Here is a 62,242-nt window from a genome sequence, read left to right on the forward strand (position 1 = left end):
CCTCCATGCGAGTGACCGAGAGGTAGAGGGGCACGAGCACGCGGACGCTCGCCCAATGCTCGGCGGCCGAATCCGAATGGGCATCATCAACGATGGAGCTGTCATCGACCAAGGCCCAGCGCCACGACGCCCATGGCGTGTCAGTCTCGACACAGAGGCGGTGAAGGAGTTTGACGAGGAGGCATGAGTTCTGGACCGCGAGCGCGCGCACGCCGAGCCCACCCTCGTCTTTGGAGCGACGAACCTTGTCACAGGCCACGAGACACTTGGCGCCACTGATATGCCCCCCAACGCCCCAGAGGAAGGCTCGACGGAGGGCGTCTAGCCTTGATCACGGCGGGCTAGAGCAGCATCACCGTCATGGCATGTGTGGGGAGCGAGTCGAGCACAACATTGACGAGGACGAGGCGGCCTGCCAGGGAGAGGAGGAGGGTTCTCCAACCCGACATGAGCTTCTCACATGACAGAGGCAACCCCGAGTAGGTTTGGAGGAAACCCTCGACCGTGCATCCGAGCGATGCAACAGCCCTAGCCACGCCAGGCTCGTCGACGCCCATGGGAACCATGGTGCTTTTGGAGAAGTTGAACACCAGCCCGGTTGCCCTGGTGAAGTCGTCGAAGATCCTCTTCAGTCTCGCAGCCGCGCCATCGTTCGCCCGCATAATGATCAGCGTATCGTCTATGTATTGCAAGACGTGCGGGCGAGCCAATCGACGAGGGGTGGCGAAGCGCGTCATCTTGTTTCATCAACATCTAATGGATGTCATCCACGAGGAGGAAGAGGCGGGGACAGGGTCACTCGCCGCAACCCACCTTTGCAGCCAATCCAGCTACCTGGGACGCTGAACATCATCGACATGGAGGAGTGAAAGATGACATCGATCCAGTTGCACCAGACCGGTGGGGAGCTGCGAGCAAGAAGAACCTTGCGTAGGCTTAGCCAGTCGATGGAGTCGAAAGCTTGAGCACCAAGGTCGGGGCACGTCGCTTGAAGTAGCACTGCACCATCTCCGCCGCGTAGACGAAACTACCTATTGACATCGCTTAACATTGTCTGGGTGTAGCTAGCATTCACCAACTTCTTGACTAAGCTAGTTCTTCGGCACTTTTCTCCTTCCAAGTTGTAACTGCAGCACATGCTGCTGAAACTTTCTTCTCTAGGTTCTACTAGTCTCATGCTGAGGCTGAGTCGCTCAAAACGGAACAGGCACCGGCGCAGCCTAGTAGCACGGAATAGTTCAGCGAATCCGCTGTCACTTGGCCATCTGAGCCCTCGCACACGTTGCATTCATCGCCAGTTCACCCGTTCCGAAAGGGCCAAAAAGCGTTACACGACAAGGCAAGCTTCCTGACACTGACCATTCCAATCCCAGATCAGACGTGGCTTGTCACGTCTCAGGACTGACCGCGACGACAATGTGTAGGATTCCACAGCTTCATCTACCCTATCCACAGCCCAGGCAGCTAGCAGTATAGCTCGAGAGTGTTGTCACCTCTGCCTTTTTTAAAGTTTTTTCTCGCAAGGAACTCATTGCTCTTGTCCAAAAAGCCAGTTGTGCCCATTGACCGCTCTGTTGTCTCAGGACCAAGTGTTCCTTTCTCTCGGAGAAATGGGCAGATTCTGCAGAGCGAGCGGCGACAACAGTTCCACAAGCTCGGACGCTCCTACGCACGCAGGATCGGGTCGGCCCCGGCTTGAGCTGCAGTCAAATGAAATCCACAGTGAGTTTAGTTTAGCACGTAATCCACCTGAAGGGATCCGATGCAGTAATTAAACAGGACGTACCCTTCTCCTGTCTCCAGATCGACGACTGTGAATTGTGATCCACACACATTCCTGAGCCGGTACTAGTTGATTTTTCTTCAAGCTTCCAGCTCAAGTTGCCAACAAGGCAGAATGTTAGGCGCAATACTCAATGCTCTTAATACTCTGCCCCAGAAGAGAGAGAGCCCAGAAATCCTGCGCCACATGCGTCGCTATGATCGATCGGCAGCATGTTACCCACATGCGCCTGCTCGCCGTCGCCGAGACCTGGGAGGCCCCAAGAGGCCGATCGAGGCCAGTGCACAAATGCACATCTGGCCATCTGGGAGCGAGCAAGCTACTAGCAGCAAGTAGCCACAGGAGAAAAAACTACTGTACTTCGTTGTGGCGTCAGTTGGCAGTAGAAAAATGCATAGTTCTGGGAGCAACTTGATATCTCCGTTGGCATCGGATCGGACGGAGCATAGCGCGATAGCCTACGGAGAATTCAAGATTTGGTCCTGGACGCCTGGACCTGCCTGCGAGATGGCGCATTTATTCATTCCAAGCGGAGGAGATCGAAGGTTCCTTCCTGGTTTTTAAACACGCACCCATCTATCCGGGGCTGAGCATGGCAACCCCCAAACTCACGTTCATGTCCAGCTCACTTTCTATCTAGGCCTCCCTCCCGACCCTCCTTTCCTTTCCAGCTCGATCAATCGATCGATCGGTTCGCTAGCTAACTAACCTGCGGTCTCCTCGCCAAACCCCTTGCATGAATCGTCGTCCATGGCACTCCCCGCCGCCTATGTATAGCAGCAGCCTTCCTTAGTCCATCACACCACAGAAAATCTTGATCGGATTCGCTTCGGAGAGACATCATCTAGGATGCAGGACCTGTTCTCGGTCCCGTCCTGCTTCTCGTCCGGCGAGAAGCAGCACCTCCCGGACGCCACCGCGTCGTCGGCCACCAGGTCGGGCCAGAGCGCCGTCACGCTGGTGTACCGCGCGGAGATCGCCGGGCAGAGCCGCCTGGTCACCGTCACGTGGTGCAGGAACCTGCTCACCCACGGCATGCAGGTCTCCATCGAAGGCTCCGCGGGCGGCGGCAAGGACAAGACCGGCGTCGGCGGCGGTGGCAGGGACCACAGCAACGGGCAGGGCGGCGGCGGTGGCGACGGCAAGAGCTGCAGCGCGTGCAAGGTGGAGATGCAGCCGTGGCACTTCTGGCGCAAGTACGGTGCCAAGCAGTTCCAGGTGGACGGTAGGGCGGTGGACGTGGTGTGGGACCTCCGCACCGCGCGGTTCTCCGACGAGCCCGAGCCGGCGTCGGACTACTACGTGGCCGTGGTCTCCGACGAGGAGGTGGTGCTCCTCCTCGGCAACCAGAAGAAGGAGGCGTTCCGGCGGACGGGGTCCCGGCCGTCGCTGTCGCTCCAGGACGCCGCGCAGCTGGTGTGCAAGAAGGAGCACGTCTTCAGCAAGAAGCGCTTCCTCACCAGGGCCAGGTTCCACGAAAGGGGCAAGCTGCACGACATCAGCATCGAGTGCAGCAGCGGCAACCTCGCCGCCGGCATGGACGTCGACATGGCCATCAAGATCGACGGATGCGTCACCGTACTCGTCAAGCACCTGCAGTGGAAGTTCAGGGGCAACGATTGCATCTCCATCAACAAGATTAAGGTGCAGGTCTACTGGGACGCACACGACTGGCTCTTCGGCACCGGCTTGAGGCAGGCGCTATTCATCTTCAAGCCCGAGGCGCCGCCGTTGTTGCCGGCTTCGCACTTCGACGCCGATGAGTTCTCCGATTTCTGCCTCTTCCTCTACGCGTGGAAGGTTGAATGAGCCTGCCTAGCTAGCTTATTAGAGATCCCACATTCTCTTGTTACTACTACCGCTACTACATTACACTATTTTTTACAGTGGACATGTTCACCATGCTATGAACCAATAGTTCATACCATGTAATGTATTGGAAAGATGTGATGAGTGTATGGGGAGAGTGATTGATTGAGGACATTTTCTGTTTCATTGCCCATTGGGGAGTGTTGGCACATGGAAGATTGGCATGGAGGGGCACAGGATAGTCCTGGGGATGAGCAACAGCCTGGTCCTGATGGAGAAACATGGAGGGTGATGACATGACAGCCAGGATTCAGAATCGCATTTGCCTTTCCCAATCATGCATTCATGCTGATTTATCCACGGAAATTCCAGCTAAGAACTGGTCCAACCTAACTCCTTCCTATCCAGTAGTAGTACATTGCTTCTGCATTCTTATCTTCTTCTACTCACTTTATTTTGACCGGCCAAACTAACATCCTCTGTTTCCTCTGTCCAAGAACAGGGTGTACCAGATACTAGTATAATACTTGTATTTAACTCAAGTACTCAATTGTACTATTGTTAATGGCAACTGGAGTAAGGGGTGCATTGTTTTTCACCCAGGTTTCCTGTAATGATCCTTTGCACTATGTAGCTTTGGCAATTCCCAAGTCCAAGTTGAGATTTCAGAGATGTCCCTTGAGCTGTTCTACAAGTCCCTATCAGATCCTAGAGAAAAGGCTACTGTGTCATACAGGCTAAAAGAAAAACAAATATGGGTTATACAGGGTCCAACAAAGTAGCTCCCTGGAGGACAAGTCAACCATGTAGACACCTACCATAAACTGAGAAGTTGACAAGTTTTTATCCATTTTTATGCTCATGTCTTTCCCATTGGTTACCAGCAATTGTTTAAACCAGGAATGCTAGAATCTAGACCAAAAGAATTTGTATGCATCTTCTTTACTAAGTACTTCTAATCAACAGCATCCTACGCTCTTCTCACGACTCTGGTCTTAAATAGAACAATAATACAGGCAGTGCTTCATTCCCACATAGTCAAATATGTAAGCATGGAAAAGTAAACTTATTGACCAAATAGTCTATCAATAGTTACAAAATGTTCCATACAGTGCTCTTTCCACACGAACGCAATGTGACGAGGAATGCTTCCAAACCTCGCATTTCCTCAATAAACAACACATGATACTTTTGGAATTCGCATATATCAGTTGAAAAAACAATTAGACTAATAAATAATACATTATTACTTTGGGCCAAAACCAAACCATTTTGCCAAGGAAAATTTGTTTTTCCCACGAGGAGGTTCATCTGAAGGCTTTCCACCAGTTCCGCGGGCTGGTCTCGGGTTAGCTGTGATGAAAACAAAAACAACCAGATCAGAGGCATACAACATTATATAAATATAATTGCATTGAAATATGAACGAGCTTTGCTTATTAGTTGCTGGCATCAGTAAAAATGTGGAAATAGCATTAAAAGTGTAAACTTGGCATAATGTTGGCAACACAATCCAAAGAAGTCAGATTGTTTGAAGCGAACTTCTGGCTGTAATGCTAGTTTCTTTTCCTTTAAAAATTAAGGTAAACCAGCAAAACTTGGCGCTGTCACTAATGTTAGATTTTACAGAGATATTTACACGCAATCTTCCTATCAAATCATAACTGAGGGGCTGGATAATTACTTGAATTGGACTTTTTGGCATCTTGGAATAATGGCCCTGGACTTGGTTGCTTTTGCTCCGGAGGACTGTCCCCATCACCTAGTTAATTTGAATAGCAGGATAAAGTGTCTCAAACCCTTTTAGGGGAAATATACATGATCAATTAATGCACTTGAAAATAATAATTATGTAGCACTGGCATAGCTACTGAGGAAGTTTCACATGAGTCATAGATAGAAGTTGTTATAGCTGAAATGAAGATGCTAATAATAAGCAAAATCGACTCTAATAGCATCAGCAGTTAAACATGGATAAGTACAGTGAATTAACCAAAGAAACTTCAAAAATTGAGGAACCATTTGAAGATATTATGAAACTTACCATCTGTGGATGACTTTCTGTAGGTGTTCTTCAAGAATTCGACAAAAGAATGATCATTGTGATCAAGCATCACTGGTCCAAAGCAAGGTAAAAAATTTCAATAGTGATTAGCAATATGATTTTGCAAAATTTCTTCGCATATTCTTGGTACATCAACGTCAAATAAAGATTAGTAAAATTACATTGTTGAAACAACTCGTGCCTCTTATGCTCAGAGGTACCGAACAAGAGCAGTTGCACTGCCTCTGAATCTTTGTCCGAGCACGTCTTGGATAGGTTGTTCGTATCTAACAGGATACCTGCAAGCTGAGGGCAAAGACACAAAACATAATCATGAGTGCCAGTAATTTACGCATAATGGTGGCAACAGCAGGTACAAAATACACCAACCAGGAGTTTCTTTATGTCCTGGCTCTGAAGTGGGCTATAAGTTTCTTCACAATAGTTATTGGCGAGGACCGTGCAAACCGAGCCTACCTAGGAGACAAAAACGAGCATGATTTATGAAGCAAATGCTGGAATTAATCAGGTAAGTTCCTGAGCAGACAAATGAAGAGTACTTGGTACAAGTACCACAATATTACCTCGCCATTTGATCTCAAAACATCTTGCCCCACCACCACCAAGCTAGCTCGCTGATCCATTATCAGTCCCTCCATATCAACCTAAATTCAGCTTCGCAGAGTCAGCATCATGTACATTTGCTTTACCCAGGATGTTGTTCGAACAAGGCATTGATAAGAATTAGCTGTCGCTGCGGCACATTGAAATCTTTGATACTCCCTCCGTTCCTTTTTAATTGACTCGAATTTAGTTCAAATTTGTACTAAATTCGAGTCAATTAAAAAAGAACGGAGGGAGTAGTATCTTATTATGCAGAAATAAGTGGGTCGTATTTATGATGTCCCTCAATTGTTGCTGGCTCCTTTGTATGACGTTACGGTAGTACAAGCTAGCACAAACTCGCAAACGCACAAAGCATATACTACCAGTCATCTGTCACTAGAATAGAATGGCGGCCACATGGTACCAATCGAAATTAAGAACACACACACATGACAGTATGACACAACAGCAATGAGATGCAGGATAGCCTTATCCTTGTCGCCTCTGCTCAAATTATAAACGCCCAATAACTCCGGGATCTAGACAGTTGTCCAATTGGTCGGAAATGAATCGTATACCCAACCGAAGCTAGCATTGCTTACCTCGTCAGCGAAGAGCAGAGCCGAGGCGTCGACGCCGACGTGGTAGAGGAGCCAGGCCGCCTGCCTGCACCTCGCCATCCTGCTCCGTTGCATGTTCACCACCGGCACCGCCGCATGGCCGTCCGCCTTGCTCGACTGCACCCACGCGTAGCATATCGCCGCCACAATCGAGCTCACGCCTGCTCGGAATCACGAGTGGGCGGGCAGAATTGGTTAGATTCAGTTACAACAGAGGAAAAGGATTTACCGATGTAACAAACGGGGAGAGTACGTGGTGTTATTACTTTTCGAGGCGTCGGAGAGCACGACCTTGGTGGGCCTCGAGCCGCGGATGTCCCCGGAGGCTAGGTTGTCTAGGGCGACGCGCTGGCGGCGGAGGAAGGCGTTGAGGCGGGCGACGCCGTCGTCGAAGCCGTCGGCGGCGGGAGCGTGGGAGGTGGAGGCGTGGCGGCGGTGGTGGAGGGGGCGGGCGGGAGAGCTGGAGGCGGAGGAGGTGGTGCGGCGGTGGGAGGAGTCCGCGGCGGAGAGGTCCTGGAAGCGGGACTTGCGGCGGGAGGAGTGCGGGTTCGGGGGCAGGGATGGGGAAGGCGAGGGGGGCTCCGAGGCGGCGGAGGCTTCGGAGCGCGATGGCGAGGAGATGATGGACGCGCGCTGCAGGATCTCGTCGCCGATGCCGCCCGGCTGCCGGTGCCTGCACGCACGCCGGAGAAGATTGCTCGGTTAGCGCCGTGGGCGACTGGGCGGCGAAACTTTACAACTGGTTAGAAATTGGGCCGGTAATTCAGCGTTATTGGGCCACAACCAATGAATGTGCTTTCAGGCTGCTAATGGTGTGGAGTTTGGCCAGTTCAAAGTGAGCTATACCAAAAAAAAAACGTACAAAATTTCAAATTCCTTTGATACCTCCAAAAATTCAATTTCTTTTGTACTTCCTCGGTGTCATGAAACTTATTTTAAATTCGTTTTAATTTAAGCGTATACATACACATTTTAAAACTTTAGAAGATAAGTTTCATGGGACGGAGAGAGTGCAAAGAATGAGAAAATAGTACTCCATCCAATCCAAAGTAATTGACTCCTAGCCTGAATGCTAGCAGTAGGCGGCTCTCTTCTCCTTTTGGCCTAGGGCTTGATACTATGTTTTTCGTTATCTTCTTGGTAATGAAAATCGATCCATGAGGATCACTTGGAAAAAAAAATTGACTACACTTTATCTAGATTAGAATCCATGTAATCTAAATATTTAGCTACATACATACGAATCTAAACAACATTTAGTCAATTAATATGGATGGATCGGAAGGAGTAGCGAAAACTAGACCTTTCAAACTGGACTTTGATAGATACGTTAAATGAAAATAAAATATATTTTTTATGAAAATTTAAAGTCTAAAGAAAAAATGAGCCTTGAGAGGCGATGATGTTTTGCACCGAAACCACGGATTGCATATTCTCACTCTCACTCATCGTGCCAGGCCAGCTTATTCCGTGCGCCCGCAATGAAATGACCTGATTTACGTACCTTCTCGCGGACCGTGACATGGGGTCCCGGCGGTCGAGAGTGGGCGAAGGCTCCGTGCCGTTGCCGCCGGCGAACCTGGGCACCTGCCTGGACGGCGAGCCCATCCTCCCCGGCGACCCGGACTCGACCATCCTCCTCGCTTCCTCCAGCCAATCCTGCGTCTGCTTGCTCGCGCTGCTGCTGCTCCTGCCACCGCGGCCCACGTCACTTTCCCGCTTCTTCTCCGACGGGGCTGCGGCAGGCTTCTTCTTGCTGCTACTGCTGCTGCTCTCGCCGGTCAGGTCGTACACGCCGCCGGCGACGGCACCGGCACTGGCGCTGGCAGCGCTGTGCTTCGCGCCGACGGTCCCGAAGAACCAGTCGTTCATGAAGTCCGTCAGGTCCGGCGCCCCGTCCACCTCCATGGCTGGCAGCTAGCTGCGCGACGAACACACCCGCCTACGTGCGTGTTCTTGCTCTTCTCTTTCTGGTGCAGCTTACCAGGTTAATCGGTGGTGTAATTTAACTCGTATGGTTTAATTTGTTGCGAAGATCGCGTCAAGTGATCTGCCGCGTGCCACGGCCGGCGGCCGGCGTTCCCCTTGTACGGTAGCGGCGAGTGACCAAACCGAGGGCATTTTGTTTGCCGTACACGGCTTGCAGATGGAGCTCGCTGAAGAGACAACGGGCGGCGGGTTTGGACAGTTGGCTGTTTTCGCGGTCGTGCCAGCAGAGCTCCAGAGAAGCCCTGAAAAGAATCTGCAGCCAATCGGCAACGTTCACACGAGATGGACTTATCATGCCACAAATTGTCATATCTGAAATTCGCATCCAGATGCGCACTGAATTCTATTGTGGATGTGAATAGTAAGCAATTAAGATGAACCGAATTAGATACCAACTCGCGCGAGATTTTTGAACAAAAATTCAGTTCATGGGTCGAAATAAGGATCTGAAATTTTGTGTCGCATGGTAGATGTGCATGTACTGTATAAATTTTGTTTCAAAAGTTCGGAATTTTGAGCAACCTTTTGATATCTAAATGAACTGATTTCGTGTATTATATGAAGCGCTGATAGTAATACATGTTGTCTTGGGCTATCCGTGTGTTTATGTTCCCAACCTGACTGTGCACAAGAGCACTTGTCTAAGCTGGCCAATACCTGTCAGTAATTCTGCAGCAACACGTCCCTGAGTTCCAAACTTGCTATCTCTGTAAATTCACAACACACTGCCTCCTTATGTGCAGAGCACGAAGGATTCTGTTTTCACTTTTCACAAGACTATCATACCATCTATTCACTTAAGCTTTTTGCCTTCCGAAACTGATTTTCAAGTTTAATAATTTACTCCAATGTACATAATTAGCCAAATACACACATATCATTGACAGAACTCAAAAACTCACCACAGAGTAGAGTTAAGAGTTAGGAGTACGACGAATGCCTAGCAGTCACATACATAGTGAGTAGTCATGGTGTTGTTGAAACCATAGCCAAGATAGGACAAACTCTGCTAGTTCAAATTAAACTCCCAAAACATCTTATATATAGGAATGGAGGGCATTTCGAAAGAAAAAATATATAGGAATGGAGGGAGTAGCAAACAAATTTCTGTAAAAAAAGTATTAAGGAAACTGCAAATGAAATTTAATAATATAAATAGCAAATGTACAACATAGTTTTTGCATTTTCGAATGTGAATTATCTGCTTCATTAACTATGAAAAAAAAGAACAGATTTTCAGAGCTTTACATAAATCAGTGTCATGGACACAACGATAATATGTCGAGTTACTAAAAGAGTACTGTACAGATTCAGACAAAAGGATTTGTACAGTTGGGTAGCTTGTTTATGAGCCAGAACTCTTAGTGGACGGATTGAATACTGCCTGGTCAGCACAATCCAAGCTACGTCCAGACTCATGATTAACGCCCATCAGATCGAGATAATATATGTAGTGGGATATAATGACGTTCATCTCATCAGTGAACCCTCGACCACATATATGATAACCATCACCATACATGATGTTCATTGTAGCACCAAAGCCAGGATACCTCTTGGAAACAGTGTCACGCTTGGTTGGTTTCCAGTTGCCAACAAAGACATCATGGGCAGATGGCTGCCTCCTCTTCACTGGAGTCATCCACCTCCAGATTGCTGCTTCAAATGCTATGGTGGCATTCTGTTCAAGTAACTCTGGGTGGCTTAACAGGTCCTGATTGATACCCTTACCAATGATCCCATAGTTGTAATTCCTGAGGATTATCAACATGGAAAAGAAAAATCATCACTTGCTAATTCAGAATTAATAGCAACGGAGAGAGGGGTGTATCAGCCTGACCAGTAAACAGGAATAGCGCCTCGGCCATAGTATCTGACTCCTTCGACACATCGATATAACTCGTTGCTGTCGTCACAATAATAGCTCTGGTCTGGGCTCATTTCGCGGTTGTAGCAAAGCCCCCAGGCCAGTGGATTTGGATAAAATTTTCCACCTGAATGAGTAACAGGTTAGTACTTACTGGATGATCTCGGAAAAATACATAGTATTAAAACTGGATTCAAAATCAGACCAAATCCTTCACATATTCACATGAAGAACTGCAGGATTAAGTTCAAAACTGGTTAAGAAACTATTCTGATGAAACGTGACCCCAATGAGAATTAATTACCATTATCCACATCCAGTTGGTAATTAATTAATTATGGACATATTGGAGTTTCAAGCTATGGAGCTAGCTCCTGTCTTCTTGATTCCAGGCTACTAAAATAGGAAAAAAATAAATCTTGTTACAACTGGAAAGGAACCTGAGATTTGTAGACAACACAACACTCGAGATGGAAAATGATATACTCCCCTGAGAAATGATCCCCTGAGATAGAAAAGACCCAGAAGTTTGGACTTCTTAGTTTCTCTCGGTTCACGATTGGTAATAGCATGCCTGACATTGATTTTAATTTTGTAATTTTAGAGTGAAGTTTTTACTATAACATCAATTGAATATACATCATTTCCATTTTTCTAATCAAGTACTCCGTAGTATTAACTTGTGCAGCAAAAATATCTGACTTGTTTGAAATGTTAGTAAAAGTCACTGATCGACAACTGCTGATGTCATTTGCCAGGGATGAATGGACGATGCACAGCTACTCATTAGAGCATCCCCAGCCGTTGGGGCTCCCCAGGCCGAAATCCGGCGCTATTTAGCGCCGAATGGATGTATTTTTTGGCCTGGGGAGGCCCATTTTCCCAGTGGCGAGCCCATGGTCGCCTTCACCCACCGCGTGCATAGCGACCCCGGGAAGGGCAACCGTCGGAGTGCCCTTGTCGCTTTGAACCGCCGTAATGGTCCGCGAAGTCGCCTCGTCGGGAACGGTCGAAGTCGCCTCGAAATTACAACCGCCGTAATGGAGCATGAACTCCGAGGAAGAGCAACCGCCGCTCTCTTCGTCCAGAGAACTACATATACGGTTTCGAACGGCCGACGCCATTCATCTATTCTCTCCTCACCATCTTCTGTCAACCATGAGCGATCGGGTCGTGGCCATCGGACACCGACAGCGAGGGGAAGCCGCCAGGATGGCGACATTGGTGGGATCGCGTTGCATCGTCCAGCAGCGACGATTCCCCCCCGCCGTCCAGCGAAGACGAATGGGATGACGACGAGGAGGAGGACGAGGACGAGGCCGAGGAGCAGGCCGTGGAGCAGGCCGTGGAGCCGGCCGAGGAGCAGCCCGAGGAGCCGGCCGAGGAGCCGGCCGAGGAGCAGGCCGAGGAAGAAGCCGAGGAGCAGGCGGAGGAGGAGGAGGACGCAGAGGCGAAGGCACCTTCCTCCGACGAGGAGGTGACGAGCCGGAAGCGTCGCCGCCACGACGATGAGGCGGGGCCATCTAGGAAGAAGTAGTAGTTTAAGTTTGTTTTTAAGTTTTTATATGTAATTTTTATGTTTATTCGAACTATATATAATTATGTTTATTCGAACTATATATAATTTGACTATGTTGAGAGTTCAAATCTTTCGTTCGACGATGGTCTTGCCGTAGATCGGGAAGACAAGGGTAGTGCCGTAGATCGGGGAAGACGAGGGTATTGCCGTAGAAACCCATGCCATTGTCGCCGACAGGTCGGGGCCACCAAACGTTTCCCGCGATTTTCTCTCATCCGGAGTCCCCGAGCGCTCCCCGGGGGGCCGGGGATGGCGTGGGATCGCCGGATGAAATTAGGCCCAATTCCGGACGAAAACGAGGAACCGGGGGCGCGACTGGGCCGAATTACGCCGTCCGGATGGAAAAAAGGATCGCCGGGGGCCTCGTCGGGGGACGAGTGGAGATGCTCTTAAATGTCTTGCACAGCTAAATTTTGTTGAGCAATTAAAATTTGTGATGGTTTATTTAGGCTTGTCAACTTTCTATGTATCTATCAGCATCTTCAGCATCTGTATACAGTTGCCTGTACTACTGCGCAAACAGGGCATATTATGGTGTGTTCTGCTCGAGTATCTTTCCTGAATCCGGAAATTAGGTGTTGTGGTAGTAGATTCTGCACCGGCTTAGAGCTCACGAACCCTATAACCAACACTGTTAAGGTGCACATTATTCATACAGATCCCAATTTTAAGGGGCGGGGAGAAGCGTACATGAGATCCTGGCGCCGACGTGTCCGAGGAACGCGGCAACCTCCTTGATGCCCGTCACCTTGCCGCTGGTGGTGCCGAACCCGCGGGGCTCAAAGAGGGCGGCGGCGGCGATGAAGGCCTGGTAGGTCCAGAAGCCGGCGGCGTGGGCGATGGAGTCGTTGCGCCTGGGGAAGAATTCCTCGAAGTGGTGGGCCTTGAAGTAGTCGGTGATGGTCCCGTTGCAGCAGAACCTGCTGCCGCTGCACTCCCACCCGGTGTCGCACGCCTTCTCTCTCCTCGCCTCCGCCGCTGCGAGCATTGCAACCAGTACAAATGCCGCCGCCTTCGACCATTTTATCGCTCTCTCCGACGGATGCGCGCGGGTGATTCTCTTCATCTATGAGTTTGTGTGGCGCAGAGCTAGGAAGAACAGGCGATGGATCGATTGAGCGGCGCACCGGAGGCGAGGCGAGGCGCCGGCGGAGAAGGGCAGCGAGCCAGCGAGATAGAGATGGGGAAGGAGGTGAGCTTCTGGTCAACTGTAGGTGGCAGTCAACGCAGTGGGGGTGCTGGTGGAGTGGTGGGTTGCCGTTGCGGCGTTGCCGTTCCCGGACAATTAATCGCACGAGCATGTCAAAATTCGCAACAAAAGAAAAACATCTGTACGAAAATAGTCATCGTTTCTAAAATCTAAAATTGTGTTTTGAAAAGATCATGCACAATTTTATCGAAAATCTTTAGAAAGAGATTTTGATGTACAGTACATCATTGCAAAGTCATAATATGAGTTTGAAATCCTAGATGAATGGTATTCTTAGGATTTTTGTTCTATGCTTGTCATTTGATTTGCTAGACCAAATTCAGAGGATTTTCTTCCAACATATTCATTCGTACTATAGGTTAGAGAAAATTGTCCATCCACACAAATTTTTCTGCAAGAAATTATTTGTTTTCATGTGAAGTAACCACAAAAACAATTGTACAAATTTAACCACATATGGTTGGGCTGGACAATATGCTTTGTAAATTAGAAACAAATAACTATATATCAATTAAATGAACAATAAAAACAAATAACCATTTTGTTAACGGTGCCATGTAGCACTTTATTTAAAAAGCAAAACTTCATTTATAAATTAAAAACATGACATTTTTTTAACAAAAAACATGATTGTTATACGAGTAGATAAACTTGGCTAGTATGTATGTACTAAATCTTGTAGACATATCTTCTCAGATGTGATCAAGACAAAAAAAAATCATGACCATAAAGGACATTGTTAACCTTTTCAGAGTCGTGATTTTGTCGTTTATGTGTAGACCAAAATGTGATGTGGAATTTAGTGAGACTTTACAGATGTGTACAACTCATATATGTGTATAGATGAAAAATAATTTTAAAAACTTATAAATGTTACTTTCAAAATTTTGAAATAACCCATGAATGTTGGAAATATGTGCGATGCACATCTAATTTTATTTTCAAATTTTTAAAGATAACTTGCATTTTTGTATGATAGACCTCCCCCCTCCCTCACCACACATACGACACGCGAGAACGCACACACAAAACAAAGTTAATTGTGTCTACCAACAATACCTCTAGAACATCCAAATACATAATTAATATACGCAAACAAAAAAATTAATACACATTGAGAGAAATGTTTTTTCCAATACAATTGGTTAATACAATACCATGCTAATGCAATGTCGTGAAATACGTTTGGATCTTGTCATGATTTGGTATGCAAAAATTGAACTACATCTTTCAATCCAGGTTACTGTTATAGATTGATGCATATGTGCTATCCCACTTCGCTCTAGCAAGTTAGAGAACCCCATTCTATTTGAAGATTGTCCCCGTTAATTCTTATTTTGTTCAGTGTCGAAATGCAAATCCACGATCTTCAATCCAAAATTTAAAGGAAATGGTGCCGGGGTAGGACCCCCGGTAGGTCAAGAGTATGGCAGTTATGCCTAAGTAAAGTAACTAGAAACCGGTTTACAAGGTAATCCGGTCAAGCATGCTGCTCATCAATGATAAAGGTGACCGGATTAAAGGTTGCCTAGTTTGTACGATCCGATATGCCAGGAAGGATATGCCGAAACAAGAGATACCGGCGTAAAGTAAGCAGGTAGTAACAAGGTTCAACCAAAATCTCAGAACAGGCCAAAGGTGAAACTCCGGTTTACTCCGGATTAAACCACTATGGACCCGACATAAGTCCAATGGCTACATGCCGAACTAGGGTCAAAGATTCCTTCATGGCGCTACAAGACATTGGAGAGATATGCAAGATCAACTTTATGACGAAGCCTCGCTAACATCCAACTGGAAGCAGAGCGCAGAGGTGACGAAGGTGCTATAGTGCACAGATCAGCAGAGGTCAGCGCGCAGAGCTGGCGGTCGGTGCTAAGATCCAAGACCTTCTGACCAAAGCCAAGATTCCCCCTTTTCCTAGTTTCTTCATTGTAAGGCTCCTCTCCCCTATATAAGGAGAGGGGCAGCTCCGTTGCACGAGAGGTTCCCAGCTAGCTCTGTTATGCTTCACTCTTAGGGTTTTCTCCCTCTAACTTCATCTTCTACCTTTGGCCAAGAGCTGAAGAACACCATTGTAGCTCCATGTTGAGTTCATATACTACATACATGCAGGAGTAGGGATCTTACCTCCTCACGAGGGCCCTGAACCTGGGTAGATCATGTGTCCCGTGTGTGTTTGCTTGAGTTTCATCTCCATCCTCCCTCATCCTGATCCCTCGGTGTACATTTGGCCCCAACATAAGCCTACATATGACATCTGTTAGTTCACCATGACGACGGTTGGCGTCCACCGTGGGTTCTTTAGCTGCGCCGGCTGGGGTTCGTATCCGGACGGGGTTCGTCACCGCCTCCGGCGAGCGCGTGGTCTCTGGTCTCATCCAAAATATCATCTCATATACTTTGGCTTTTTTGAATTTTGGAAATTACTTTTAAACAAAACTCATTTTTTTAATTCCTTGTGAGTGTCAACCAAGACAAACAAACAAACATCGTCCTTTTATTTTGAACTTAACATTCCAAAGTTTAAAAAACGTGTGGATGTGACAGCTTAGTTGTGCTTCACCCACGAAGTCTAGTGTTCTGTCCGTGGGGTAGCATGGGCTGGTGGCACAGGCGTCAAGCCATCGAGGGCCATGGTCGGCGATGGCAGGTGGCGCTGACCTGCCGGGAATGGAGCCATGTAACGACATTGCGAAGCAGCAGTGCGGTGTATGTTCCCGATGGCACGCAAGAAGAAGTTGTTAAATGCAAAATCCCACACGGCATACCAGCAAAAAAAAAGGAACAAGGAAAATGTGTTGATATACCAATTTTTGACGGGCTAATGTGCAAAATGGTTGGCGTGCACGTACTTGACCAACATATATTTCTGTCTTTAACTACGTAATTTGTGAGATTCATAGCCTCCTAAAGCAAATTTGGAAAAGATAAGTATTTTTATTGAAAATAGAAATTATTTGACTTTGACAATTCATATAGATACACTAAGTCGTCATGTTTATGTATAGTTCACAATGTTTAAATTATTTATTATGGAGTACTACTGGTCATGGACACAAAAATACCTTAAGTTTGTTTAGTCCTAATCAATGCTTGTACAAAATAAGAATGTATGTGATTTTTAGTTTCTACACAATGGAAATAATTTGCATCTTTGTTTGAACACCTGTATTTTCTCAACCGTAGGCTTGAGTTGGTTCAATAAAATGAAACATGATGTCGTTTTGATGTCTTAGCGGCGCGCATTGAAATGTAAGAAGAACAAGCCACTAAAAACGATCACTTTAAATCCCATTATTAATACGAAACGATTGGAAATTGAGCGGTACAAGCCCATGCGTTTCAAGTCACTAGAAAGTAGAGCAGGGCACCACGACGGAAGAAGCAGCCACTATGCAATGCAGTTCAGTAGCCTCCGGTAGCTTTCAGTATAATGAAATGATGTCGCTGCCGATCGATCACTTGGTAGGGTCAAGGACGTGTCCAGCGAACACGATCACCCCTGACCCCTCCTCCATGATGAGGAAAGTGAATGGATGGTCAGCCTTGAACTCAACAATGTCCGACGGACCGCCCCCGCCTCGCACAGGCTTTGAGACCGCGGCCGCCTCGGTCCCTTCTTCGTTCACCTTGACGATCGCCGTATGCGTAACCTTGCTCAGGAATGTCGGCCTCCTGCAGCCGTCGTCCTTCTCGCACATACCTCGTAGATCGCCAACCTCCCGCGAGAACGGCAGCGAGAGTCCGAGCCGACCGAGGTCGCTCTCGACGTCCCAGTTGAAGGTTATCTCGAACTTGGGCAGCTCAAGAAGCACCATCTCAGGCTTCGTCTGGGGCAATGCGCCGTAGAGGTACGCAGGCGCCGCTGTGATCAGGTCGACCATGGTGGCGAGCCCGCCACGTTCGTCAGGGAGGAAGACGAACATGGAATACTGCCGATCATCTGCCGAAGATGCCTGTTGAAAATAATATCGTTGGATCAATTGACAAGCAATGCACGAGTGTAGAGTTTGATTTGATCACCTTATGGCCATATGTATGTTTGCCTTGGAAAACCGGATCAAGATACAGAGGTGTTTGTCCAGCACAGCCTGAATAATTGACAGTCCTACCGATGCGATTGCGAGCAGACATCTCTCTTAGCTCTAAAAGCTCATTCCATTCGTAGGCGCCCAGGTCGGGCCTGTAGGGGAGCCTGAGGACCTTGAACCCGTCCATGCAGGAGACATAATAATGGCCAAGGTAACACGACGACATGAACTGCGCCTGCACTAGGCTGCCGTCGAGACGGTGGAACGTGCCCGGCAAGGTGCGGTGCGAGTCGAACGGTTCGAGCCATACTCCCTTGAAGTACACAGCGTTGGCGAGCACAAGGTCGGTATCAGCATCGATATCATCGGTGGAGATGATTGAGTCGATGAGGCCGTTCGTGGCTTGCTCCACACAGTTGTTGATCATCTCCACTGCTTCCTCCGGCTTCATATATATTGGAGTACATGGATTCATCATCGAATTTAATTTAATTAGTCGTATGTAATAGGAGCACGAGACACATATTCACGTCATTCATGCCCTGAATTCTAAGGAAATTACTAACCTTCTTGATGAAGCTGACGGTACGCGCCTCGGACTTGTAGGAACCAACGGCCACGTCCCGGAACGCCTTCTTGATCTCGCCGCGCGACTCGTCGACCCAGAGCCCACCGCCGAAGAGCACGCGCGGCCCGCCGGTGCCCTCACTGTCGTCGAGGACGGTGTCGGTGATACGGCGGCCGAATGCGGCGAGCTGGGCGGCCGAAGGCGCCCCCAGGAAGCTGAGCAGCTGCGCCTGCGTGGCGCCGCGCGCGCCCGCGGCCACTAGCGCCAGCGCGGCGTGGACGGACAACGGCGAGAACGCGACGTTGCGCTCGGTGGCATCGGTCGCGACGCCGACTACCGGCGCTAGGATCTTGACAAGGCGGAGCGCAAGGGCTGTCTGCCCGTCGCGTGCTGCGTCGGCCATGATGAGAGCTGCTGGTTGCGTGCGGACCGCGCGAGTGACAGCCTTCCGTGTATTCTTGTGTACTTATATATACGCGCGCACGAGGCGCGCGTCCTGCTGCATTCTCTAGGAGGGCATTGACGCCTGGGGCGGCCGGCGTTACACTCCGCTCGAAAGAAGTCTAAATCACCCCCCTAACTATGAGGTTTGGGGCGCTAACCACCCATATGTATTAGGTGGAGCAAATTACCCCCCTAAGTATACCAAACCAGACAGTAAACCCCCCAGACTACCAATTAGCTGTTTTGGGCCTGGTTTTTGACACGCTGGACACTGGTTTTCCTCCACGTTGGCATGGTCCAGCCGCACCTGGTGTCGTCGAGCCACACCTGGGCGAGCCGCACGCCCTCATCTGGTCGTCACCTGGCATTGAAGACCGACGCCGCACGTGGTCTGTGGAGATCAGCGCGCCGTCGCCCGGTCTCGTCTTCTCTCCCGACGACGGCGGTAAGTTGAGGATCGGGGTCGATCCTCTTCTCTCACGGATGTCGCCGGTCTCATCCGCACCCGTTCCCTGACCTTATCTGATCTCCATTGCAGCCAGTGCGGCTGGTCGTCGAGGACGGCCTGGACGATTGCTCCTGGATGGCGGCGGACGATCGGCTGATAGCAGTGCGGCGACGTCGAGCAGGTGAGTTCATGGAACCCCGCCATCCTCATCCCGTTCCAAAACGACCAGATCAATTCATATCTGCAATCTGCAAAGAGAGGGTTTTGAAATTCAGTTAGCAATGCGTTCGGATCGATCAGTTCAGTTAGCAACCAGGAACACTACTCATTTCCACTTCTCTGTAACTTTGTATAGGATGGATGCTCTCTCAGTTCGATTCCATTTTCGTGAGAGAATGGAACATGATGGCAAGGATTGGCAGTAAAAAGGAGGAAGGACAGGCATGTGTGCTAAATTGTTCTCACAGAAGGTTGTGTTAAATTGTGTCAGCCATGTTATTAAATGTTTGCCAGACAAGGTTCCCTTGAATTTTCAATCATAATTGGACCATGTATTCTCTAAAAGTACATTGTTGCAAGCATACTATGCTGTGTGCAAAATAGACACATAAGTTGGCTGCTAAATGCTACAGAATTTTGCGTCAGGTTGAAACATCATATACTCGATGTTAAGGGAATAAATTCTAAAACTGCGACAACTCAGTTGATTGTCAGATTAATTACTGCCTTATGAAACCAATTTGATACTGAATAGTACGGTTGTGCTCTGCAATTCAGTATGAACATGCACGCACAGAAGCACAATAATGAGAATGCCAAAAAAGCAAGCAAGCCAAAGAGAGGAGCAAAGGAGACAACAAACAGATGCACAGTGCAATACCTGGAAGGCAAGCTTGGTCCTAGCCAAGTCCAAGGGATAAGTGCACAAGACTGCAGTTCCTCCTGATGCTGAGCCTGCTAAAAGATCTACCACAGGTCCTGTGCCAAGTGAGGGGCAGTTATTCAAGATCCAACACCTGTACCGCTCGTACGCCATATAATGTAATTCAGCATAAGGAACAATTCTCAACACACTGGCACCGTTTCCCCTGAAGTAGTACCAAGACATCTGGCAGGTCATATCTCAGCGATTCAGCCAAAAGACAAAAGTATAGCTAGAATTTGCTGAATGGAGAAAAATATAATATCTAATAGACCATGGCATGCTTATTGTACAGAATGTATAAGCTCCTCTAGCACATCCTGAGATGCTGCAAGTCTGCAACTCCCAAGTGTTCTTTCGTGTTTCCTTTTCACTGACAGGGAAAACTTATGTTCTATATCAACAGTTGAAATCATGCGTGCACATGCAATCTTACTAGTTAGTACCAAAATAAAGTGTATCTGAAAATATCAATACTGCAGTGAGTAAGAGAGATACCTTTTCCAGAGATGAGTAGCAAGAGACATAGCTTTTCGAGATATCACTTCCGTTCCTTTTCTCCATTTAAATCCAATCTGCAGCAAAGCAACAATGACAATACCAAATGATGTACACATTCAATTTATGTTTCACACATCGATTTGGACAAACCTGTGACATATATTCACACCAAAAGATGACAACATCACATTGATAGACTGGTTGCAGAGTACAACCTTGTGTCATTTACAAAACATAGATGATCATTGGTACTAACTACACTACTGCTACTGAGGTGCTAATCAACTCCAACCATCTCCAAAAGCTGATCACTGGATACTACTTTCCTAATACAGAGCTACCAACTGAACTATTGCTACTCATGTGCTATTGAACTCCAACCATCTCCAAAAGCTGATCATTAGATACTAATTGCAGATCATCTGCAACTACCTCTAACATTCTTCAAAAGTAATCTGCTACCTCTTCTTTACCACTTGGACATGCTTCTTCATCAGGACAGTGTTCATCATGGCCATTTGATGTCATATCCAGCCGAGATCGAGGCGCAAATAGCTGATGCTTCCCCACCCCACAAGATTAACCAACGCCGCCGCCGCTTCCTTGATTTCTGCCACTTCCTTCATCGCCGGCATAAGGTACCACCTCATCAACCTCCATCGATACACCACTCTTCTACACCATAGCTGATGTACAAAGATGCAGGCGGGCGGATTTGGGGAGGAGGAGGAGGGACGCGGCCGGACTTGGGGAGGAGGAGGAGGCTCACGACCGGATTTGGGGAGGAGGAGGAGGAGGCGCGCGGCCGGATTTGGGGATGAGAACGAACGAGACTCGCCAGAGGTTGGCGATCGATTCGGAGGGCGTGCGGCTCGCCCAGGTGTGGCTCGACGACACCAGGTGCGGCTGGATCATGCCAACGTGGAGGAAAACCAGTGTCCAGCGTGTCAAAAACCAGGCCCAAAACAGCTAATCGGTAGTCTGGGGGGTTTACTGTCCGGTTTGGTATACTTAGGGGGGTAATTTGCTCCACCTAATACATATGGGTGGTTAGCGCCCCAAACCTCATAGTTAGGGGGGTGATTTAGACTTCTTTCCACTCCGCTCCGTCTGTCCACCTTCCAAATGCACCGAGAGTTTCAAGTAGGGCTGCAGTTTTTATGGCGCACTATCTAGCAAGAAACGAGCAGTCCGGGTGTTACTATTTCTGATCACTTCCGCCATTTAGCCTTTTTTTTTTCCAAACGACCTCACTGGGTCGGATTTCATTACCTAAGGATAACGAAAACAGAGTACCACGCCCACGCGTGTGTTGGCCAAAGTAACATCTAACAAACTATTACAGCCGCCCCCTAATGCTAGGGGCAACAAACATAGGAGTTTTTACTTGCCTAGGGGACATGGACCAACACTAACAAAAGCTAGACAGGGGAACAAGCTAACACACGACAGCCACGAAACAACCATCATAACAAGGTGCAAACTTTCCAGGCAAAGGGGAGGACATCAATCTTGCTCCTCCAGATCCATATCATCATCGCCAGTATCCACGCTTGCATCTCTGATCCGCAGAGGACCGTTGTAGTTGCCGAAAACCATCTTGAGAAGCAGCACCGCCATTTAGCCTTTGTAAAACTGTCGCATCAATATCACGTAAGATCTGATAAGCAGCTTGCTTATGAATCGGAGTTCTCCAAGGACGGATTGAATACCACCTGCTCAGCACAATCCAAGTTATCTCCGGAGTGCTCACGACCAACTTCCATCAAGTCGAGATAATGTTGGTAGTGGGATAGAGTGAAATTCATCTCATCGATGAAACCTCGGCCACATATACGATCGCCATGCATGATGTTCATTGTTGCACCAAAGCCAGGATACCTCTTGGACAAAGTGTCACTCTTGGTAGGTTTCCAATTACCAGAGAAGACATCATGCGCAGATGGTTGCCTCCTCTTCACTGGAGTCATCCACCTCCAGATTGCTGCTTCAAATGCTAGGGTGGCATTCTGTTCAAGTAACTCCGGGTAGCTCAACAGGTCCTGATTGATACCCATACCAATGATCCCATAGTTTTAATTCCTGAGGATAATTAACAAGTAAAAGCAAATAATCACTTGTTAATTAATAATTAATAGCAAGAGAGATGGATATATCAGCCTGACCAGTAAACAGGAATAGCGCCTCGGCCATAGTATCTGACTCCTTCGACACAGCGATATAACTCGTTGCTGTCGTCACAATAATAGCTCTGGTCTCGGCTCATTTCGCGGTTGTAGCAAAGCCCCCAGTCCAGTGGATTTGGATAAAAAATTCCACCTGAATGAGTAACAGGTTAGTACTTACTGCCTGGATAATCTCAGAAAATACATATTAAAACTGGATTCAAAATCAGACCAAATCCTTCACATATTCACATGAAGAACTGCAGGATTAAGTTCGAAACTGGTTAAGAAACTATTCTGATGAAACGTGATCCCAATGAGAATTAATTACCATAATCCACATCCAGTTGGATTCGGCAATAACACTTCAATAATTAAATAATTATGGACATATTGGAGTTTCAAGCTATGGAGCTAGCTCCTGTCTTTCTTGATTCCAGGCTACTAAAATAAGAAAAATAAATATTGTTACCACTGGAAAGGAACCTGAGATTTTGTAGACAACACAGCATTGAAGATGGAAAATTATACTATAACTAATAAATGATCCCCTTAGATAGAAAAGACCCAGAAGTTTGGACTTCTTGGTTTCCTCTCGGTTCACGATTGGTAATAGCATACCTGACATTGAGTTTAGTTGCTGTATTTTTAGACTGAAGTTCACTATAACATCAATTGAATACTACTACATCATTTCCATTTTTATGATCAACTGGTATTAACTTGTGCAGCAAACACGTCTGTCTTGTTTGAAATGCTAGTAAAATTCACTGATCACGTATTTCTGATGTTATTTGCCAGGGAATGATGCGCAGCTAATCCTTGAATGTTTTGCACAGCTAAATCTTGTTGAGCATATTAACATTTGTGATGGTTTATTTAGGCTTGCCAACTTTCTCTGAATCTATCAGCAGCTTCAACATCTGTATACAGTTGCATGTACTTCTGCGCAAACAGGGCATGTTATAGTGTGCTCTGCTCGAGTATGTTGTTGTGAATGAGCAACTAGTATTCACAGAGGGCTATAGGCCAGTACATGTACATGTGTGACAATGTGCAGGTAAGCCCCTCATAAACTGGGGAATAACAGAAAAGGGGACTATACAACTCTAACACCCCCCCCCCCCTCAAACTCATGGTGGATCGACAACACTGAGTTTGGATAGAAAGAAACCATGCTGTGCTCTAGTCTGGGCCTTCGTGAAGAAGTCAGCAAGCTGAAACTCTGAAGGCACATAATGAAGGGCCATAACCTGATGCTGCACAGCATGACGCACATAGAAGGCATCAACACCGATGTGTTTGGTGAGCTCGTGCTTCACCGGATCACGCGCAATGCTGATGGCACCAGTACTGTCCGATAAGAGCGGAGTCGGAGCATCAGCAGAAACACCAAAGTCCGCAAGTAACCAGCGTAACCAAGTCACCTCAGCCGTCAATAGAGCCATGATGCGCGTAAATGTACACAAGTTTTCCCTCAGAAAGAAACCAAGGTTTAATCGAACCAGGAGGAGCCAAGAAGCACGTTGAAGGTTGATGGTGGCGAAATGTGATGCGGCGCAACAACAGGGATTCCGGCGCCAACGTGGAACCTGCACAACACAACCAAAGTACTTTGCCCCAACGAAACAGTGAGGTTGTCAATCTCACCGGCTTGCTGTAACAAAGGATTAACCGTATTGTGTGGAAGATGATTGTTTGCAAGAAAACAGTAAAGAACAATTGCAGTAGATTGTATGCGATGTAAAGAATAGGACCGAGGTCCACAGTTCACTAGAGGTGTCTCTCCCATAAGATAAAAGCATGTTGGGTGAACAAATTACAGTCGGGCAATTGACAAATAGAAAAGGGCATAACAATGCATATACATGATATGATAAATATAGTGAGATTTAATTGGGCATTACGACAAAGTACATAGACCGCCATCCAAGCTGCATCTATGCCTAAAAAGTCCACCTTCGGGTTATCATCCGAACCCCTTTCGGTATTAAGTTGCAAAGCAACGAGACAATTGCATTAAGTATGGTGCGTAATGTAATCGACAACTACATCCTTAGACATAGAATCAATGTTTTATCCCTAGTGGCAACAGCACATCACAACCTTAGAACTTTCTGTCACTGTCCCGGGTGTCAATGAAGGCATGAACCCACTATCGAGCATAAATACTCCCTCTTGGAGTTAAGAGCAAAAACTTGGCCAGAGCCTCTACTAATAACGGAGAGCATGCAAGATCATAAACAACACATAAACAATAGATTGATAATCACCATAACATAGTATTCTCTATCCATCGGATCCCGACAAACACAACATATAGAATTACAGATAGATGATCTTGATCATGTTAGGCAGCTCACAAGATCCAACAATGAAGCATAATTAGGAGAAGACGACCATCTAGCTACTGCTATGGACCCATAGTCCAGGGGTGAACTACTCACTCATCACTCCGGAGGCGACCATGGCGGTGTAGAGTCCTCCGGGAGGTGAATCCCCTCTCCGGCGGGGTGCCGGAGGCGATCTCCTGAATCCCCCGAGATGGGATTCGCGGCGGCGGTGTCTCTGGAAGGTTTTCCGTATCGTGGCTCTCGGTACTGGGGGTTTCGCGACGGAGCTATTTGTAGGCGAAAGGGCAGCCTCGGAGGGGGTCTGGTGGGGCCAGACACTAGGGCGGCGCGGCCAGGGCCTAGGCCGCGCCGCCACCATGTGTGGGCCCCACGTGGCCCCTCTCTGGCGGCTCTCGGGTGTTCCGGATGCTTCGGGAAAAATAGGAACACTGGGCGTTGATTTCGTCCAATTCCGAGAATATTTCCTTACTAGGATTTACGAAACCAAAAACAGCGAGAAAACAACAAGCTGGCTCTTTGGCATCTTGTTAATAGGTTAGTTCCGGAAAATGCGTAAATACGACATATAATGTGCATAAAACATGTAGGTATCATCAATAAAGTAGCATGGAACATAAGAAATTATCGATACGTTGGAGACGTATCAGCATCCCTAAGCTTAGTTACGCTTCGTCCGAGCAGGTAAAACGATAACAAAGATAATTTCTGAAGTGACATGCCATCATAATCTTGATCATACTATTTGTAAACATATGTAATGAATGCAGCGATCAAAACAATGGTAATGACATGAGTAAACAACTGAATCATAAAGCAAAGACTTTTCATGAATAGTACTTCAAGACAAGCATCAATAAGTCTTGCATAAGAGTTAACTCATAAAGCAATAAATCAAAGTAAAGGTATTGAAGCAACACAAAGGAAGATTAAGTTTCAGCGGTTGCTTTCAACTTATAACATGTATATCTCATGGATATTGTCAACATAAAGTAATATAACAAGTGCAATATGCAAGTATGTAGGAATCAATGCACAGTTCACACAAGTGTTTGCTTCTTGAGGTGGAGAGAGATAGGTGAAGCTGACTCAACAATAAAAGTAAAAGAAAGGTCCTTCAAAGAGGAAAGCATCGATTCTTTGTATTTGTGCTAGAGCTTTTATTTTGAAAACATGAAACAATTTTGTCAACGGTAGTAATAAAGCATATGAGTTATGTAAATTATATCTTTCAAGTTGCAAGCCTCATGCATAGTATACTAATAGTGCCCGCACCTTGTCCTACTTAGCTTGGACTACCGGATCTTCGCAATGCACATGTTTCAACCAAGTGTCACAAAGGGGTACCTCCATACCGCATGTACAAAGGTCTAAGGAGAATGCTCGCATTTTGGATTTCTCGCTTTTGATTATTCTCAACTTAGACATCCATACCAGGACAACATGGACAACAGATAATGGACTCCTCTTTAATGCATAAGCATGTGACAACAATTATTATTCTCATATGAGATTGAGGATATATGTCCAAAGCTGAAACTTCCACCATGATTCATGGCTTTAGTTAGTGGCCCAATGTTCTTCTCTAACAATATGCATGCTCCAACCATTAAGGTGGTAGATCCCTCTTACTTCAGACAAGACGGACATGCATAGCAACTCACATGATATTCAACAAAGAGTAGTTGATGGCGTCCCCGAAGCATGGTTATCGCACAACAAGCAACTTAATAAAAGATAAAGTGCATAAGTACATATTCAATACTACGATAGTTTTTAAGGCTATTTTGTCCCATGAGCTATATATTGCAAAGGTGAATGATGGAGTTTTAAAGGTAGCACTCAAGCAATTTACTTTGGAATGGCGGAGAAATACCATGTAGTAGGTAGGTATGGTGGACACAAATGGCATAGTGGTTGGCTCAAGGATTTTGGATGCATGAGAAGTATTCCCTCTCGATACAAGGTTTAGGCTAGCAAGGTTATTTGAAGCAAACTCAAGGATGAACCGGTGCAGCAAAACTCACATAAAAGACATATTGTAAACATTATAAGACTCTACACCGTCTTCCTTGTTGTTCAAAACTCAATACTAGAATTATCTAGACCTTAGAGAGACCAAATATGCAAATCAAATTTAAGCAAGCTCTATGTATTTCTTCATTAATGGGTGCAAAGTGTATGATGCAAGAGCTTAAACATGAACACAACAATTGCCAAGTATCACATTATCCAAGACATTTTAGAATTACTACATGTAGCATTTTCCAATTCCAACCATATAACAATTTAACGAAGAAGAAACTTCGCCTTGAACATTATGAGTAAATCCTAAGGACATATTTGTCCATATGCAACAGCGGAGCGTGTCTCTCTCCCACAAAGTGAATGCTAGGATCCATTTTATTCAAACAAAAACAAAAACAAAAACAAACCGACGCTCCAAGCAAAGAACACAAGATGTGATTGAATAAAAATATAGTTTCAGGGGAGGAACATGATGATGTTGTCGATGAAGAAGGGGATGCCTTGGGCATCCCCAAGCTTAGACGCTTGAGTCTTCTTAAAATATGCAGGGATGAACCACGGGGCATCCCCAAGCTTAGAGCTTTCACTCCTCTTGATCATAGTATATCATACTCCTCTCTTGACCCTTGAAAACTTCCTTCACACCAAACTTCAAGTAAACTCATTAGAGGGTTAGTGCACAATTAATAATTCACATATTCAGAGGTAACACAAACATTCTTTACACTTCTGGACATTGCACAAAGCTACTGGACATTAATGGATCAAAGAAATTCATCCAACATAGCAAATACGGCAATGCGAAATAAAAGGCAGAATCTGTCAAAAACAGAACAGTTCGTAAAGACGAATTTTAAAATGGCACCAGACTTGCTCAAATGGAAAAACTCAAAACTAATGAAAGTTGCGTACATATCTGAGGATCACGCTCGTAAATTGGCAGATTTTTCGAATTTTCTACATAGACTTGTGCCCAGATTCGTGACAGACAGCAATGCTGTTTCTGCGCAGCGATCCCAAATATAACATCAACTTTAACATAAAAACTTTACTTGGCACAAAAACATGATAAGGAGAGGTTGCTACAGTAGTAAACAACTTCCAAGACTCAAATATAAAACAAAGTGCTGTAGTAAAAACATGGGTTGTCTCCCATAAGCGCTTTTCTTTAACGCCTTTCAGCTAGGCGCAGAAAGTGCAAATCAAGTATTATCAAGAGATGAAACATTGACATTACCTTGGGCTTTACCCTTACCTTTCTTGTCCTCTTTCTTACTCTTTGGCTTAGGGAATATATGGCTACCCCCGGGTGTAGAGGTGAATTTTAAGGTGCATTCTCTCACGTCTATGACTGCTCCCAATAGTTTCAGCAGGGATCTTCCGAGTGTGATTTGTCCTGTTCCTGCGCATTCAATGACAAGGTAATCAATGGATATTGTTATCCCAAAAATGGTTGTATGCACACTGATACGTCTCCAACGTATCGATAATTTCTTATGTTCCATGCTACTTTATTGATGATACCTACATGTTTTATGCACATTATATGTCATATTTATGCATTTTCTGGAACTAACCTATTAACAAGATGCCGAAGAGCCGAGTTGCTTGTTTTACTGCTGTTTTTGGTTTCAGAAATCCTAGTAAAGAAATATTCTCGGAATTGGACGAAACTTTCGCCCGGGGTCCTATTTTTGCACGAAGCTTCCGGAAGACCGAAGACCTAACGAAGTGGGGCCACGAGGTGGCCGGGAGGGTGGCCGGCGCGGCCCAAGCCCCGGCCGCGCCGACCTGCCCCCTGGGCCCCTCGTGTGGCCCCTCGCGTTGACCCTCCGCCTACTTAAAGCTTCCGTCGCGAAACCCCCGGTACCGAGAGCCACGATACGGAAAACCTTCCGGAGACGCCGCCGCCGCGGATCCCATCTCGGGGGATTCGGGAGATCGCCTCCGGCACCCTGCCGGAGAGGGGATTCATCTCCCGGAGGACTCTACACCGCCATGGTCGCCTCCGGAGTGATGAGTGAGTAGTTCACCCCTAGACCATGGGTCCATAGCAGTAGCTAGATGGTCGTCTTCTCCTTGTTGTGCTTCATTGTTGGATCTTGTGAGCTGCCTAACATGATCAAGATCATCTATCTGTAATACTATATGTTGTGTTTGTCGGGATCCGATGGATAGAGAGTACTATGATTATGGTGATTATCAATCTATTGTTTATGTGTTGTTTATGATCTTGCATGCTCTCCGTTATTAGTAGAGGCTCTGGCCAAGTTTTTGCTCTTAACTCCAAGAGGGGGTATTTATGCTCGATAGTGGGTTCATGCCTTCATTGAATCCGGGATCGTGACGGTAGGTTCTAAGGTTGTGATGTGCTTGTTGCCACTAGGGATAAAACATTGATGCTATGTCTAAGGATGTAGTTGTTGATTACATTACGCACCATACTTAATGCAATTGTACTGTTGCTTTGCAACTTAATACTTGGAGGGGTTCGGACGATAACTCTGAAGGTGGACTTTTTAGGCATAGATGCGGTTGGATGGCGGTCTATGTACTTTGTCGTAATGCCCAATTAAATCTCACTATATTTATCATATCATGTATATGCATTGTTATGCCTTTCTCTATTTGTCAATTGCCCGACTGTAATTTGTTCACCCAACATGCTTTTATCTTATGGGAGAGACACCTCTAGTGAACTGTGGACCCCGGTCCTATTCTTTACATAGCATACAATTTACTCCAATACTTGTGTTTTATTATTTTCTTGCAAACATCTTCCACTCGATACGCTTAATCCTTTGTTACAGCAAGCCGGTGAGATTGACAACCTCACTTGTTTCGTTGGGGCAAAGTACTTGGGTTGTGTTGTGCGAGGTTCCGCGTTGGCGCCGGAATCCCTGGTGTTGCGCCGCATCACATTTCGCGACCATCAACCTTCAACGTGCTTCTTGGCTCCTCCTGGTTCGATTAAACCTTGGTTTCTTTCGAGGGAAAACTTGCCACTGTGCGCATCATACCTTCCTCTTGGGGTTCCCAACGGACGTGTACATTTACGCGCATCAAGCCTGTTTTCCGGCGCCGTTGCGGGGAGATCAAGACACGCTGCAAGGGAGTCTTCACTTCTCAATCTCTTTACTTTGTTTTTGTCTTGCTTTATTTTATTTACTACTTTGTTTGCTGCACTAAATCAAAACACAAAAAAATTAGTTGCTAGTTTTACTTTATTTATTGTCTTGCTCTCTATATTAAAAACACAAAAAAAAATTAGTTACTTGCATTTATTTTATTATCATGACTAGTCCTGTAGTTGTTACTCTATCACCTGAGGAATCAATCTTTACCTTTAAACAAGGGGGTGAGGAGAGTTTTGAGAAAGCTTGGTCTAGAATTTTTGATTCATATAGTAGAACTGAACCTAAAATGCCACTAAGTTTGCTTCTTAGTAACTTTTATTTTGGTCTTACTCTTCGTTATAGATACGCCCTAGATGCCGTAGTAGGAGGAGAAGGAATAACTCTTACTGATAATTCTGTTATAATTCCTAAGGGAATAGCTGAAGGTGTTTTCACAACCTTTCTTGGAAGAACGGTATCCACTGATTATCTTGTCATTGAATGTGTAGGGACAGGACAAATTACGCTTGGAAGATCGCTGTTGAAACTCATGGGAGCAATCATAGATATGGGGAAGGGCACTCTAAATTTTACCTCTTCACCAGGATGCGGTCATGTATTCCCTAAACCAAAAAGTAAGAAGAGTAGGCTCAAAGCCTCTGGTAAGAATGTCAATGCTTCATCCCTCGACAATACTTGATTTGCACTTTCTGCGCCTAGCTGAAAGGCGTTAAAGAAAAGCGCTTATGGGAGACAACCCATGTTTTTACCTACAGCAAATTTTTTTGTTTTGTTGAGTCTTGGAAGTTGTTTACTACTGTAGCAACCTCTCCTTATCATGTTTTTGTGCCAAGTAAAGTTTCTATGTCAAAGTTGATGTTATATTTGGGATTGCTGCGCAGAAACAGCATTGCTGTCTGTCGCGAATCTGGGCACAGTTCCCTGTAGAAAATTCGAAAAAATCTGCCAATTTACGAGCGTGATCCTCAGATATGTACGCAACTTTCATTAGTTTTGAGTTTTTCCATTTGAGCAAGTCTGGTGCCATCTCTAAATTCGTCTTTACGGACTGTTCTGTTTTTGACAGATTCTGCCTTTTATTTCGCATTGCCTCTTTTGCTATGATGGATTTATTTCTTTGATCCACTAATGTCCAGTAGCATTATGCAATGTCCAGAAGTGAAAATAATGATTGTGTCACCTCTGAATGTGTGAATTATTAATGATGCACTAACCCTCTAATGAGTTTGCTTGAAGTTTGGTGTGAAGGAAGTTTTCAAGGGTCAAGAGAGGAGAATGATATACTATGATCAAGAGGAGTGAAAGCTCTAAGCTTGGGGATGCCCCGTGGTTCACCCCTGCATATTTTAAGAAGACTCAAGCGTCTAAGCTTGGGGATGCCTAAGGCATCCCCTTCTTCATCGACAACATCATCAGGTTCCTCCCCTGAAACTATATTTTTATTCAATCACATCTTGTGTTCTTTACTTGGAGCGTCGGTTTGTTTTCGTTTTTGTTTTTGTTTGAATAAGATGGATCCTAGCATTCACTTTGTGGGAGAGAGACACGCTCCGCTGTTGCATATGGACACATGTGTCCTTAGGCTTTACTCATAATGTTCAAGGCGAAGTTTCTTCTTCGTTAAATTGTTATATGGTTGGAATTGGAAAATGCTACATGTAGTAATTCTAAAATGTCTTGGATAATGTGATACTTGGCAATTGTTGTGCTCATGTTTAAGCTCTTGCATCATATGCTTTGCACCCATTAATGAAGAAATACATAGAGCTTGCTAAAATTTGATTTGCATATTTGGTTTCTCTAAGGTCTAGATAATATCTAGTATTGAGTTTTGAACAACAAGGAAGACGGTGTAGAGTCTTATAATGTTTACAATGTGTCTTTTATGTGAGTTTTGCTGCACTTGTTCATCCTTGAGTTTGCTTCAAATAACCTTGCTAGCCTAAACCTTGTATCGAGAGGGAATACTTCTCATGCATCCAAAATCCTTGAGCCAACTACTATGCCATTTGTGTCCACCATAACTACCTACTACATGGTATTTTTCCGCCATTCCAAAGTAAATTGCTTGAGTGCTACCTTTAAACAATTCAAAATTTATCATCTCTTATTTGTGTCAATGTTTTATAGCTCATGAGGAAGTATGTGGTGTTTTATCTTTCGATCTTGTCATTTACTTCGGACAGACTTTCACAATGGACTAGTGGCTTCATCCAGCTTATCCAATAACTTTGCATAAAGAGGCTGGCAAAGGGTTCCCAGCCCCAATTAATTAACTTCACTAATAATTCTCTTCACATGTTTTGCTCTGATTTATCGGTAAGCAACTTAATTTTGCAAATAGACACTCCTCCATGGTATGTGAAAGGTTGGACGGCACCCGATGGAATCGGTTAGCCATGGCTTGAGAAAGCAAAGGTGGGGAGGAGTGTCATCATAATAAAATTAAAATAAAAAGGCACTCCTTCATGGTATGAGATTGTTGGCGGGCACCGATGGAATCGGTTAGCCATGGTTTGTGAAAGAAAGGTTGGAAGGAGTGCCACCCCACTAAAATACATGTGTAAACAAAGAGAAGAGGGATGATCTACCACGGTGGTAGAAATAACGTCCTTCATGGGAGCCGCTCTTGAAAGTCTGGTTGATAAGGTAGTTAGAGTACCCGCTACCATTCGTTGACAACAACAAACACCTCTCAAAACTTTATTTTTATGCTCTCTTGATGTTTTCAAAATCAAAGCTCTAGCACAAATATAGCAATCGATGCTTTCCTCTTGAAGGACCATTCTTTTACTTTTATTGTTGAGTCAGTTTACCTATCTCCTTCCACCTAAGAAGCAAACACTTGTGTGAAGCTGTGCATTGATTCCTACATATTTGCATATTGCACTTGTTATATTACTTTATGTTGACAATATCCATGAGATATACATGTTACAAGTTGAAAGCAACCGCTGAAACTTAATCTTCCTATGTGTTGCTTCAACACCTTTACTTTGATTTATTGCTTTATGAGTTAACTCTTATGCAAGACTTATTGATGCTTGTCTTGAAATACTATTCATGAAAAGTCTTTGTCATATGATTCACTTGTTTACTCATGTCATTACCTTTGCTTTGATCGCTGCATTCATTACATATGTTTACAAATAGTATGATCAAGATTATGATGGCATGCCACTTCAGAAATTATCTTTGTTATCGTTTTACCGCTCGGGACGAAGCGAGAACTAAGCTTGGGGATGCTTGATACGTCTCCAACGTATCGATAATTTCTTATGTTCCATGCTACTTTATTGATGATACCTACATGTTTTATGCACATTATATGTCATATTTATGCATTTTACGGAACTAACCTATTAACAAGATGCCGAAGAGCCGATTCTTTGTTTATCGCTGTTTTTGGTTTCAGAAATCCTAGTAAAGAAATATTCTCGGAATTGGACGAAACTTTCGCCCGGGGTCCTATTTTTGCACGAAGCTTCCGGAAGACCGAAGACCTAACGAAGTGGGGCCACGAGGTGGCCGGGAGGGTGGCCGGCGCGGCCCAAGCCTGGCCGCGCCGACCTGCCCACTGGGCCCCTCGTGTGGCCCCTCGCGTTGACCCTCCGCCTACTTAAAGCTTCAGTCGCGAAACCCCCGGTCACCGAGAGCCACGATACGGAAAACCTTCCGGAGACGCCGCCGCCGCGAATCCCATCTCGGGGGATTCGGGAGATCGCCTCCGGCACCTGCCGGAGAGGGGATTCATCTCCCGGAGGACTCTACACCGCCATGGTCGCCTCCGGAGTGATGAGTGAGTAGTTCACCCCTGGACCATGGGTCCATAGCGATAGCTAGATGGTCGTCTTCTCCTTGTTGTGCTTCATTGTTGGATCTTGTGAGCTGCCTAACATGATCAAGATCATCTATCCGTAATACTATATGTTGTGTTTGTCGGGATCCGATGGATAGAGAGTACTATGATTATGGTGATTATCAATCTATTGTTTATGTGTTGTTTATGATCTTGCATGCTCTCCGTTATTAGTAGAGGCTCTGGCCAAGTTTTTGCTCTTAACTCCAAGAGGGGGTATTTATGCTCGATAGTGGGTTCATGCCTTCATTGAATGCGGGATCGTGACGAGTAGGTTCTAAGGTTGTGATGTCTTGTTGCCACTAGGGATAAAACATTGATGCTATGTCTAAGGATGTAGTTGTTGATTACATTACGCACCATACTTAATGCAATTGTCTGTTGCTTTGCAACTTAATACTTGGAGGGGTTCGGACGATAACTCTGAAGGTGGACTTTTTAGGCATAGATGCGGTTGGATGGCGGTCTATGTACTTTGTCGTAATGCCCAATTAAATCTCACTATATTTATCATATCATGTATATGCATTGTTATGCCTTTCTCTATTTGTCAATTGCCCGACTGTAATTTGTTCACCCAACATGCTTTTATCTTATGGGAGAGACACCTCTAGTGAGCTGTGGACCCCGGTCCTATTCTTTACATAGCATACAATTCTACTGCAATACTTGTGTTTTATTATTTTCTTGCAAACATCTTCCACTCGATACGCTTAATCCTTTGTTACGGCAAGCCGGTGAGATTGACAACCTCAGCTGTTTCGTTGGGGCAAAGTACTTGGGTTGTGTTGTGCGGGTTCCGCGTTGGCGCCGGAATCCCTGGTGTTGCGCCGCATCACATTTCGCGACCATCAACCTTCAACGTGCTTCTTGGCTCCTCCTGGTTCGATTAAACCTTGGTTTCTTTCTGAGGGAAAACTTGCCACTGTGCGCATCATACCTTCCTCTTGGGGTTCCCAACGGACGTGTACATTTACGCGCATCACACACCCGCAACTATCCCTTTGGGAATTATAACAGAGTTATCAATAAGAGTTATTCCTTCTCCCCCTTCAGAGAATTCCCAAAGTTTCAATGATTTATGAAAACTCTTAGGCATTAGGCAAAATTCAGTCATAATATCACAATTAGCATGAAGAGTTTGATTACCTATGACAATTTTAATAGTAGGATTCCACAATGAAGGTTCAGAGTTCACTAAAACTTGATCAAGACGGTTACGAATATATCCATAATTTTCATTTAGGCGAGATGCACTTGTTTCAAGAGTGTTTAATCTATTATAAATGCTAATAAGGGCTGAATCAAAGTTATTAGCTGAATCATGTGATGCAACCAACTTTTTATGGCATTAAAAGCTTGATCCCCATTACAATGAAGGAAATATCCTCCCACTAGAGCATCCAAGGCATATCTATAGCGAATCATAAGACCAAAATAAAAATTACTAAGGAGCAAACTTAGAGTCATTTGAGGTTCAGTTTTACGATAAGAAGTAAAAATCATAGACCAAGCATCTTTAAAACTTTCCTCATCCCCTTGTTTAAAAGTAAAAACTAATTCCTTAGGTGAAGAAGTAACAAGTACAGAACTAGACATGATAACAAAAGTAAACTAAATGCAAGTAACTAATTTTTTTGTGTTTTTGATATGAAGAGCAAGACAATAAATAAAGTAAAACTAGCAACTAATTTTTGTGTGTTTTGTTTAGGTGCAGCAAACAAAGTAGTAAATAAAATAAAGCAAGACAAAAACAAAGTAAAGAGATTGAGAAGTGGAGACTCCCCTTGCAGCGTGTCTTGATCTCCCCGGCAACGGCGCCAGAAAACAGTTGCTGGCGTGTAGTTGACGTGGGAGTTAGAAATCTCTGGGGTGCAACTTTTCTTCAGATTCCCCGGCAACGGCGCAACCTTAGAACTTTCTGTCACTGTCCCAGGTGTCAATGAAGGCATGAACCCACTATCGAGCATAAATACTCCCTCTTGGAGTTAAGAGCAAAAACTTGGCCAGAGCCTCTACTAATAACGGAGAGCATGCAAGATCATAAACAACACATAAACAATAGATTGATAATCACCATAACATAGTATTCTCTATCCATCGGATCCCGACAAATACAACATATAGAATTACAGATAGATGATCTTAATCATGTTAGGCAGCTCACAAGATCCAACAATGAAGCACAATTAGGAGAAGACGACCATCTAGCTACTGCTATGGACCCATAGTCCAGGGGTGAACTACTCACTCATCACTCCGGAGGCGACCATGGCGGTGTAGAGTCCTCCGGGAGGTGAATACCCTCTCCGGCAGGGTGCCGGAGACGATCTCCTGAATCCCCCGAGATGGGATTCGCGGCGGCGGCGTCTCTGGAAGGTTTTCCGTATCGTGGCTCTCGGTGCGGGGGTTTCGCGACGGAGGCTATTTGTAGGCGAAAGGGCAGCCTCGGAGGGGTCCGGTGGGGCCGGACACTAGGGCGGCGCGGCCGGGGCTCGGGCCGCGCCGCCACCATGTGTGGGCCCCACGTGGCCCCTCTCTGGCGGCTCTCGGGTGTTCTGGATGCTTCCGGGCAAAATAGGAACCTGGGCGTTGATTTCGTCCAATTCCGAGAATATTTCCTTACTAGGATTTCTGAAACCAAAAACAGCAGAAAACAACGAATCGGCTCTTCGGCATCTTGTTAATAGGTTAGTTCCAGAAAATGCGTAAATACGACATATAATGTGCATAAAACATGTAGGTATCATCAATAAAGTAGCATGGAACATAAGAAATTATCGATACGTTGGAGACGTATCAAGCCATCGCTCGCAACTCAGCCTCAACACTCGAACGAGAGACTGCAACCTGCTTCTTGGTCTTCCAAGCAATGAGAGAGTCACCAAGAAAAACACAGTAGGCAGAAAGAGACTTGCGATCCTCCGGATCGCTAGCCCGAGTAGCATCCGAGTAGGTCCGGAGCCGTAAGGAGCTGGAGCGAGGAAAGAAAAGCCGACGAGAGATAGTGCCACGAAGATAGCGAAGGACACGAAGAAGATGACTATAGTGGACACTAGTGGGAGCAGCCATGAGCTCGACTCAGAATATGGACTGGGTAGGAGATGTCAGGACGTGTGACAGCAAGGTAGACAAGACTCCCAACCAAGTGACGATAGCGAGTCGGGTCCGGAAGAAGGTCACCATCAGTGGACCGGAGGCGGACATTGAGCTCCATAGGAGTCTCAATAATGCGCTCATCACCAAGAGCGGCACGAGTGAGAAGGTCCTGAATATACTTCTCCTGGGAGATATAGAAGCCATCGGAGGTAGAGGAAACCTCAAGCCCAAGAAAGTAGCGGAGAGGGCCAAGATCAGTCATGAGAAACTGATCGCGAAGACGGGCCTTGACAAAGGCAATGTACTCAGGGTCGTCGCCTGTGATGATCATGTCATCAACATAAAGAAGAAGCAGAGTCCGACCACGAGAGGATGTGTGGACAAAAAGCGCAGGGTCATAGGCGCTAGGGACGAAACCAGCAGCGATGACCACAGAGGCAAAACGCTGAAACCAGGCGCGAGGGGCTTGCTTAAGGCCATAGAGAGAGCGCCGGAGACGACAAACCATGCCATCGGGAACAGAGTAGCCAGGAGGTGGCTGCATGTATACCTCCTCACTTAACTCACCATTAAGGAAAGCATTTTGTACATCAAGCTGAGAGACAGACCAGTGGCGAACAGAAGCGACCGCAAGAAGAGTACGAACAGTGGTCATGTGAGCCACGGGAGCAAAAGTCTCGTCATAGTCACGGCCATGCTCCTGCTGAAAGCCGCGAGCGACAAGGCGAGCCTTGTAACGCTCAAGAGAACCATCGGAGCGAGTCTTGATCTTGTAGACCCACTTGCAGGTGATGGGACGAATAGAGGAAGGAGGAGTGACAAAATCCCAAGTACCAGTACGCTCAAGAGCAGCAATCTCCTCAGCCATCGCTAGCTGCCATTCGGGATGAGCAAGGGCATCCCGATAAGTGGTCGGCTCAGGGGTAGCAGAAAGACCGTAGTGAGTGGGAGAATAGCGATCAGGAGGAGGACGAGGACGAGCACGAGCACGAAGATGGTGAGGCGGCTCGGACGGAGGGGGCATCGCATCAGAGGTAGAGGGTGTAGCAGCATCATCCTCACGGGGACGACGGGAGTAGTGAAAAGGGTAGGAAGGGACAACCGTAGTCGAGGAAGGTGACATGGGAGGGGAAGATGTGGAGGGTGGGGACGGTGGTGAGGGAGGAGAAGGGGGTGTGGCGGGTGAAGGAGGAGAAGGTGGTGAGAGACTCGGCAGAGTAGGGACCGGAGGCACAGGAGGAGGTGAGTCAGGAAACATGAGAAAAGAGATATCTTCCACCGAGAAGGAAGAGGAGGAGGGACGCGGGTAGAAAGGATGGGACTCATCAAAAGTAACATCCCGAGATATGCGCATCCGACGACCAATAGGATCCCAACACTTATATCCTTTGTGCTCAGGGCTATAGCCAAGGAAGACACACTCAACCGATTGAGCACTCAGCTTGGTGCGTTCGCGTGGAGCAAGAAGAACATAGCAAACGCAACCAAAAAGACGAAGGGTCGAGTAATCAGGAGTGTGACCAGTGAGACGCTCAAGAGGAATACCACCCTGCAAGGCTGTGGAGGGCTGAAGGTTGATGAGATAGGTGGAAATAGACACGGCCTCAGCCCGGAAGTGAGGGAAGAGAGGCGAGAGATCATCATCGCACGTGCCGTCTCAAGCAGATGGCGATGCTTGCGCTCAGCCACGCCATTTTGGGCATGGGCGCCAGGGCAGGAAAACTGGGCAAGAGTACCCTGCTCAGCAAGAAAACCACGCAACAGCTGGGAGATATACTCACCGGCAGAATCAACCCGAAAGACACGTATAGGTGTGGAGAACTGAGTATGGACCATGGCAGCAAAACGCTTATATATCGAGAGAACCTCGCTGCGAGAAGTCATAAAATAAATCCAAGTGTGGCAAGAGAAGTCATCGATAAAAAGAACATAGTAGCGGTGGCCCCCCTTGGAAGCAAAAGGAGCCGGACCCCATACATCAGAATGGACCAAATCAAACGGACGCTGAGATACAGACACACTAGTAGGATAAGGTAACTGATTCTGTTTACCAAGCCTACAACCACGACAACCACGAAGCGAGACATCTCCTGAGACAGGCCCCAGAAGACCTCGATGAAGTAAAGATGACAAGCGAGAACCACATAGATGACCAAGACGGTGGTGCCACTGCTGAAAAGAGGCGGTGGTGGAAGCAGCAAGCACGCATGGAGCGGTCGATGAAGTGTGGGAAGAGGGAACATGAAGCCAGTCAAGCTCCCAAAGTCCCTGGGAGTCACGGCACCGAGGGCCAGCCCCAACCAGGGCCCGAGTGTGAGTGTCCTGAACAGAACAAGAATCAACATCAAGAATGACCCAACAACCAGAATCAGTGAGTTGAGCAGCGGAAAACAAATTCATGGTAAGACGGGGAACATGAGAAACATCAGGAACGGAAAAGGAGGAAGTAGAAAGAGTGCCACGACTAGCAACAGGGAGAGAAGTACCATCGGCAGTAAGAACACTGACGGGAAGAGGAAGAGGTCGAAGAGAAGAAAGAGAGGAAGAATCGGGAGACATGTGAAAAGAAGCTCCAGAATCCAGAACCCACGAAGATGTACCTGACTGTGGAGAGGAAACAGCCGCGGAGGCAGCAGTTCCGGTAGAGCAGAGCCGGAGGAGGCAAGGAGACGCTGAAGTCTCACTATATCCTGCTCAGTGAAGCCGGTGGTGACAGGCGCTGAGGGTGGAGCACGAGGAGGCACACCCCGCTGCTTCTGGTAGCAGTCAGACTCAAGGTGACCAGGCCTCCGACAGTGAGTGCAGAAACGAGGAGGGCGAGAGCGACCCCCACCGCGAGAAGAGCGGGCTCCTCCAGAAGCAGCAGGCACTGGTGTAGGAAGAAGCGGCGGGGCAGGAGCAGGGGGACCTCGAGCAGCAAGAACAGAAGGTGTCCCAAGTAGGCCAGCACCACGCAGACGAGTCTCCTCAGCACGAAGCTCAGTCAGCACCTCTGAGATAGGAACACGGCCTCGAGCAAACAAGCCGAGCACGACGAGGCTCAAACTGCGGGCGAAGTCGAGACGAGGAACTCATGGATCCTGCGGAAGTCCATATCCGAACGTCTTGTCCGGCAACAGCGGCAAGTACCACATACAGCCTTGCAAAGTGAGTCAAGCTGGCGCCGGATCGCCGCACTCCGGGTGTAAAACTCATCAACGAGTGGAGTCACCCTGTCGAAGATCATGCTCCCGACGCAACACGAGATAAGTACGAGAGAATCCCCGGAAGGCTGATAGCGGCGACGAAGGTGAGACCACATCTCGGCAACGGTGGCGAGGCCCATAAACTCGAAGCAAGCGTGGCTGAACACTGCGAGAAAGAACAGCGAGCAGCCACGGCATCCTCATCACAGCACCGAGTAAAGGTAGCCTAGCTGTCACGGTAAGAGCCAAGAGCCTCTCGAATAAGCAAGTACCTGCTCCTCATATGCCTCATCAGCAGTAGCCTCGGCAGACTTGGCTGCATCCCGATCAGCCTGAGTAGCATCCTCAGCAAGGGCCTGTGGCACGGACGGCGGAGTAGGAGGCACTGGAGCAGTGGGATGCGGCGGACAGGTGACCTCGCCAGTAAGAACACCCCACAACCAAAGACCGCGCATGTGAATGCGCATAAAGGCAGCAAACTCTCCATAGTTGGTACCATCAAAGATCACTGGGCACCGAGGAATACTGACATAACCGGACGAAGACGACGCCATATTTTTTTTTACTCAGATCTGGATCTGGCCCGATCCAGGTTTGCGCCCGTGGCCACAGACACGAGCTGATGGAGCTCGGCCAGCAGAGGACGCGGGCAGGGCGAGCCGGCAGGGGCACAGCCGGAGGACGGCCGGCAGGGGCGCGCCCTGGGGACGGCCGGCAGGGTCGTGGCCGGGAAGATGGCCGGCAGGGGCGTGGCCTGAGGCGGGCGAGCCGGCAGGGGCACAGCCGGGGGACGGCCGGCAGGGGCGCGGCCGGGAGACGTCCGGCTGAGATGCGGCCGAGGGACGGCCGGCAGGGGCCGGATCGAGGTCGTGGGAGCTCCAAATCGAGAAGCCTAAAAGAGCTCGATCCCGACAAGCACGGGAGAGAAGGAGAAGGGTGGAGCAGCAGCGGCCGGAAAGATCATCGGCGGCAGCGCGGATCGAGCACGGAGTTGCAACGTGCAGAGAGCTAAACCTAGAGCTCTGATACCATGTTGTGAATGAGCAACTAGTATTCACAGAGGGTCATAGGCCAGTACATGTACATGTGTGACAATGTGCAGGTAAGCCCCTCATAAACTGGGGAATAACAGAAAAGGGGACTATACAACTCTAACATATGTCACCTGAATCCGGAAATTAGGTGTTGTGGTAGTAGATTCTGCACCGGCTTAGCGCTCACGAACCCTATAACCAACACTGTTACTGCCCATTATTCATACAGATCCCAATTTTAAGGGGCGGGGAGAAGCCTACATGAGGTCCTGGCGCCGACGTGTCCGAGGAATGCGGCGACCTCCTTGATGCCCGTCTCCTTGCCGCCGGTGGTTCCGAACCCACGAGGCTCAAAGAGTGCGGCGGCGGCGATGAAGGCCTGGTAACTCCAGAAACCGGCGGCTTGGGCGATGGAGTCGTTGTGCCTGGGGAAGAACTCCTCGAAGTGGTGGACTTGGAAGTAGTCGGTTATGGTCCCGTTACAGCAGAACCTGCTGCCGCTACACTCCCACCCAGTGCCGCACGCATTCTCCCTCCTCGCCTCCGCCGCCGCGAGCAGCGCAGCCAGCAGAAATGCCGCCGCCTGCGCCCACTTCATCGCTCTCTCCGACGAATGCGCGCGGGTGTTTCTCTTGCTCTATCAGTGTGTGTGTGGCGCAGGGGCGTGGCGCAGAGCTAGGAAGGACAGGCGATGGATCGATTGAGCGGCGCACCGGACACGAGGCGAGGCGCCGGTGGAGAAGGGCAGCGAGATAGAGATGGGGAAGGAGGTGAGCTTCTGGTCAACTGTAGGTGGCAGTCAACACAGTGGGTGCTGGTGGAGTGGTGGGTGGCGCTGTTTGGCGGTTGCCGTTGCTGTTCCAGGACAATTAATCGCACGAGCATGTCAAAATTCGCAACAAAAAAAAAATCTGTACGAAAATAGCCATCGCTTCTAAAATCTAAAAATGTGATTTGAAAAGCTCATGCATAAGTTTATCGAAAATCTTTAGAAAAAGATATTGATGTACATCATTGCAAAGTCATACTCCCTCCGTCCATAAATAGACGCCAAAGATTTGTCTAAATTCGGATGTATCTATACACTAAATCGTGACTAGATACATTCAAATTTAGACAAACTTTTGGTATTTATTTATGGACAGCGGTAGTAATATGAATTTGGTAGAAATCCTGGGTGAATGGTATTCTTAAGATTTATGTTCTATATTTGTCATTAGATTTGCTAGACCAAATTCTGAGGATTTTCTTCCAACATATTCATTCATACTATAGGTTAGAGAAAATCGTCCATCCACACAATTTTTCTGCAAGAAATTATTTGTTTTCATGTGAAGTAACCACACAAACAATTATACAAATTTAAGCACATATGATTGGGCTGGACAATATGCTTTCTAAATCAGAAACAAATAACTATATAGCAATACAGTGATTAATAAAACAAATAACCGTTTTGTTAACGGTGCCATGTAGCACTTTATTATAAAAAGCAAAAGCTTCATTTATAAATTAAAACATGATTTTATACGAGTATATACACTTGGTTAGTATGTATGTACTAAATCTTGTAGACATATCTTATCAGATGTGATCAAGACAAAAAAAAATCATGAGCATAAAGGACATTGTAACCCTTTTCAGAGTCATGATTTTGTCTTTTATGTGTAGAACCCCATTCTACAATACAATTGGGTAATACAAAACCATGCCAATGCAATGTCGTGAAATATGTTTGGATCTTGTCATGATTTGGTATGCAAAAGTTGAACTACATGTAGTGTTGGAGCTAGTGGGGGGCTCGCTCTCTTTTGGAACAATGATTCTGAAGTTAGCTTGAAATCATACAGTAGTACTCACATTGATGTTATGGTGAGGAATAGTCTGACGGGACAAGGACAATGGAGGTTTACAGGTTTTTATGGTCAATCGGCTAGGTCGGCGCGCCGAAGAAGCTGGGAACTGATGAAATATTTGAGAAGAGAGTATGCTGAACCGTGGCTTTGTGCGGGGGATTTCAATGAGATCCTATGTGCATCTGAACAATTTGGAGGAAATGATCGTGAAGAGTGGATGATGGAGGGTTTCCGTGACGCCGTGGATTACTGTCGCATGACGGATCTCGGTTTCTCGGGCTTGCCATATACATGGGACAACAGGCAGCAAGGAATGAATAACATCAAAGTCAGGCTTGATCGTGGTCTGGGAGACGACCGGTATATGGAGTTGTTTGATAAAACAACAGTTGATCATATCCAGACAATTCAGTCAGACCATTGTGCCCTCTTGATCAAAGTGGTCAGATCGGACTGGTTGGGAGGCGAGAGATCTGGCCGACCATTTCGTTTCGAAAACATGTGGACTCGGCATGAACGATACCCGGAGGTGATCCGTAAGAACTGGCGAGCTGGAAATAGTGATCTATCCGAAATACATCAAGCATTGGGTGTTCTAAATTCGAGTCTAACTTTGTGGAGTAAAAATGAGTTTGGCTCTGTGAAGAAACAGCTTCGATCACTAAGAGATAAACTAGAGAGAGTCAGGGAGGGCTCGCTCAGGTCTGGTCCTTCTCGTGAGGAGAAAGAGTTGATTAACAAAATATCAGAAGTGTTGTCACGGGAGGAAATAATGGTTAAACAAAGATCACGAGTATTATGGCTTAAGGAAGGCGACCGTAATACGGCGTATTTTCATGCAAAAGCGAGAGAGAGGTCAAGGTCCAATAGAATCGCCTCGCCGAGGAATGAGGATGGTACATATGTGACGGCTCAACATGAGTTAAAATCGCTGGCTGCTAATTTTTATACTAGCCTTTTTACTGCACAAGATCACACTGATCCGGAAGTGATTACTAGATATGTTCCTCAAAAGGTAACATCCGAGATGAATGCGAGGCTTTGTGCCCCGTTCACGGACTTGGAGATAGAAAGTGCTCTCTTCATGATGCATCCTAATAAATCGCCGGGCCCTGATGGTTTCACTGCAGGGTTTTATATTAAACACTGGGATTTATTGAAAAATGATATATGTGCAGGAATTCGTAAGTTTTTGGAAGGAGGAGAGATGCCTGAGATTGTCAATAGCACGGTTCTGGTGCTTATTCCGAAAATAAAACAACCGCAGGATCTCACACAGTACCGGCCCATTGCTCTTTGTAATGTTTTATATAAGATTGCTTCTAAGGTTATAGCATTGCGCCTACGACCGATACTGGAAGAAATTATATCGGAGGAACAAAGCGCTTTTGTTCCAGCGAGGCTGATCACAGATAACGTTTTAACGGCGTATGAGTGTATTCACTATTTAAAAAGGAAGAAAGGGAAGAGTGGGGCTTGCGCCATAAAACTTGATATGGCAAAAGCGTACGATAGAGTGGAATGGTCATACCTTCGAGCAATAATGGAGAAGCTGGGTTTTGCGGCGAATTGGATCAAGTTGATAATGAACTGTGTACAAACTGTTACATTATCAGTCCGGGTTAATGGACATTTTTCTGAATACTTCAAGCCAACAAGGGGCATCAGACAGGGAGACCCTATATCCCCTTATTTGTTTCTCATATGTTCTGAAGGCTTGAGTTGTTTGTTGAAATATAATGGACCACAATTTTTGTCACGAGGGATTAGAGTGGGGATCCATGCTCCATGGATTTCACACTTACTTTTCGCAGATGATTGTCTGGTGTTTGGGCAAGCAAATGCTGCGGCTGCTACACGACTCCAAAACATACTAGCGCTATATCAAGTTGGTTCAGGACAGTTGGTTAATAAAGCTAAGTCCGCTGTATTCTTTAGTGCCAACTGCACGCCAGATATGAAACATGAGATACATGACATATCAGGGATTTCAGTCGAAGCTTTAGTCGAGAAATATTTGGGGCTCCCTACTGCCCTAGGTCGGAATGCAGATGATCAATTTGAACATATCATTGCAAAGATCAAGAAATTGGTGAATGGTTATGCGGCAAAAAATCTGAGCGGTGCCGCTCGTGAGGTACTGATAAAAGCAATATGTCAAGCGATACCGACATATTCTATGAGCTGTTTTCGGTTGTCAAAGAAAATGTGTAAAAGGATTACGAGCATTATTGCAAGGTACTGGTGGGGAGGAGATGAGCTTAAGCGGAAGATCCATTGGAAAAAATGGTGTGATATTGCTATTCCAAAAGTCATGGGAGGTATGGGCTTTAGAGATATCCAACTTTTTAATCAATCGATGTTAGCTAAACAGGGCTGGAGGCTGCTAACAAAGCCTAACTCACTATGTGCAAAAGTGTTGAAAGGAAAATACTATCCCAATTCTGATTTCATGTCAGCACGGCGCAAGAGAAACTCATCTCATACGTGGAGAGCTATCTTACATGGCAGAGAAGCTCTCGACAGGGGGCTGATTAAGAGGGTTGGGGATGGTTCAACCATTCGAGTTTTTGAAGATCCTTGGATTCCAGATAATTTCAATGGACGGCCTTTAGCAAAACCTTCTGGAGCTAAGGCTATTTTGGTTGAAGAACTTATTGATGATAACCAAATGACATGGTCCGAGGAGAAGCTGGAAGAAAACTTCATAGACGCAGATAGGCAAGCAATACGTAGAATACCACTGGGTAGATTCTCAGAGGATGAATATGCATGGACGCAAGAGAAGAGCGGCAATTTCACTGTCCGCTCTGCTTACAGGCTAATGGCATTGATTCAAAGAGCTAATAAGGCCTCTGGTTCAGGTAGTTCTTCAACTATATGTTGGAAGAAGTTGTGGAAATTACCAGTCCCGCCAAAAGTCCGTTCCTTGTGGTGGAGGGTGATAAGAAAATTTGTTCCATCGCGATTAATTCTTAAGGAGAGACACATGGAACGGATTTCTACTTGTGAAGCATGTGGGGCAGCTGAAGAATCAATTTTCCATGCCCTCTTTCAGTGTACGTGGGCAAAGGTGTTCTGGCAAGATTTGCGTGAGACGATGAATCTTAAACTGCCATCGTTTCATCCAGAATTTTGGGCTATGGATATGATTGATAATCCTAAAATTAAGGAAGAAGATATAGCTTTAATCTTGTGCGGATGCTGGGCTATATGGAAAGAGCGTAACGCTCGGAAACATGGTGAAGGAGGCCGAACTGTTACTGATTCTGTTCGCTGGGTGATGCAAACAACAGTTGACCTCTCTCGGGTAGGGAAGGACAAGCCAAAGAAACCATTGAAACCAAAAGCACACTGGCATCCTCCACAAATGGGTGTGTTAAAGATGAATACTGATGCTTGCTTTGTCGAAGACACTATGTCAGGAAGCACAGGACTTGTTGTGAGAAATCATCAAGGGATGTTAATGCGAGCCCAGGCGCTCTGGTACGAACACTCGGCTAATGCATCGTTGATGGAAGCTATGGCGATCCGAGACGGAGCTAGACTGGCCGTGGAGATGGGCTATCAGCAGATTATCATTGAAAGCGACTGCTGTGAGGTAGTACAATTGCTTAATGCTGATTGCCTGAATAGATCAGAACTTAAACCTATTTGTCAGGAAATCTTGGAGATTACGAGAGTTTTTTCTAGCTTTAGCATTTCTTTAATTAGCCGGGATGCTAATCAAGCAGCTCACTTATGTGCTAAACAAGCTACATCGGATAGGAGAAGATGCCTGTGGATAAACTATAACCCAGGTTTTCTTTCTGACACTCTTCGGAGCGATTGTAATCCTGTCATTTGATTAATGAAGTTTCTTATTCGCAAAAAAAAAAAATGTTTCAATCCAGGTTACCATTATAGATTGATGCATTTGCGCTATCCCTTTTCACTCTAGCAAGTTAGAGAACCCCATTATGTTTGAAGTTGCTCGTGGCTAGTTCTCATTTTGTTCAGTGCCGCAAATCCACGATCTTCGATCAAAAATTTGAAGGAACCAGTCTATCTTGAACAATCTGAATCCGAGCATAATATTTTTGAATATTTGGCTATTTGGGGTCATAAAATTGCCACGACACATGCATATTCTATCTATTTATAAAGTGCACGAAACTCCACATTTTGCATGCACCACACCCAAAGAGAGTCATGATCCAACAACAATTTGTGATCTCACATGTCTTGTTACACCATCAGCGAGGCATATGTCGAAATACCATGTGCAACCTATCAACTTTGGTTGAACCATTGGATGTACGTACTACCAATGTGTCGTGCCCACACATGTCGTCCGGGTATAGCAATAAAATCATGCCTTATATAGTTTGTAATAGGGTACATGAGATAAACAGTAGATTTTACGTTAAATGTGTATAATTATGACACACGTGTACATGTTGAGGCGTCGTTAATGTGTGTACAAACGTGTATGTTATGACTAAAAAGAGTCCAGCCTGACAACCAAAGAAAAAGTGGCAATAACAATTGTTCAAGCAAAAGTAAGTTTGATCAAGTCTACAGAAATGTATATTAACATCTATACCAACAAAAAAGTTTGATTACCATAGGATTTATTTTTACCAGCTGTTGATATTTTTATTTTTAAAACGGAATAAAAGCTTTGCCTCAATCGACTAATTAAGGAGTGTAACCAGGTTTAGATAGCCCTAAATTAATTCACTCAAATGCTTCGCAGCTACGGTTACCCAAAACTTCGCCTCTCTCTTATTTTTTCGAAGATCACCAAAGGTGTTGCTTGTCTATTGTGAAAGAAAAACCCGACCATTTCTCTCGTTCCCTACTTTCCCAAGTGGCAAGTAAGATAATACTGGCCATGGCTTTGCGGTTTGGCGCCCTGGAACCGTTTTCATCATATTAAAGAGTATATAATGAAATTGTGTTATGCTGCAAGCTGTATAACTTTACTTAATCTGGAACGGAGAAGGTGCACTGTACGTTTCCAGCATGATTTTACTAGAGTGAAATTTTGGTAATGGCGTTATTTTGGTATGCCATAAGTTAGAATTTTGTTGTTGTTGAGATAATAATAAGTTTTTTTAAGCGAGAGATAATAATAAGTTGGAACAGCTGTACTCCGGTTTAGTGGGGAGCACATGGGAGGTGCGGAAAAGGCAACACTTGCTGGGGCTGAACTCGGGTATGCAGAGCCGGAGCTTTCGGCGTCGACCGTGGTGCGCCTCCTTTCTCGTGTACGCGGGCCTAAATTACCGTGCCACCCCGAAGGAAACGGGGCACACGACATGGCAGTGCACGTCCGTCACATCCAAAGCCCGAATGCAGCAAACCGTCCCCACCCACTACACAGGGAATCGCGAACGCACCGACCCACCACACCTCCAGCCCACCCCCGCCGACCGTCGGGCCCCACGTACCACCACACCAGGCTGGGCCCGCGCGGTCAGTCTCAAGGCACGAACCGCGCGCGCGTCGCCGTAGCACGCGATCCTCCCGAGGCTCTGACGCCCCTCGCACACCGAGGAGACGGGGTTCACGGGAGTACGTAGTAGAAACGGCCACTGACGATGACGCGTGGGGCCAGGTTCACCTCTGCGGCGAGAAATAGGGCTCAGTTGGGTAAAGGAAAGCAGTGGATCCCGAGCCCACGTCAGCGCGCGTTTCCGGATACAGAAACGCGCCCGAGTATCTCTACCCTACCCCACCCCGCCGTGACGTACTCGCCGTGGGCCGGCGCGTGTCAGTGAGCCGTCACAAGACAGGGGCGTGCTCGCTTTGGGAAGAAGCTTTTGTCTCCTCCTAGTACGAGTAGTAATCAATCAATTCCGGCGGCGCGCGATTCCCTCATGGCGGAAGAGGGAGCGGCGGCCGGAGGCCTGGACGCGATGGACGCCGCCGTCGGGCCCCCGGCGGCGGCGGAGGTGGAGGCCGCATCCGTCCCCGACGGTAACCAACCGAGAGACACAGCTTGCGCGTGGTTTCCTTTCCCGATTGGGGTTTTTCGTTTGTGTTCTCGTTTTCGGGGATTCACGGCTGCTGGAACTTTTTGCAAATAGGGCGTGATCAGGGCGGGCGTGGTTTCGCAATGCGCGCCCGATCCCGTCGATTGCCGCCTCGTTTCCCGTTTAATGCGGCCGAATTGGAGCATGCCGCGATTTTGTTTTTTCGGAGCGGAGGCGCTTAATCGGGGCATGCTCGAGTTTCCAGAACATTCGGGCGCCATAGATTTCCGGCGTGGTCTATTTCCGGGGCTCTGCTCTGTTTTGGGGTAACTTCGGGGGTTCTGCTCTGCTTTGGGGTGACTTCAGGGGTTCTGCTCTGTTTTGGGGGTTAAGCGCCACGAATTAGCATTTCAGTTGTCAGAGTTATCGATTCCGTTCGAATTGGCGAACGGGTTTCTAGTGGTACATTGGATTCACATCTCTGGTTAAACCTCTGTTCGGTTTGTAGTTAACATGAACCCTCTGAAGAGGCCGTCAGAGCCATCTGCTCAGGAAGACGATGCAGACAGGCAGAAACGGCAGAAGACGGAGTGCCAAGACTTCATTCCGAGGAGGTTCGGCACAATCTGTTTTCCTTTTACTTTCTCCCGATGGGTACTATCTTTGCATGATCCGAATTCTGAAAAAAACAGAGTGTTTGTTTCCCTGACGGTGCTTTCCTGATGTTAAATCTGTCAGGTACCAGCTCGATGTCTACGAGGTTGCCAAGGCGCGGAACACGATCGCGATGCTCGACACAGGGGCTGGCAAGACGATGATCGCTGTGATGCTCATGAAAGATTTTCGGAGCAAGGCCGACAGATCCAAGAGCGATCAGAAGATCATCGTTTTCCTTGCGCCGACAGTTCAGCTCGCCACGCAGGTTGCACTAACTAGAGCATTGTCATCGTGTGTTCACTTAGGTATACTTGGCAAGTTTGTTCTGACATTTCCTGTCGCAGCAATGCGAGGTGATTAAAACCCACACAGATTTTGAGGTGGAGGTCTATTATGGTGCCAAGGGGGTTGATGAGTGGACGGCTCCTAGATGGAAAGAAGAAGTGTCGAAATATCAGGCAAGTGCTGATCCAGGATCATTAATTACTTATTAGTTCCTCATTTGTTCTTAAGGAGCTTTTATCCAAGTTAATCCACAAGCTGAGGGAAGATATATACTGCTGTGACCCAATGTGTCACAGAACGTTAAACGTTGACTAAAGGGGGAAGAGTCCCTCCTTGTCAGTTGTTAGAAAGGATGAGGCCTCTCCGCAAATTAACGCAGATATAACCCCAGCGGAGTCCGCACAGCATGCAGGATTCGAACGCGGGTGGGCGGGTTCAGCACCTTGAACTCCAGCCACTGAGCTAGCACTCTGTCACGGAATGTTTCAACTTGATAAATAGTTTAACACCACGCACACGTAGGTACACGGTTAAAAGAAAAAAAGATCAGATCAAAGGATAATGAACCCCTACCAGATAAGGACCCGATGACTAAGTCAATTTTCTGCACCTGAAACGTATGCAGTGTCTACTTCATCATAAGCATAACCTCAAATAGTACTTAGGAACACATATAGTATCTTTTAATTTGACAGGGGCAATTTCAATAGAAACTTCCTCTTCCTTGTGGGTGCCTAGATCAATGATGTTGACAATAGCAGCAAAAGACATATCAGGGGTCCATATACTTTATCGCCCCCACTCCCCTTCTTCAATGGAAACCATCCTTGGTGTTGAGTCAAATCTTCTCAGCAATGACGTTCACTTTAGATTGAACAGGGTGACAAAAAATTCAGCAGCTCCACTTCATAATTCTTTTTCCTAACATTTTGTGCAGGCACCTTATCCTCCAAGCTTTTAATGACTTCTTTTCCATGTGCACGCCACACTTACTCCCCCGCCCCCTGATGGGCATGTGTTAGCGAGGCACTCGTACATAGCACCATACTCCTTGTCCCACAGCTTTCGAGAAACAAGTGACACAAAACCATCCTAAAAAATGTTGCGAAGAAATTTGCTAACCGAAAATTGTACCATAGTTTGGTGGGCGACGTTGAGCTTGTCGTTGCACCTTCTCAGCGAATAGGGCTGCGGATGAAGTGCCATTGTCAGTTATCTCCAGCTTTTACACCAAGTTGATGATGGCCGTGTTGAATGTTGATGGAACTGTAGTGATCGTTCGTTAAGTTAATGAGTCGAGCTAGCTCAGCATCCACCCCTATACCTATTGTGGATAACCCTCGAGGTGAGGGAAGATCCATTGTTCTGGCCTTGTCTTTCACAGCAAGTTCCACCTTGGCAAGTAGCTTAGTCCAGGAACGATGGATCACTAAGTAACAATAGGAACCTAAATTCGAAGTGAGGGTAACCTTTATAGGACAAGACCGAATCAGCAAGTATAACAATGAAAATAGAGATATTGTACAAGATTTCTCTGAACTCGGCAATGGACTCCAGCCAAAACACGCGCATTGCTTCAATTCATCATAAATAAACATAGCCTTGGATATTTAGGAGCATATGTATCTCTTAGTTTTACCAGGGCAGAAGCAACAGGAACTTCCTCATCCTTGCGCGTGCCTAGATCAGTGACACGGACAATACCAGGAATAGACCTAGCAGGAGGTAGGCAAAGATGTATCAGTTGTGAACAATTCTTGCCCAAAAAGGTCTCGACATGTACCATTGGATGAATGGCGTAGTAGACCTACAAGCATATTCATTCTTTCTTATGTCATGGGCTGTGTATTTTGATGCAGAATTAAATAATTTACGAATGTATTAGTTCTTATCCTTTTGCTCCCCTCCCCTCGCATTATTTTAATATATCACTGCTTAATGCTTGATCCATGATAACTTCTGTCAGTTCATCTGGGCTAACAGTACATCTGACTTTACCACTAGTCCCCTTCTCATATACTGTCCTTAAATTTGGATCAAGCACTATATTTTGTCTCGTTTATATGTAAATGCTTTCACCACTTACTTTTGGAGTGCCACAAAAAAACTGTAGGTCATGGTGATGACACCAATGGTGTTGCTAGACGCTTTATGTAAAGCTTTCTTGACCTTGGACTTGGTTAGTCTTATGATATTTGATGAATGCCATCGTGCAACTGGCAATCATCCGTATTCTAGAATAATGAAGGTATTGTGAAACACCATATCACCTTCCTATGTTGTACCCCTTTTTTATTATCCTTCTGACTTTTTTTGTTTCCCATCCCTTTGTTTTGAGCAGGAGTTTTATCACCAATCTGAACACAAGCCAAAGGTGTTCGGTATGACAGCATCACCTGTTATAAAAAAAGGCAAGCATTCACAAAAATATGGATTATTCTTATATGGTTTGCTACATTGTATTGTTTTTCTATTTACATGTCAGATATCACTTTGTTCCATAATATAAGCCATTTTAGCAAACTAAAATAGTTTGCTAAACGGCTTAAAACGACTTATATTGTGGAATGGAGGTAAGTACTAAATAAGCTGACGAACCTCATGTCATATACATAGTTTAAATTAAACAAATGATTGCTAGATGGTAAATATGATGGCATATGTGAACCTGATTGGAGACTATGATGAAAGCTGTTGAATTTGGTGGCTTGTAAGCTCTCAGTACCCACCCATTCATTAAGACGTTTGGCAAAATTTAAATTGAAGAAGTTACTGGCAAAATCCTATTAACAATAGAATTTAGGTGGTCGACTGTAAGGAAGTGAGTCTGCCTCACTAAGGTTAGGGGAGTGGATTTGTGACTTGAGCAGCAGCTCCATGGTTCTACCAAATATCCTTGTTTATACTATCGAGGTTTTCCCTACTGTTGTCATCCATAAAAAAGTCATGAAATAAACTACTATAAACTTGATGTGTGATGGCCAAGTGAACGGAAAATGAAGTTGGAGAAACCCATGTTGGCGCAAATATCTATTTATAATATTGGGGTTTATCCTAGCGTTTTCTTCCAAAAATGTTCACGAACTAAATTACTAAAACTGGACCTGTGATGGCCAGGTGAAAGCAACATGAATCGAAGGAACTCCTGAATGGAAAATCTTCAGTTGTATTTTTTTCCACGGACTTCATTAACATTTCACTTGATTTGTAGTTTGTACGATAGATTTGATTTGCTCTCTACACCCCATAAATCTTCTCTAATGGTTTTAATTTTTAACTGTCAACTTTTCAGCTGTCTCTTCTGTTTTGGATTGTGAAGTTCAGTTCTCTGAACTGGAAAAGCTTCTAAATGCTAAGGTAGACCCTACATTCCTGGACACACAAGCTCAGGGAAATTATGCAGGATATTTTAGTTCTGTATCGTAACTTTTTAGTTCTGTCTATTTAACTGCAAACATATAACCATAATTGTGGTTATGAACATAAAGCCATGCTTATGTTTTGCTTCGAACAGATCTACACAGTTGCTGATAGAGAAGAGATAGAGCTTTGTGCCCCTACTGCAAAATATGTGAACAGATACTATGCCCCCAAAACAGTTTGTTTCACCTATTTGAGTGAAGAGTTGGCACATTTACGTTCCGAGGTTTCACATCAGTTTGTTTTCCTGCTTTACTGTTCAAAGTATGTTACTACAGTTCTGTGGCTCAAACTTTTGTGTCTTATTTTTGCAGTATGATGCATTAATTAGAAAATTGCAGAATAAGCCAAACTACCAGAAAAAAGAAGCCGATGAAATAGCAAAACAATCACGGAAGCATCTATCGGATTCTATAGAAAAGATCTTGTATTGCCTCGATGCTGTTGGTCTTCTTTGTGCTAGTGAGGTATCTTGTTCATTCACGTGTTCTGATTTCTCATGCATTAGACTCGGCTTGAAATATTAAATGCACGTTTTATCTTTAATATTTTTTATCAGCATTTGACAGCTTCAGGTATAGTTAACTAATTTTTCTTCCTTGCAGGCCACCAAAATCTGCATTGAAAGGGGTCAGAGAAAAGGTTGGCTGAAGAAAGTTTCTGATGCCACAAATATTCAAAGTGATACCAATAGCTCGTTCCTGTGTGCGGAAATTTCAGCACTACATTTGAAGTTCTTTGAGGCCGTGTCACGTATACTTGACAAACACCTCCAGAAAGGTTTTATGATGAACAACTATTAGCTGAAGCATCTATACATATGCAGCATTGTAGAACCCTAGAGGAAGTATGGTATATCATCTGTTTGATGAATTCCTGTCATTTCAGGTAGCAATGTGCTTCTAAATTCTGAGAGTGGATGTGTGGAAGCAACAAAAATGGGCTATGTATCACCAAAGCTTTATGAACTCATCCAAATCTTCTACTCTTTCAGGTAAAATGCTATTATTACCTGACATGACATTATTCTGCAACTTTACACTGACAAGGCATTCTTCTGTTTGTAACAGTAACTTAGACAATTTCCGATGCCTCATTTTTGTGGACCGAAAAATCACTGCTAGAGTCATTGAACGGGCAATGAAGAAATTTTCACAGCTCTCACATTTTACAGTTTCTTTTCTTACTGGAGGGAGTTCTTCAGTGGATGCTCTGACCCCTAAAGTGCAAAAGGACACACTGGATTCATTTCGTTCTGGAAAGGTTGCCAAAATCTGTCTATATGTGGAGAAACAGAAACATAGATATCATGATCTAACACACGTTTTTTTGTCTGCTCATTCTGAAATGAAATGTAGGTGAACTTACTATTTAGTACAGATGTTGCAGAAGAGGGTATTGATATCCCAGACTGTTCATGTGTAATAAAATTTGATTTACCGACGACAACCCGTAGCTATATTCAGTCACATGGGCGAGCACGCCAGAAGGACTCTCAGTACATACTAATGATTGAACGGTAAAGTTTTACTTGGCCATTCATTCTAAACTTTGTGCTTGTGGTGATAAAACGTTTGCGAAAAGAAACAGTAAAAGGACAAAACAAGCTGCTGTAATTTTGATTCTTTTTGCAGGGAAAATGCGAAACAAAATAATTTGGTATCGGCCATTTTGAGAAGCAAGAACTCGATGGTTGAGACTGCTTTGAACAGAGATTCCGAGGATCTACTCCCTGGTTTCTTCGCCGTTCAAGATACAAATGAATACATTGTAGGCACAACAGGCGCAAAAGTAACTGCCGAGTCTAGTATTGGTGTTATCGTTCACTGTTGTAACAAGCTTCCAAAGGACAAGTATGGTGATCACGTTTCAGTTTTTTTTTCTTCTCTTCTACGCATATTTATACCTGTACATCTGCTGTACCATTTGTTTTTATGCTTGTGTGGACGATTCAGATTTCATGTTCTTACATGTACGCTCATGTCACAGGTACAGCACCACAAACCCTTCATTTGAGTCCATGGATCACGGTGATGGTTTTGTGTGTAAATTAACACTACCATTTAGCGACTTGTTGCCACCTTTGGTGGGTCCAAAAGCAAGAAGCAAGCAGAAGGCAAAACAACTAGTTTGTCTTGATGCATGTAAGCAGCTGCATCGACGGGGAATACTTGATGACTCCCTTTGTCCATGTTTTGAAAAGCCACCTCCAGGAAGTGATGGTGTAGGTACGTGAATGCTATGCTCTAAAAACATGTCATGTATTAATAGATCTGGTTTCACAATATTGATTCCTAACGTCATCCTGGTAAAAGAGTAACCGATATTTCTGATGACAATGTTTTATTGCTTTCTCGAAGGTACAACAAAACGAAAGGAGCTACATGGCACAACTGGAGTCCATGCCTTGTCTGGTACCTGGGCATCTGAGAGAACTGCTGTTAAGCTTCAAAGCTATAAGTTGAAATTTTCTTGTGATCAAGTTGGTCAGAGATACTCTGATTTTGTTTTGTTAATTGACACAACTATAGAAAATGAAGCTGCAAATTTGGATATTGATCTGTATCTACATGACAAGATGGTAAAAGCTTCAGTCTCTCCTTACGGCCTTCTTGAGTTGGATGTTGAACAGGTCTGCTCAAGTTTGTCTTATGTTCTTGCTACATTTGTTGCTCCTTCTTTGCTTTATTCTAATTTGAAAGATTCCTTCTGTTTTTCTCGCATAGATGGAGCAAGCAAAGCTATTTCAAGCACTTATGTTCAATGGTTTGTTCGGAAAGTTGTTTACTGGATCAAAATTGTCCGACGATCCGAGGGAGTTTATTCTCAATAAAAGTGATGCATTTATTTGGAAAAATGCAAATATGTATCTGATTTTACCTATGAATCTTACTCTGGAGTCTCATGGCATTTCTTGCATTAACTGGAGAGTGATCAATGAAGCTGCTACAGCTGTCAAACTTTTGAAAAAGATTTATTCTGAAGCCAACATGAACATACCAGGAATTCTCGATTTCGACCAAAATGATACAGATCTAATTCATTTAGCTAACACGTCATGTGAGGCTCATGTCCTTAGACATGTGGCAGTGCTGGCAGTTCACACAGGGAAGATCTATACTGCTCTTCGTGTTGCTGATTTATCTGCCAATAGCACATTTGATGGTGTATCAGATAAGAAAGAAGCAAAGTTCAATACCTTTACAGAATACTTCGAAAAAAAGTATGTTTGTTAGTGTGTATAATTATGTGCTTGCTCAATCATAGATATGTTCAACTCAATTTCAATTAATATATTTCATGTGCAGGTACAACATAGTTCTCCGTCATCCCTCACAGCCATTACTAGTGCTAAAACCCACCCATAAACCTCACAACCTTCTTTCCTCAAAGTTCAGAGATGAAGGTCCTTGTCTTTGCCTTAGTAGCCATTTTCAATTTTGGTCACTTCGCAGTTCTTTGAAGAATTGTTGCATAAAGCATCTTTCTAGGAGCATTCCTTGTATAGTCTATCCTTTTCATTCACGCTTGTTTGTTGATTTTCTAGTAACCTGTTCCAATTATTCATGTTTGTTTGTTTCTTTTTCTAGGTAACCGTGAGAAGAAAAATGATGTCATTAATAAGGCGAACAACCGTGTTCACATGCCCCCAGAGTTGCTGATTCCCCTTAATTTATCTGAGGACATTTTAAGATCATTTTATTTGTTCCCCTCTTTGATGCATCGTATAGAGACATTAATGCTAGCCAGTCAACTAAAAAGTGAAATTTCATATGATGATTCAAATATATCAAGCTTTCTGGTTAGAAATCAACATCAGTATTTTTTGATCACTTCTATGCATAGATTTGTTATTTATTAGAGATGGACACAATCAATTTGCATTTTCTCTTTAGATTCTAGAAGCTATTACATCACTTCGATGCTCTGAAGACTTCTCCATGGAGCGTCTAGAGTTATTGGGAGATTCTGTGCTGAAGTATGCCGCGAGTTGTCACCTTTTCCTGAAATTTCCTGATAAGGATGAGGGGGAATTAACATCCAGTAGGACTGATATCATATCTAATGCTGCACTTTATGGGCTTGGAATTGAACACAAAATACAGGTAATTCTATCTCATCCTGGCAATCTATACAAATGCTGCATATATTATGTTGTTATCACAGACTAATCACATAACTGGTTGCATTTGATTCATAGGGTTACATACGTGATGCTGCATTTGATCCTCGCCGATGGCTTGCACCAGGACAGCTCTCGATTCACCCTGTTCCTTGTAATTGCTCGCTAGATGAGGTTGTAACTCATGATATCGATGCTGTTGATGACAAACCTATTGTGAAAATAGGCCAGATGTGTGATAAGGGACACAGATGGATGTGTTCCAAAACAATTTCGGACTGTGTTGAAGCCATAATTGGCGCATATTATGTAGGAGGTGGCTTAAGAGCAGCTCTGTCTGTTCTCAAATGGTTGGGTGTTGATGCTGACATTGAGGAAGAATTGATTATTCAGACCATCTTGAATGCATCTATGAGGACTTATCTTCCGAAAGTTGATGTAATTAAAATGCTTGAAGCAAAACTAGGCTATGCATTTTCGGTGAAAGGTCTTCTGCTAGAAGCTCTTACCCACCCATCACATCAGGAATCAGCAGAAAGTTACTCCTACCAGGTATTGGTTGATGTTACTTGTTATTCATACTGGTGTCTTTTAATCTTTATTATGCAATTTCTCTACCAAAAACACTATATGTTCTTTGTTACAGCGTCTGGAATTCCTTGGCGATGCTGTCTTGGATATTCTATTAACACGACATCTTTTCAATAGTCATAAAGACACCGATGAGGGGGAGTTGACAGATTTACGCTGTGCTTCAGTAAACAATGAAAATTTTGCACAAGTTGCGGTCAAGCATAAGTTCCATCAATTTCTCCAGCATTCTTCTGGGATTTTACCAGACCAGATAACTGAATATGCACATAGTTTGGAAAACTCTTCCTTGGACAAAGACAAACTATTATCAGATGCTGCATTAAGAGGGCCTAAAGTATGTTTCCCTTCCTTTGCCTTAGATGCATGTGATTTACTCATGATGGCCTAGATAGATGAATCGTCACGCACCAGTATATTTGACCACGTATCTATATGAGTATATCATAGTTTACTGTATTTTGCCATGCAGGTTCTAGGTGATATTGTAGAAAGTATTGCGGGTGCAGTTCTTATAGATACGAAACTTGATTTGGATGTAGTTTGGGGTGTATTCAAACCTCTTCTTTCACCTATTGTCACACCTGAGAACCTGGAGTTGCCTCCTTTCAGAGAGCTTCTCGAGTGGTGCAGCAAAAATGGGTACTTTGTAGAAATTAAGTGTACAGTTGGAGAGAAAATAGAGGCTACTCTGGGTGTGCAACTCAAGGAGAAGCTCCTTGTCAGGCATGGTTGCGGCACAAACAAAAAGGATTCTAAAGCACATGCAGCTTCCATGTTACTCATGGACCTTCAGGTATCCTTTTCTTTTCTCCGCTTTCAGTATTTTCACATTGGTTTGTTATGGTGGTTGTTTAAGGTCTAGCTGGTCAACCCCTCAGATGTTCAATTTTCTTATGCAGAAAGAAGGACTTCTAATCCCCAAGAATGCAAGCAGGACTCAACATGCAAATGGCAGTAACAACTTGTTTGATGCACTGGATATCCGGCTTCCAACACCAACGAGTGGAAAGAAATCAACTTGTTCAAAGTTAGCTGCTATCCTTGGTAAACCAGGTGTGTTTTCAGTTCTAAGCAGCTTTGTTTCCGTTGTTATCCCAAGTACGAGTCTTCATCCATGTTTGTACTTCATCAATGGATATCCATCAACTCCAGAGACCTGTGTCTAATATCTCTCCAATGCAGTGCACGTGCTGGTGAAAACGAGTAAAGGAGGACCTCGTGCAGCACTGTATGAGTTATGCAAAAAGTTGCAATGGCCAGTGCCTTCTTTTGATTCGGTGAAAGTAAAACCAAGGTACATTTTGCCTCAAACTGCTCTTTGGCTGCCATAGCCGATGAATCCCTTCGGGTAACTTGTGTCGAACTGTAAACTGACCAGCCCATCATTCCCTGTTTTTCTAGCTGTGCGAAATCTATGCCTCACGGGTTCTCATTCGCTACAACCATAGCATTGCAAATTCCTAGTGATGATAAGATCAGCCTCACAGGAGACGGTTTCGCGGATAAGAAAAGCTCAATGGATTCCGCTGCACTGCTCATGCTCCACGAGCTTCAGCGGCGAGGTAGATTGCAAGTCCAGGAGGTATGATTGAAGCAGCCAATAACCAACCAACACAGATCCTTGTGGCTCGAGAGGGCTGTGTGGTTCTAGTAAATATTTATGCTTCCCATTGACCGGGCATGTTTTGAGACTATGTTTGTCATCTTCTGTATGAATGGACGCGAGGATGCTTGTGAGAGGGCAGGACACAGCTGAGCTGACCTGTTTCACCTGGTTCTGCTGCCAGTCGTTATCTATAATGTATACTCGCCTCCATATCGTGCTGTCGGGAATTGGATGAACCCAAAGTGTTGCAATTCAGCAATTAGTCTTTGACATCCTTGGAATGGTCCTTTTGTGCAAAAAAAATATTAGGCATCGGCAACAAATAACCCAATACAACATAAAAAACGAGATTAGGAAACATACTGTTAAACTTCTGTAACACTTGTAAGAACTTATGTATGCAACAGAAGCATGAGACCCATGCAATGAAACAAAAGGAATATATATGCAGAATTTTGCTTCCACTCATCTAGCACCTTGCGACACAAATTTTTTAAAAAAAAAACGGAGAAAGAGAGAGTAGAGTTATAGAGTAGAGTAGTAACCCACTCGGGCCACCAATTAATCATCCTGGTCAATCGCCCTTTCGCCACACGTCCACCTACATGGCGAGAAAAGAGCCTTCCTACTCGGCCCCATTTACATCCCTACATCTTCACCCTTATCCTCCCTTGACCAATCCCCATTTAGTTCTGTCCTTAGACCATGAGAATGTTGTACCAGATGAAACTTAGGAGTCATTAAAAGTTACACCGTGACTGGATAAGTATAGAGGTATCGTTCAGGCACATCCGAAAGTTTGTAAGACTGAGAATTGCTCCTCTGTGATGGAGAGCTACACTCTGTGCCAACTCGGTATTACAACATCTAACATCGCCTGACCAAGTATTGTGACTTAGTGTTAGTCGTGGGGATACCAGAATATGGAAAATGAGAAAAGGGTACAAATCAGTAACGAGGATAACTAGTTATAGTGATGAAGGAGTTGAACACGTGAATACCGTAGAAGTATTTCCTTGGGTTGTATAATGTATCGCAAAGCAAAAGAAATTTATGCGATAATAAAAGGTTTACTCGATAAGATATCCGATAATATGTTGGGAGTCGTTATGGGTGTCTAGATCATGCTGACCATTAGTGACCAGAAGTGTTTCGGACATGTCCACATATGCTCGAACCTTTAAGGTCACATGTTTAATGGTTTAGTGACATGAAGAATACTATGATGGAATGAATGATGAGAGAAAAGAGTTCTAAAAGTTTTTTAGATAATCTCCGAAGTTTTCCAGGAGGTCATGCATTTTTTGTGTTGCTTAGTAGCTTCCCAACATGGAGGTTAGTTGTGAGATAATTTTATTTTGTAGAGTATTGGCATTGACTTTATCTATTTGTATTTACATAGATGCCAACAATGTCTCTTGGTGATTGGCCGACATTTTTTGGACGTCCGCTTCGAAGTACTTCAACGAGGCATCCTCCTCAGCGGTGTCAACCATCTCACTCGTAAGGTGGTAAAGCCCATAGAAAGAGTCATTGAATTTGATATCAATTGAAGGATCATGGTGAATAACCTAGAGGATGTGAATAGATTTTTACAAATTTTACTTTTCTTTTCAATAGTTTTAGGCTTTTGCAAATAAAGTAAAAGTAAACCTAATGCAACTAGATGAACAACCTATATGATGATGAAGATACTTCAAGAACGAAGGATATCACAAAGGTAAAACACAAATGAAATAGATCACATTGTACTAAGGCACACCGAGACGAAGATCGGAAGATGTATCCTAGTGTTCATTCCCTGGGGGGGGGGGGGGTACATCACTGTTGGAGAGGTGCATGTTACCACGAATAACCCCGAACGCTACAAAAGCTCACTTCTCCTTTAGCCTCCTCCATGAAGTAGGAGCTCAATCACTAGTGGTAGGCACTAAGGTGACCTCCAAATCCTTACAGACTTTCCTAGAGCACAAATCCACAACTCGGAAGCTTTCACGCGACCTAACACGCCTAGGGTTTGGTTTTGTGGGGAGGGGGTTGGGATCTCCAACTTTTGAGTTTCTCGATAATGGTGGAAAGGGAGTGTCAGGGAGATTTTATGTTTTGGAGTTGGTCAACCTAACCCTTTGGATAAGAAATGTTGGCTATTAAATGGTCCACTCAAATGTAGCCGTCACACAGTCTCTTCATAGCCTAGTATGGTAAACAAAATCTCGAAATTATATACTTGACATTGATACATGTAAAATGTATCTATGAACTTTGCCGTTTATTCTACGATATTACATGATATTTTCGGTTCCCTGCATGTTTTACATTGATTTATTGGGGTTCACAACAAACTCATATTTCATTTGTTTTTAAACGCTGCAAACAGAAAACCCCTATTTTGTGTATTTTTTTAGTTTCAGGGACCTTGCGGATATCAAATGGACCCAAACTTTTTGCACTTCATTTTT

The 62,242-nt window shown here is 45.3% G+C and overlaps 5 protein-coding genes and 1 pseudogene across 6 annotated transcripts; 2 read left to right on the forward strand and 4 right to left on the reverse strand.

The window, feature by feature from the left end:
• Window positions 1-2,632: 2,632 nt before the first annotated feature.
• LOC124667268 lies at window positions 2,633-3,778 on the forward strand. Its single transcript, XM_047204572.1, has one exon. It carries the CDS (start codon window positions 2,633-2,635, stop codon window positions 3,590-3,592), a length of 960 nt encoding a protein of 319 aa, XP_047060528.1. The 3' UTR covers window positions 3,593-3,778.
• Window positions 3,779-4,672: 894 nt separating this feature from the next.
• Window positions 4,673-8,770, reverse strand: LOC124662572. The gene is made up of 9 exons (XM_047200391.1): window positions 8,367-8,770; window positions 7,129-7,535; window positions 6,845-7,023; window positions 6,221-6,301; window positions 6,027-6,113; window positions 5,819-5,942; window positions 5,637-5,708; window positions 5,277-5,354; window positions 4,673-4,945 (listed from the first exon to the last, which is right to left on the reverse strand). Exons 1-9 carry the CDS (start codon window positions 8,768-8,770, stop codon window positions 4,839-4,841), a joined length of 1,539 nt encoding a protein of 512 aa, XP_047056347.1. The 3' UTR covers window positions 4,673-4,838.
• A 1,331-nt stretch (window positions 8,771-10,101) lies between these two features.
• On the reverse strand, window positions 10,102-13,363 carry LOC124662573 (chitinase-like protein 1). Its single transcript, XM_047200392.1, has 3 exons — window positions 12,988-13,363; window positions 10,692-10,845; window positions 10,102-10,605 (listed from the first exon to the last, which is right to left on the reverse strand). Exons 1-3 carry the CDS (start codon window positions 13,361-13,363, stop codon window positions 10,197-10,199), a joined length of 939 nt encoding a protein of 312 aa, XP_047056348.1. The 3' UTR covers window positions 10,102-10,196.
• A 3,605-nt stretch (window positions 13,364-16,968) lies between these two features.
• Window positions 16,969-18,512, reverse strand: LOC124666082 (serpin-ZXA-like). Its single transcript, XM_047203429.1, has 3 exons — window positions 18,108-18,512; window positions 17,615-17,986; window positions 16,969-17,466 (listed from the first exon to the last, which is right to left on the reverse strand). Exons 1-3 carry the CDS (start codon window positions 18,510-18,512, stop codon window positions 16,969-16,971), a joined length of 1,275 nt encoding a protein of 424 aa, XP_047059385.1.
• A 3,588-nt stretch (window positions 18,513-22,100) lies between these two features.
• LOC124666083 lies at window positions 22,101-41,880 on the reverse strand (annotated as a pseudogene).
• A 7,146-nt stretch (window positions 41,881-49,026) lies between these two features.
• On the forward strand, window positions 49,027-60,053 carry LOC124658873 (endoribonuclease Dicer homolog 3a). Of its 2 annotated transcripts, XM_047196868.1 has the most exons (26): window positions 49,027-49,102; window positions 49,607-49,712; window positions 49,837-50,020; window positions 50,100-50,213; window positions 52,154-52,288; window positions 52,382-52,451; window positions 53,333-53,397; window positions 53,555-53,686; window positions 53,775-53,927; window positions 54,066-54,240; window positions 54,349-54,454; window positions 54,531-54,723; window positions 54,819-54,979; window positions 55,095-55,313; window positions 55,450-55,688; window positions 55,821-56,092; window positions 56,187-56,683; window positions 56,769-56,866; window positions 57,051-57,262; window positions 57,357-57,566; window positions 57,662-58,135; window positions 58,230-58,511; window positions 58,647-58,970; window positions 59,077-59,230; window positions 59,360-59,471; window positions 59,579-60,053. In XM_047196868.1, exons 1-26 carry the CDS (start codon window positions 49,042-49,044, stop codon window positions 59,763-59,765), a joined length of 4,935 nt encoding a protein of 1,644 aa, XP_047052824.1. In that variant the 5' UTR covers window positions 49,027-49,041; the 3' UTR covers window positions 59,766-60,053. The 2 variants fall into 2 exon arrangements, with proteins under 2 accessions (XP_047052824.1, XP_047052825.1); XM_047196869.1 differs by lacking the exons at window positions 58,647-58,970; window positions 59,077-59,230; window positions 59,360-59,471; window positions 59,579-60,053 and having other exon boundaries at window positions 58,292-58,400.
• Window positions 60,054-62,242: the final 2,189 nt, after the last annotated feature.

Source organism: Lolium rigidum, chromosome 6 (assembly GCF_022539505.1).
Source record: "Lolium rigidum isolate FL_2022 chromosome 6, APGP_CSIRO_Lrig_0.1, whole genome shotgun sequence".
Classification (NCBI taxonomy): domain Eukaryota; kingdom Viridiplantae; phylum Streptophyta; class Magnoliopsida; order Poales; family Poaceae; genus Lolium; species Lolium rigidum.

Bases quoted from the DNA above. Each gene is read 5' to 3' on its own strand.
- LOC124667268 (XM_047204572.1), top strand. From the start codon at position 2,633: ATGCAGGACCTGTTCTCGGTCCCGTCCTGCTTCTCGTCCGGCGAGAAG.
- LOC124662572 (XM_047200391.1), bottom strand. From the start codon at position 8,770: ATGGAGGTGGACGGGGCGCCGGACCTGACGGACTTCATGAACGACTGG. The intron at 7,024-7,128 runs GTAATAACACCA...GATTCCGAGCAG, and splicing joins GCTCTCCGACGCCTCGAAAA to GCGTGAGCTCGATTGTGGCG. The intron at 5,709-5,818 runs GTAATTTTACTA...GCTTTGGACCAG, and splicing joins GCACGAGTTGTTTCAACAAT to TGATGCTTGATCACAATGAT.
- LOC124662573 (XM_047200392.1), bottom strand. From the start codon at position 13,363: ATGAAGAGAATCACCCGCGCGCATCCGTCGGAGAGAGCGATAAAATGG. The intron at 10,846-12,987 runs GTACGCTTCTCC...TTACTCATTCAG, and splicing joins CGTCGGCGCCAGGATCTCAT to GTGGAAAATTTTATCCAAAT. The intron at 10,606-10,691 runs GTCAGGCTGATA...GATAATCCTCAG, and splicing joins GGCGCTATTCCTGTTTACTG to GAATTACAACTATGGGATCA.
- LOC124666082 (XM_047203429.1), bottom strand. From the start codon at position 18,512: ATGGCCGACGCAGCACGCGACGGGCAGACAGCCCTTGCGCTCCGCCTT. The intron at 17,987-18,107 runs GTTAGTAATTTC...ATATATATGAAG, and splicing joins CCGTCAGCTTCATCAAGAAG to CCGGAGGAAGCAGTGGAGAT. The intron at 17,467-17,614 runs GTCAATTATTCA...TATTTTCAACAG, and splicing joins GCAATCGCATCGGTAGGACT to GCATCTTCGGCAGATGATCG.
- LOC124658873 (XM_047196868.1), top strand. From the start codon at position 49,042: ATGGACGCCGCCGTCGGGCCCCCGGCGGCGGCGGAGGTGGAGGCCGCA. The intron at 54,241-54,348 runs GTTTTATGATGA...CTGTCATTTCAG, and splicing joins TGACAAACACCTCCAGAAAG to GTAGCAATGTGCTTCTAAAT. The intron at 57,263-57,356 runs GTTAGAAATCAA...TTTTCTCTTTAG, and splicing joins CAAATATATCAAGCTTTCTG to ATTCTAGAAGCTATTACATC.